This window comes from Ranitomeya variabilis, chromosome 6, assembly GCF_051348905.1.
Source record: "Ranitomeya variabilis isolate aRanVar5 chromosome 6, aRanVar5.hap1, whole genome shotgun sequence".
NCBI classification, from domain to species: Eukaryota; Metazoa; Chordata; class Amphibia; order Anura; family Dendrobatidae; genus Ranitomeya; species Ranitomeya variabilis.
The window spans coordinates 246,972,906-247,044,994 of record NC_135237.1 but is presented as its reverse complement, the minus strand read 5'-3'; positions in this window follow the sequence as shown (position 1 = coordinate 247,044,994).

The following is a 72,089-nucleotide window of genomic DNA, read 5'->3' as shown; positions in this document are numbered from 1 at the left end:
GTCCCCCCTTGAGGAGGGGGTACTGTCACGATCTCCACACTGTCCTTGTTCCCATTAGAATGGAGCGGGTCTCCTAGATTTGTAATGACCATGCACTAAGTGTATGGGGTGACAAACATTTACACGTGGGGGTATACATGAACATATTGTATACCAATTTTTTTTACAGGCATCATAAACACCCTTTAAAAAAATGTATGTGGGTGTTGTATCACGGACCACGGTCACTCTGATGATATGATGGTGGAGGACGAGTACGAGGAGAATGAGGAGAACAACAACAAATAGCAAAAATCAGGAAGCATATTATTATTATTCATTTTTGTAGCGCCATTTAGTCCATGGCGCTTTACATGTGAAAAAGGGGCATACATAGACAAGTACAATCAACATGAGCAGTACAATGCACACACAAGTACAGAAGGAGCAAGGACCCTGCCCGCGAGGGCTCACAGTCTACAGGGGATGGGTGAGGATACACTAGGAGAGGGTAGAGCTGGTTGTGCGGCGGTTCGGTAGACTGAGGATCACTGCAGGTTGTAGGCTTTCGGAAGAGGTGGGTCTTCAGGTTACTTTCGAAAGTTTCCGTGGTAGGCATAATTCTGATGTCTTGTGGGAAGAAGAGATAAGAAGGGAGAAGAGAAGAAGATCTTGAGAGGATCGAAGGTTGCATGTAGGTAATTACTGGGCCACCATGTCACAGATGTATGGAGGAGACAGGTTGTGGATGGCTTTGTATGTCATAGTTAGGATTTTGAACTGGAGACTCTGGACAATAGGAAGCCAGTGAAGGGCATGGCATAGAGGAGAGGCTGGGGAATAACAGGAAGACAGGTGGATTAGTCGGGCAGCAGAGTTTAGGACAGATTGGAGTGGTGCAAGATTGCTAGAGGGAGGCCAGAAAGTAGGAGGTTGCCATTGTCAAGGCGGGAGATGATGAAGGCGTGCACAAGCGTTTTTGCAGTTTCTTGGTCAAGGAATGTATGAATGCAGGAAATGTTTTTGAGTTGGAGTTGGCAGAGGGAGGCAAGCTTGGATATGTGGCTTTAAAGAGAGGGTACAGTTGAGGAGCACCCCGAGGCACCAAGCATGTGGGACTGGGGAAAGTGGGCAGCCATTGACACAGATGGATAGGTGTGGTGGAGGGGTAGAGTGTGATGGGGAAAGATGATGAATTCTGTTTTGCACATGTTCAGTTTTAGAAAGCGAGTAGAAAAGAAATATGAAATAGAGGACAAACATTGTGGGATTTTGGTCAGTAAGGAGGTGATGTCAGGTCCAGATAGGTAGATTTGCGTATCATTGGCATAGAGATGATACTGCAGACCGTGGGATTCTATGAGCTGTCCCAGGCCAAAGGTGTAGATGGAGAAGGGCAGGGGTCCTAGAACTGAGCCTTGGGGAACACCAACAGACAGGTGGAGAGGTGAAGAGGTGGTGTTGGAGAGGGAGACACCGAATGTCCGGTCTGTTAGATATGACAAGATCCAGGATAGTGCCAAATATGTGATGCCAAGAGACGACAGAATCTGTAGCAAGAGGGAATGGTCCACAGTGTCAAAGGCAGAAGACAGGTCTAGGAGGAGGACAGAGTAGTGTTGCTTGCTCTTGGCAGTTAGTAGGTCATTGGTGACTTTAGTTAGGGCAGTTTCAGTTGAGTGATGTGCTCAGAAGCCAGGTTGTAACCTATCAAAGAGGGAGTAGGAGGAGAGGTGATATTGGCGATAGCTAGACAAAGAGGATGGGTTGAGAGAGGACTTTTTCAGGATGGGTGTGATTGAGGCATGTTTGATGATGAGGGGAAGACAGCATTTGCAAGTGAGAGGTTGAAGAGATGTGTTAGGGTTGGGAGGAAGACTGTGGCGAGGTTAGGGATGAGGTGGAACGGAAGCAGGTCAAGCGTGCAAGTGGTGAGATGTGATCTTGACAGCATGGTGGAGAGCTGATCTTCTGTTATGGCGGAGAAGCTAGTTTTGGAAGAACAGGGCTGAGCAGTTAAGAGGAGGGGCATTGGGGTCTGCGGGCCAAAGCTTTCTCTGATCGTATCGATCTTCTGCTTAAAGAAAGAGGCCAAGTCTTCAGCTGAAATGAGAGGAGAGAGAGTTGGTTCTGGGGGACGGAGTAGAGAATTGAAAGTGTTGAAACGCTGTTTAGGGTTGTGAGACAGGGAGGATATGATAGATGAGAAGTAATTTTGTTTTGCTGCAGTGAGTGTGTACTTGAAGCTGATGAGGGACTGCTTGTATGCTATAAAGTACTCAGCAGAATGGGATCTCTCCCATCTCTGCTTAGCAACCCTGCAAGCCCGTCTCAGTTCTTTGGTCAGGCTGGTCAGCCAGGGCTGCCTGTTCATTGTAAAAGTTTTGCTGTGCGGGAGGGGGGCAACCGAATAAAGTGTTAGCAATGCTGTTATTGAGGTGTTGTATAAAGTGGCAGCAGCATCTGTGTAATGTAAGGAAGCTATGTCTGTAAGAGGGAAAAGGGACTCAGAAAGTGAGTGTAAATTGAGGTGTTTGAGATTTCTGCAAGGGTGGGTGAGTTTGTGGAGTGGGAGTTGCACACTAGGAGTGGATAGGGAAGAAAATGTCAGTAGGTTATGGTCAGATAGGGGGTGAGTTAGTGATATTAGTAAGGGAACAGAGGTGGGCGAAGATAAGGTCCAGCGTGTGGCCATCTTTGTGAGTTGCTGCAGAGGACCACGGAATGAGGCCAAAGGAGGCAGTCAGTAATAAAAGTTTAGAGGCAGCTGAGGTAGAAATGTCAATGGGGATATTGAAGTCACCCATGATGATAGTGGGGATGTCAGCAGAAAGGACATGAAGTAGTGAGTTGGTAAAGTAGTTGAGAAAGGTGGAGATGTCTAGCTCTGGCGCGCAGTAGATGACAGCCAGCTGGAGGTTGGAGGGGGAGTAGATGCGGACGGTGCACCTGAAGCGAGGGGAGAGTAGCAGAGGGTGGTGTTGTGAATTCTGCTCTTGGGCTCCCTCCGGTGGCTATAAGTGGTAGTGCTGCTGTCTTTGGATCGCAGCATTCATCAGGTGTGTCCACTTATTGCAATTCTGACTGGGCTATTTAGTCTTGCTTGACCCTTTAGTCAGTGCCAGTTGTCCATTGTTCCTGGAGGATTCACATCCTTGCCTGGTCTCTCCTGCTTTGCTGTTCATTTCAACAAAGATAAGTTCTGGCTTTGTTTTTTGCAGTCCACATGCTTTGGGCCTTATAGTTCAGTTCATTTCCATGTTTTGTCTTGTCCAGCTTGGTCTGTATAAGGATTTGTTCAGCCAAGCTGGTATCTCTGGAGATGCAGATATACCCTCCATATCTTTAGTTAGATGTGGAGATTTTGTATTTTCTGTGGTGGATATTTTCTAGTGTTTTAATACTGACAGCATAGTACTCTGTCCTATTCTTTCTATTTAGCTAGAGCGGCCTCCTTTGCTAAATCCTGATTTCAGTCTGCGTATGTTATTTCCCTCTCCTCTCACAGTCAATATTTGTGGGGGGCTGTCTATCCTTTGGGGATTTTCTCTGAGGCAAGATAGTTTTCCCTTTTCTATCTCTAGGGGTATTTAGTCCTCCGGCTGTGACGAGGTGTCTAGGAAGTGTTAGGAACATCCCACGGCTACTTCTAGTTGCGGTGTTAAGTTCAGGGTCTGCGGTCAGTACAGGTTCCACCTTCTCCAGAATACATCTCATGCTGCTCCTAGGCCACCAGATCATAACAGTACAACTGGCCAATAGGGTTGAGCGACTTTCATTTTTTTAAGATCGAGTAGGGTTTTGGGAAACCCGATTTTGTCCAGAGTCGAGTCGAGTGCAGTCGGCCGATTATCGCTAAAAGTCGGGGATCGACCGAAACACGAAACCCAATGCAAGTCAATGGGGAAGCATAGTCGGCAGTGAGTGGAGGCCAGGAAAACACCTACAGTGCCCATTTTAATGCCAAAAACATCCATTCTTGTTTCTGAAGCTTGCCAATCTTAATTAACTGTATAATAATAGTTGGGCATAGGGAATTGGGGGAAAGTTGTGGGGGGAGTAGGGCTGGCTCAAGTTTTTCGTGGGCCCAGGAAATGCGGACTACGTCACGGCGGTGTTGCAGGGAAAGGTAAGTATTTAAAAGTTGCAAGTGCTGTGATCCTGAGCAAGCAGGGGGGGCCCACTCGTTCGCATTGCCACTGGCACAGGGCCCCTCAAAGTACGGCGGTGTGTTTGCATGGCGGGGGCGCCTCCCACCAGCAGCGACACTTTTGCGTACTCTGAGGGGCCCTGTGCCAGTGACGTCGCCAACGAGTATGCCCCCCCACCTGATGAAGGAACCTGCACTTTCATCTGCACCTTCCTCTTTGTCCCTGTGTAAGGTGGTATAACATGCGGGAAGGGGAACCTTACTTTCAGCAGGGACAGATTCTGGCTGTGTAGAGTACAAGGGGAATGTAGTGGTCTAGGTCAATGTACCAGCAGACTCATTTAGCAGTGGCTGGGCAATGGGCAGGATGAGGAGGAAACAGATATAGGGCCAAAGAATAAAGTAGGCTACATGCAGTTCAAAATTGGTAACAGGACTAAACAGGCGGCATTGCTTTGTTCAGTGGAGTAGCAAACCCAAGAGCAGCAGACACTGTTTCAAGGGCCTAACCACACTAGTAGGCCAAATGCAGTTTAATATCTGATAGTATAGGGCGAAAGCCAGAATGTGGAAGCTCAGCTTTGTTCAGTTGAGGACAACACCAGGGAGGGGCAGACACCTTTAGTAGGCCGGAAAAGCCTATTGCATTTTTTAAAATGGTAATTTGGAGCAGAAGGTTGAAGCTCAGCTTTATTTAGTTGAGGGCAACACCAGGGAGGGGCAGAAGCCGTTAGTAGGCCCTAACCACCATTTTTTTTTTTTTTAAAACCACTTAATGAGAGCCGGAAGGTTGAAGCTCAGCTTTATTTAGTTGAGGACAACACCAGGGAGGGGCAGAAGCCGTTAGTAGGCCCTAACCACCATTTTTTTTTTAAAACCACTTAATGAGAGCCGGAAGGTTGAAGCTCAGCTTTATTTAGTTGAGGACAACACCAGGGAGGGGCAGAAGCCGTTAGTAGGCCCTAACCACCATTTTTTTTTTAAAACCACTTAATGAGAGCCGGAAGGTTGAAGCTCAGCTTTATTTAGTTGAGGACAACACCAGGGAGGGGCAGAAGCCGTTAGTAGGCCCAAACCACCATTTTTTTTTTTTTTAAAACCACTTAATGAGAGCCGGAAGGTTGAAGCTCAGCTTTATTTAGTTGAGGACAACACCAGGGAGGGGCAGAAGCCGTTAGTAGGCCCTAACCACCATTTTTTTTTTAAAACCACTTAATGAGAGCCGGAAGGTTGAAGCTCAGCTTTATTTAGTTGAGGACAACACCAGGGAGGGGCAGAAGCCGTTAGTAGGCCCTAACCACCATTTTTTTTTTAAAACCACTTAATGAGAGCCGGAAGGTTGAAGCTCAGCTTTATTTAGTTGAGGACAACACCAGGGAGGGGCAGAAGCCGTTAGTAGGCCCAAACCACCATTTTTTTTTTTTTTAAAACCACTTAATGAGAGCCGGAAGGTTGAAGCTCAGCTTTATTTAGTTGAGGACAACACCAGGGAGGGGCAGAAGCCGTTAGTAGGCCCTAACCACCATTTTTTTTTTAAAACCACTTAATGAGAGCCGGAAGGTTGAAGCTCAGCTTTATTTAGTTGAGGACAACACCAGGGAGGGGCAGAAGCCGTTAGTAGGCCCTAACCACCATTTTTTTTTTAAAACCACTTAATGAGAGCCGGAAGGTTGAAGCTCAGCTTTATTTAGTTGAGGACAACACCAGGGAGGGGCAGAAGCCGTTAGTAGGCCCTAACCACCATTTTTTTTTTAAAACCACTTAATGAGAGCCGGAAGGTTGAAGCTCAGCTTTATTTAGTTGAGGACAACACCAGGGAGGGGCAGAAGCCGTTAGTAGGCCCTAACCACCATTTTTTTTTTAAAACCACTTAATGAGAGCCGGAAGGTTGAAGCTCAGCTTTATTTAGTTGAGGACAACACCAGGGAGGGGCAGAAGCCGTTAGTAGGCCCAAACCACCATTTTTTTTTTTTTTAAAACCACTTAATGAGAGCCGGAAGGTTGAAGCTCAGCTTTATTTAGTTGAGGACAACACCAGGGAGGGGCAGAAGCCGTTAGTAGGCCCTAACCACCATTTTTTTTTTAAAACCACTTAATGAGAGCCGGAAGGTTGAAGCTCAGCTTTATTTAGTTGAGGACAACACCAGGGAGGGGCAGAAGCCGTTAGTAGGCCCTAACCACCATTTTTTTTTTAAAACCACTTAATGAGAGCCGGAAGGTTGAAGCTCAGCTTTATTTAGTTGAGGACAACACCAGGGAGGGGCAGAAGCCGTTAGTAGGCCCTAACCACCATTTTTTTTTTAAAACCACTTAATGAGAGCCGGAAGGTTGAAGCTCAGCTTTATTTAGTTGAGGACAACACCAGGGAGGGGCAGAAGCCGTTAGTAGGCCCTAACCACCATTTTTTTTTTAAAACCACTTAATGAGAGCCGGAAGGTTGAAGCTCAGCTTTATTTAGTTGAGGACAACACCAGGGAGGGGCAGAAGCCGTTAGTAGGCCCTAACCACCATTTTTTTTTTAAAACCACTTAATGAGAGCCGGAAGGTTGAAGCTCAGCTTTATTTAGTTGAGGACAACACCAGGGAGGGGCAGAAGCCGTTAGTAGGCCCTAACCACCATTTTTTTTTTTTAAACCACATAATGAGAGCCGGAAGGTTGAAGCTCAGCTTTATTTAGTTGAGGACAACACCAGGGAGGGGCAGAAGCCGTTAGTAGGCCCTAACCACCATTTTTTTTTTTAAAACCACATAATGAGAGCCGGAAGGTTGAAGCTCAGCTTTATTTAGTTGAGGGCAACACCAGGGAGGGGCAGAAGCCGTTAGTAGGCCCTAACCAAAGTTGAAGGCCAAATACAGTTTAATTTCTGATACTATAGGCCGAAAGCCAGAAGGTGGAAGTTCCGATTTAGACAGTGGAGGACAATTTGAATTAGGGACTGCAGACAGACTTAGTAGGCTGTCCCCTGTGGACCATGCATCCACCACATTAACCCATTGCGCCGTAATGGACACGTAATCTTCCGTGGCCATGCCTACAGGTCCATGCGTCTGTTGTCAGGTGCACCTTTGTACTCACAGATTGCCAGAGTGCATGGACAATGCGGTCTTCTACATGCTGGTGGAGGGTTGGGATGGCTTTTCTCGCAAAAGAAGTGTCGACTGGTTAGCTTGTAGCGTGGTACAGCGTAGTCCATCATGGCCTTATTAATAGTAAATAAAATATATAACTAGGCTCTATGAACTTTTAAATAGGTTCCAGGGGTACACGGGCAGCATTGGTGTGGTCAGTGGAGGAGTATTGCAAGTAGGGGCTGCAGACAGGCTATCAAAGGCCTAAAATAACAAACAGTAGGCAGTCATGGCAGTTTTACATCGGTTACATGGATACACAGGCAGGCACTCCAGGCAGCATTGTGCTCAGTGGAGGAGTATTGCAAGTAGGGGCCGCAGACAGGCTATCAAAGGCCTAAAATAACAAACAGTAGGCAGTCATGGCAGTTTTACATCGGTTACATGGATACACAGGCAGGCACTCCAGGCAGCATTGTGGTCAGTGGAGGAGTATTGCAAGTAGGGGCCGCAGACAGGCTATCAAAGGCCTAAAATAACAAACAGTAGGCAGTCATGGCAGTTTTACATCGGTTACATGGATACACAGGCAGCTAGGTGGTGAGTGGAGGAGTATTTAAAGTAAGGACCGCAGACAGGCTATCAAAGGCCTAACATAACAAACAATAGGCTCATGGCAGTTTTACAGCGGTTACATGGATACACGGGCAGGCAGCTTGGTGGTGAGTGGAGGAGTATTTAAAGTATGGACCGCAGACAGGCTTCGAAGGCCTAACACAATAAAATGGGCTGGCTGTAGGCACTTTAAAATTGGTTCCAGGGGTACACGGGCAGCAGTGGTCTGGTCAGTGGAGGCCTAGTGGAAGTATGGACCGCAGACAGGCTTCGAAGGCCTAACACAATAAAATGGGCTGGCTGTAGGCACTTTAAAATTGGTTCCAGGGGTACACGGGCAGCAGTGGTCTGGTCAGTGGAGGCCTAGTGGAAGTATGGACCGCAGACAGGCTTCGAAGGCCTAACACAATAAAATGGGCTGGCTGTAGGCACTTTAAAATTGGTTCCAGGGGTACACGGGCAGCAGTGGTCTGGTCAGTGGAGGACTAGTGGAAGTATGGACCGCAGACAGGCTTCGAAGGCCTAACACAATAAAATGGGCTGGCTGTAGGCACTTTAAAATTGGTTCCAGGGGTACACGGGCAGCAGTGGTCTGGTCAGTGGAGGCCTAGTGGAAGTATGGACCGCAGACAGGCTTCGAAGGCCTAACACAATAAAATGGGCTGGCTGTAGGCACTTTAAAATTGGTTCCAGGGGTACACGGGCAGCAGTGGTCTGGTCAGTGGAGGACTAGTGGAAGTATGGACCGCAGACAGGCTTCGAAGGCCTAACACAATAAAATGGGCTGGCTGTAGGCACTTTAAAATTGGTTCCAGGGGTACACGGGCAGCAGTGGTCTGGTCAGTGGAGGCCTAGTGGAAGGAGGGACCGCAGACAGGCTTCGAAGGCCTAACACAATAAAATGGGCTGGCTGTAGGCACTTTAAAATTGGTTCCAGGGGTACACGGGCAGCAGTGGTCTGGTCAGTGGAGGACTAGTGGAAGGAGGGAGCGCAGAAAGGCTTCAAAGGCCTAAAATAACAAACAATAGGCTCATGGCAGTTTTACAGCGGTTACATGGATACACGGGCAGGCAGCTTGGTGGTCAGTGGAGGAGTAGGGACCGCAGACAGGCTATCAAAGGCCTAAAATAACAAACAATAGGCTCATGGCAGTTTTACAGCGGTTACATGGATACACGGGCAGGCAGCTTGGTGCTGAGTGGAGGAGTAGTGCAAGGAGTGTCTGTCCCAGTACTCCCAAAATATAAATAGATGTTAATGTCTCGCAAAACAACCAAAACAAAAAAAAAGATGGCATACTTAGGTACAGGGGTGGGCTCATCTGCTGTGTTTCTGACATAGTAATTTGGCAGTAACTATTTAATGGTGCCAATATAGGACACAGACACAGACTACTTTAAGTTGCATCATAGATGTCTACAAATTTGTATTGTCAGTGCCAGACATTGAATGATGTCAGCGAATAGACTAAAGATTGGTGGAGCTGTGCGACATAATTTTGCACGTAGTAGAGCCCAGTTTGAGCTGGGGTAGGGGGGAACTCTCTTGAGGCCGGCGGGACCGCCCCAGGGCCACTCATGTTACAACGGTGTGTCTGACGTTGGGTGCGCACCACCACCGCCAGAGACACTACATTGTACTATGAGGGACCCAGTAGCAATGCCGTCAACCAAAAGCGAGCACACCCACCTCTTCAGACAAACAGCAGTCTCACGGGTGCTTGCGCCAAGTCGCGATACCACGGCCCCGTGTGGGGAGTTTGGCCATTTAGGGAGGTGTAAACATGTCGTATGCTGTACAATCTGCAGCAGCAAATTAGACATTAGAAAAGTAATTCACAGGCAAGAGCTTTTCATAGGAAAGCTAGGTGTCGGCCGGGCAAGGTGGGGCAAAAGATTTTGAAATCCAGTTGTGGTTCATTTTAATGAATGTTAGATCGTCAACATTTTGGGTAGCCAGACGAGTCCTTTTTTCGGTTAATATTGACCCTGCAGCACTGAATACTCTTTCTGATAGGACACTTGCTGCCGGGCAAGCAAGCTCCTGCAATGCATATTCTGCCAATTCTGGCCAGGTGTCTAATTTGGAGGCCCAGTAATCAAATGGGAATGACGGTTGAGGGAGAACATCGATAAGGGATGAAAAATAGTTAGTAACCATACTGGACAAATGTTGTCTCCTGTCACTTTCAATTGATGCAGCAGTACCTGTCCTGTCTGCGGTCATAGCAAAATCACTCCACAACCTGGTCAGAAAACCCCTCTGTCCAACGCCACTTCTGATGTGTGCACCCCTAACACTCCTAGTCTGCTGCCCCCTGGAGCTCGTGTGAGAACGATCACGTGCGCTGTGTGCTGGGAATGCCTGAAGCAAACGGTCAACAAGAGTTGATTGTTTGGTTGCTAATATTAGTTCCAAGTTCTCATGTGGCATAATATTTTGCAATTTGCCTTTATAGCGTGGATCAAGGAGGCAGGCCAACCAGTAATCGTCATCGTTCATCATTTTCGTAATGCGTGTGTCCCTTTGTAGGATACGTAAGGCATAATCCGCCATGTGGGCCAAAGTTCCACTTGTCAAATCTCCGGTTGTGATTGGTTGAGGGGCAGTTGCAGGCAAATCTACGTCACTTGTGTCCCTCAAAAAACCAGAACCCGGCCGTGACACGCAACCAATTTCCTGTGCCCCCGTGAAAGTTTCCGCATTAAAAATATACTCATCCCCATCATCCTCCTCGTCCTCCACCTCCTCTTCGCCCGCTACCTCGTCCTGTACACTGCCCTGACCAGACAATGGCTGACTGTCATCAAGGCTTCCCTCTTCCTCTGGTGCAGACGCCTGCTCCTTTATGTGCGTCAAACTTTGCATCAGCAGACGCATTAGGGGGATGCTCATGCTTATTACGGCGTTGTCTGCACTAACCAGCCGTGTGCATTCCTCAAAACACTGAAGGACTTGACACATGTCTTGTATCTTCGACCACTGCACACCTGACAACTCCATGTCTGCCATCCTACTGCCTGCCCGTGTATCCTCCCACAAATAAATAACAGCACGCCTCTGTTCGCACAGTCTCTGAAGCATGTGCAGTGTTGAGTTCCACCTTGTTGCAACGTCTATGATTAGGCGATGCTGGGGAAGGTTCAAAGACCGCTGATAGGTCTGCATACGGCTGGCGTGTACAGGCGAACGTCGGATATGTGAGCAAAGTGCACGCACTTTGAGGAGCAGGTCGGAGAACCCAGGATAAGTTTTCAATAAGCACTGCACCACCAGGTTTAAGGTGTGAGCCAGGCAAGGAATGTGTTTCAGTTGGGAAAGGGAGATGGCAGCCATGAAATTCCTTCCGTTATCACTCACTACCTTGCCTGCCTCAAGATCTACTGTGCCCAGCCACGACTGCGTTTCTTGTTGCAAGAACTCGGACAGAACTTCCGCGGTGTGTCTGTTGTCGCCCAAACACTTCATAGCCAATACAGCCTGCTGACGCTTGGCAGTAGCTGGCCCATAATGGGACAACTGGTGTGCAACAGTGTCATCTGCCGATGGAGTGGTTGGCCGACTGCGTTCTGTGGAAGAGCTGTAGCTTCTGCAGGAGGACGAGGAGGAGGAGGAGGGGGTGCGAACGCCTACAGCCAACTGTTTCCTAGACCGTGGGCTAGGCACAACTGTCCCTAAATTGATGTCGCCTGTGGACCCTGCATCCACCACATTCACCCAGTGTGCCGTGATGGACACATAACGTCCCTGGCCATGCCTACTGGTCCATGCATCTGTAGTCAGGTGCACCTTTGTACTCACAGATTGCCTGAGTGCATGGACGATGCGCTGTTTAACATGCTGGTGCAGGGCTGGGATGGCTTTTCTGGAAAAAAAGTGTCGACTGGGTAGCTCGTATCGTGGTTCAGCGTACTCCATCAGGGCTTTGAAAGCTTCGCTTTCAACTAACCGGTAGGGCATCATCTCTAACGAGATTAGTCTAGCTATGTGGGCGTTAAAACCCTGTGTACGCGGATGCGAGGATAAGTACTTCCTTTTTCTAACCAGAGTCTCATGTAGGGTGAGCTGGACTGGAGAGCTGTAGATCGTGGAACTTTCGGGTGTGCCGGTGGACATGGCAGACTGAGAGACGGTTGGAGACGGTATTGTTTCCGCCGGTGCCCTACATGCAATATTTCCTCCTACAAAACTGGTGATTCCCTGACCCTGACTGCTTTTGGCTGGCAAAGAAACCTGCACAGATACTGCCGGTGGTGCGGAAAATGGTGGCCTTACAGTGACGGAAGGGATGTTGCGTTGCTGACTAGCTTCATTGGCCGAGGGTGCTACAACCTTGAGGGACGTTTGGTAGTTAGTCCAGGCTTGAGAATGCATGGTGGTTAAGTGTCTATGCATGCAACTAGTATTTAGACTTTTCAGATTCTGACCTCTGCTTAAGCTAGTTGAACATTTTTGACAGATGACTTTGCGCTGATCAGTTGGATGTTGTTTAAAAAAATGCCAGACTGCACTCTTCCTAGACTCTGATCCCTTTTCAGGGATTGCAGACTGAGCTTTAACCGGATGGCAACGCTGTGCTCCAACAGGTTTTGGCTTTGACACGCGTTTTGGTCCAGATACGGGCCCGGCAGATGGAACCTGTTGCGATGTTGATGCCTGCTGCGGCCCCTCCTCCACCTCCGCTTCTGAACTACTGCCGCCTGCACCCTGTTCCCCCAATGGCTGCCAATCGGGGTCAATAACTGGGTCATCTATTACCTCCTCTTCGAGCTCGTGTGCAACTTCGTCTGTGTCACTGTGTCGGTCGGTGGTATAGCGTTCGTGGCGGGGCAACATAGTCTCATCAGGGTCTGATTGTGGATCTGTACCCTGAGAGGGCAATGTGGTGGTCTGAGTCAAAGGAGCAGCATAGTACTCTGGCTGTGGCTGTGCATCAGTGCACTCCATGTCAGAATATACTTGTAATGGGCATGGCCTGTTAAATGTTTCACTTTCTAAGCCAGGGACGGTATGTGTAAAGAGCTCCATGGAGTGACCCGTTGTGTCGCCTGCTGCATCCTTCTCTCTTGTTGTAGTTTTTGCTGAGGAGGACAAGGAAGCGACTTGTCCCTGACCGTGAACATCCACAAGCGACGCGCTGCTTTTACATTTACCAGTTTCGGAAGAGGAGGCAAAAGAGCTAGAGGCTGAGTCTGCAATGTAAGCCAAAACTTGCTGTTGCTGCTCCGCCTTTAAAAGCGGTTTTCCTACTCCCAGAAAAGAGAGCGTTCGAGGCCTTGTGTAGCCTGACGACGAAACTGGCTCCACAGCTCCAGACTTAGGTGGAATATTTTTATCCCCACGACCACCTGATGCTCCACTACCACTACCATCATTACCAGCTGACAATGAACGCCCACGACGACCTCTTGCACCAGACTTCCTCATTGTTTTAAAATCTTAACCAAAGTAACTTTATTTGTTGCTATCAAACAACTTACACGGTGAGCTATAACTTCAGTATGATTTCAATATCCCTTAACAGGTTGGTGAGACCACAAGGAAAATCAGGCACAATGTTACACACTCTGTTTTCTGTGGCACAAAATCACAGAGATGACACACACGCAGGACTGTCACTCAAGCACTAATGTCAATATTAATCTCCCACCTAATTTATTTATTTTTTTTTCTCAGGGAGACTTTAGAAACCAAATAATATTAAAAAAAAAAAAAAAAAAGGCTTTCTATGGCCCACAATTAGAGAGAGAGAGGTGGCACAACCAGGAGTCAAGACTGGCGCACAAGCTGAAAGGGCAATATTACTCTCCCACTGTTTTTTATGTTTTTTTTGTTTTTTTCAGGGAGACTTTAGAAACCAAATAATATTAAAAAAACCAAAAAAAAAAAAGGCTTTCTATGGCCCACTGAATGAGAGGGAGAGAGGTGGCACACCCAGGAGTCAAGACTGGCACACAAGCTGAAAGGGCAATATTACTCTCCCACTGTTTTTTTATGTATTTTTTGTTTTTTCAGGGAGACTTTAGAAACCCAATAATATTTTAAAAAAAAAAAAAGGCTTTCTATGGCCCACAATTAGAGAGAGAGAGGTGGCACAACCAGGAGTCAAGACTGGCGCACAAGCTGAAAGGGCAATATTACTCTCCCACTGTTTTTTATGTTTTTTTTGTTTTTTTCAGGGAGACTTTAGAAACCAAATAATATTAAAAAAACCAAAAAAAAAAAAGGCTTTCTATGGCCCACTGAATGAGAGGGAGAGAGGTGGCACACCCAGGAGTCAAGACTGGCACACAAGCTGAAAGGGCAATATTACTCTCCCACTGTTTTTTTATGTATTTTTTGTTTTTTTCAGGGAGACTTTAGAAACCCAATAATATTTAAAAAAAAAAATAAATAGGCTTTCTATGGCCCACTGAATGAGAGGGAGAGAGGTGGCACACCCAGGAGTCAAGACTGGCACACAAGCTGAAAGGGCAATATTACTCTCCCACTGTTTTTTTAGGTTTTTTTTGTTTTTTCAGGGAGACTTTAGAAACCCAATAATATTTAAAAAAAAAAATAAATAGGCTTTCTATGGCCCACTGAATGAAAGGGAGAGAGGTGGCACACCCAGGAGTCAAGACTGGCACACAAGCTGAAAGGGCAATATTACTCTCCCACTGTTTTTTTATGTATTTTTTGTTTTTTTCAGGGAGACTTTAGAAACCCAATAATATTTTAAAAAAAAAATAAATAGGCTTTCTATGGCCCACTGAATGAGAGGGAGAGAGGTGGCACACCCAGGAGTCAAGACTGGCACACAAGCTGAAAGGGCAATATTACTCTCCCACTGTTTTTTTAGGTTTTTTTTTTTTTTTCAGGGAGAATTAGAAACCAAATAATATTAAAAAAAAAAAAAATAGGCTTTCTATGGCCCACTGAATGAAAGGGAGAGAGGTGGCACACCCAGGAGTCAAGACTGGCACACAAGCTGAAAGGGCAATATTACTCTCCCACTGTTTTTTTATGTATTTTTTGTTTTTTCAGGGAGACTTTAGAAACCCAATAATATTTAAAAAAAAAAATAAATAGGCTTTCTATGGCCCACTGAATGAGAGGGAGAGAGGTGGCACACCCAGGAGTCAAGACTGGCACACAAGCTGAAAGGGCAATATTACTCTCCCACTGTTTTTTTAGGTTTTTTTTGTTTTTTCAGGGAGACTTTAGAAACCCAATAATATTTAAAAAAAAAAATAAATAGGCTTTCTATGGCCCACTGAATGAAAGGGAGAGAGGTGGCACACCCAGGAGTCAAGACTGGCACACAAGCTGAAAGGGCAATATTACTCTCCCACTGTTTTTTTATGTATTTTTTGTTTTTTTCAGGGAGACTTTAGAAACCCAATAATATTTTAAAAAAAAAATAAATAGGCTTTCTATGGCCCACTGAATGAGAGGGAGAGAGGTGGCACACCCAGGAGTCAAGACTGGCACACAAGCTGAAAGGGCAATATTACTCTCCCACTGTTTTTTTAGGTTTTTTTTTTTTTTTCAGGGAGAATTAGAAACCAAATAATATTAAAAAAAAAAAAAATAGGCTTTCTATGGCCCACTGAATGAAAGGGAGAGAGGTGGCACACCCAGGAGTCAAGACTGGCACACAAGCTGAAAGGGCAATATTACTCTCCCACTGTTTTTTTATGTATTTTTTGTTTTTTCAGGGAGACTTTAGAAACCCAATAATATTTAAAAAAAAAAATAAATAGGCTTTCTATGGCCCACTGAATGAGAGGGAGAGAGGTGGCACACCCAGGAGTCAAGACTGGCACACAAGCTGAAAGGGCAATATTACTCTCCCACTGTTTTTTTAGGTTTTTTTTTTTTTTCAGGGAGACTTTAGAAACCAAATAATATTAAAAAAAAAAAAAAAAAAAAAAAAATAGGCTTGCTATAGCCCACTGAATGAGAGATAGCACACACAGCAGTGGCACACAAGCCCTGACTGAGGCCAATATTTTTCTCCCACTGATTGATGTAGTGTTTTTGTGTTGAGGTAGAATTTAGAACACAAATCACGGAAAAAATAAATAGGCTTTCTATGGCCCACTGAATGAAAGGGAGAGAGGTGGCACACCCAGGAGTCAAGACTGGCACACAAGCTGAAAGGGCAATATTACTCTCCCACTGTTTTTTTATGTATTTTTTGTTTTTTCAGGGAGACTTTAGAAACCCAATAATATTTTAAAAAAAAAAAAAGGCTTTCTATGGCCCACAATTAGAGAGAGAGAGGTGGCACAACCAGGAGTCAAGACTGGCGCACAAGCTGAAAGGGCAATATTACTCTCCCACTGTTTTTTATGTTTTTTTTGTTTTTTTCAGGGAGACTTTAGAAACCAAATAATATTAAAAAAAGCAAAAAAAAAAAAGGCTTTCTATGGCCCACTGAATGAGAGGGAGAGAGGTGGCACACCCAGGAGTCAAGACTGGCACACAAGCTGAAAGGGCAATATTACTCTCCCACTGTTTTTTTATGTATTTTTTGTTTTTTTCAGGGAGACTTTAGAAACCCAATAATATTTAAAAAAAAAAATAAATAGGCTTTCTATGGCCCACTGAATGAGAGGGAGAGAGGTGGCACACCCAGGAGTCAAGACTGGCACACAAGCTGAAAGGGCAATATTACTCTCCCACTGTTTTTTTAGGTTTTTTTTTTTTTTCAGGGAGACTTTTGAAACCAAATAATATTAAAAAAAAAAAAAAAAAAAAAATATAGGCTTGCTATAGCCCACTGAATGAGAGATAGCGCACACACAGCAGTGGCACACAAGCCCTGACTGAGGCCAATATTTTTCTCCCACTGATTGATGTAGTGTTTCTGTGTTGAGGTAGATTTTAGAACACAAATCACGGAAAAAATAAATAGGCTTTCTATGGCCCACTCAGTGAGAGATGGCACACACAGGGATGGCACTGTAGCAGAAATGCCAATCTTAATCTCCCACAAAAAAAAAACAAAAAAAAAAAAAAAACTGTCCTACAATTACTATCTCCCTGCAGTAATGTAAGCCAGGTATGGCAGGCAGCAATAGGAGTGGACTGATGCACAAATTAAATAAAAAGTGTGGACAAACAAAAAAGATAGCTGTGCAGAAAGGAAGGAACAAGAGGATATGTGCTTTGAAAAAAGCAGTTGGTTTCCACAGTGGCGTACACACAGCAATACAGCTATCACGGAGCCTTCTAGGGCAGCCCAATGAGCTACAGCGCTGAGGGGAAAAAAAAAAAAAAATAGCTTCCACTGTTCCTGCACACCGAAGGTGGTGTTGGACAGTGGAAATCGCTGCAGCACAAGCGGTTTGGTGGTTAGTGGACCCTGCCTAACGCTCTCCCTGCTTCTGATGAAGCGGCAGCAACCTGTCCCTAAGCTCAGATCAGCAGCAGTAAGATGGCGGTCGGCGGGAACGCCCCTTTATAGCCCCTGTGACGCCGCAGACAGCAAGCCAATCACTGCAATGCCCTTCTCTAAGATGGTGGGGACCAGGATCTATGTCATCACGCTGCCCACACTCTGCGTTCACCTTCATTGGCTGAGAAATGGCGCTTTTCGCGTCATTGAAACGCGACTTTGGCGCGAAAGTCGCGTACCGCATGGCCGACAAGCACAGGGGTCGGATCGGGTTTCATGAGACGCCGACTTAGCCAAAAGTCGGCGACTTTTGAAAATGATCGACCCGTTTCGCTCAACCCTACTGGCCAACAATGAGTTAATCGCATCTCAGAAGAAGGGATGGAAAGTGCTGAGCCATTTTTTTTTCTGTAGTCTGTTGTGTCTTTTCTTCCCTCTTTACCTCTGGGTGGCTCAGGAGTTTGGCGCTGGCATGGATGTTCAGGGATTGGCTTCTTGTGTGGATCAACTTGCTGCTAGAGTACAGGGTATTTCCGATTATATCGTTCAGACTCCGGTTTTAGAGCCTAGAATTCCAACTCCTGATTTGTTTTTTGGGGACAGGTCCAAATTTTTGAGCTTTAAAAATAACTGTAAACTGTTTTTTGCTCTGAAACCCCGTTCCTCTGGTGATTCCATCCAGCAGGTAAAAATTGTCATCTCTCTGCTGCGTGGTGATCCTCAGGATTGGGCATTTTCCCTGGAATCTGGGAATCCGGCTTTGCTTAATGTATACACCTTTTTTCAGGCGCTAGGGTTATTGTATGATGAACCTAATTCAGTGGATCATGCTGAGAAGACCTTGTTGGCCCTGTGTCAGGGTCAAGAAGTGGCAGAATCGTACTGCCAGAAATTTAGAAAATGGTCTGTGCTGACTAAATGGAATGAGGATGCCTTGGCGGCAATTTTCAGAAAGGTTCTTTCTGAATCCGTTAAAGATGTTATGGTGGGGTTCCCCACGCCTGCTGGTCTGAGTGATTCTATGTCTCTGGCCATTCAGATTGATCGGCGCTTGCGCAAGCGCAGACCTGTGCACACTATGGCGTTGTCTTCCGAGCGGAATCCTGAGCCTATGCATTGAGATAGGATTTTGTCTAGAGCTGAACGACAAGGATACAGACGTCAGAATAGGTTGTGTTTTTACTGCGGCGATTCTGCTCATGTTATTTCTGACTGCCCTAAGCGTACAAAGAGAATCGCTAGTTCCGTTACCATCAGTACTGTACAACCTAAATTTCTGTTATCTGTGACCCTGATCTGCTCATTATCGTCATTTTCTGTCATGGCATTTGTGGATTCAGGTGCCGCTTTGAACTTAATGGACTTAGAATTTGCCAGACGTTGTGGTTTCCCCTTACAGCCTTTGCAGAACCCTATTCCTTTGAAGGGCATTAATGCTACACCGTTGGCTAAAAATAAACCTCAGTTTTGGACACAGCTGACCATGTGCATGGCGCCAGCCCATCAGGAAGATTGTCGTTTTCTGGTGTTGCATAATTTGCATGATGCTATTGTGCTGGGTTTCCCATGGTTACAGGTGCATAATCCGGTATTGGATTGGAAATCTATGTCTGTGACTAGTTGGGGTTGTCAAGGGGTTCATGGTGACATTCCGTTGATGTCAATTTCCTCTTCCAATCTTCTGAAATTCCTGAGTTTTTGTCAGATTTCCAGGATGTATTCGATGAGTCCAAGTCCAGTTCCCTTCCACCGCATAGGAACTGTGATTGTGCTATTGACTTGATTCCAGGCTGTAAGTTCCCTAAGGGCCGACTTTTCAACCTGTCTGTGCCAGAACATGCCACCATGCGGAGTTATGTTAAGGACTCGGAGTCTTTGGAGAAGGGGCATATTCGGCCATCTTCTTCACCATTGGGAGCAGGTTTTTTTTTCGTTGCCAAGAAGGATGGCTTCTTGAGACCCTGTATTGATTATCGCCTCTTGAATAAGATCACGGTCAAATTCCAATACCCTTTGCCTCTGCTTTCTGATTTGTTTGCTAGGATTAAGGGGGCTAGTTGGTTTACTAAGATTGACCTTCGAGGGGCACATAATCTTGTTCGTATTAAGCAGGGTGACGAATGGAAAACTGCGTTTAATACGCCCGAAGGCCATTTTGAATACCTTGTGATGCCATTCGGGCTCTCTAATGCTCCATCTGTGTTTCAGTCCTTCATGCACGATATCTTCCGGAATTATCTTGATAAATTCATGATTGTATATTTGGATGACATTTTGATTTTTTCCGATGATTGGGAGTCTCATGTGAAACAAGTCAGGATGGTATTTCAGATCCTTCGTGATAATGCTTTGTTTGTGAAGGGGTCTAAGTGCCTCTTTGGAGTACAGAAGGTTTCTTTTTTGGGCTTCATTTTTTCTCCCTCATCTATAGAAATGGATCCGGTTAAGGTTCAGGCCATTCATGATTGGATTCAGCCCACATCCGTGAAGAGCCTTCAGAAATTTTTGGGCTTTGCTAATTTTTATCGCCGTTTCATTGCCAACTTCTCCAGTGTGGTTAAACCCCTGACCGATTTGACGAAGAAGGGAGCTGATGTGACGAATTGGTCCTCTGCGGCTGTTTCTGCCTTTCAGGAGCTTAAACGCCGATTTACTTCTGCCCCTGTGTTGCGTCAGCCGGATGTTTCTCTTCCATTTTAGGTTGAGGTTGACGCTTCTGAGATTGGGGCAGGGGCCGTTTTGTCTCAGAGGAATTTTGATGGTTCCTTGATGAAACCGTGTGCCTTCTTTTCTCGAAAGTTTTCGCCTGCGGAACGCAATTATGATGTCGGCAATCGAGAGTTGTTGGCTATGAAGTGTGTATTTGAGGAGTGGCGACATTGGCTTGAGGGGGCCAAGCATCGTATTTTGGTCTTGACCGATAATAAGAATCTGATTTACCTCGAGTCTGCCACACGGCTGAATCCTAGACAGGCTCGATGGTCCCTGTTTTTCTCCCGTTTTTATTTTGTGGCCTTGTATCTTCCGGGTTCTAAGAATTTTAAGGCTGATGCCCTCTCTAGGAGCTTTTTGCCTGATTCTCCTGGGGTCCTTGAGCCGGTCGGCATTCTGAAGGAAGGGGTGATTCTTTCTGCTATCTCCCCTGATTTACGACGGGTTCTTCAGGAATTTCAGGCTGATAAACCTGACCGCTGTCCAGTGGGGAAACTGTTTGTTCCTGACAGATGGACTAATAAAGTGATTTCTGAGGTTCATTGTTCTGTGTTGGCTGGCCATCCTGGGATTTTTGGTACCGGAGATTTGGTTGGTAGGTCCTTTTGGTGGCCTTCTTTGTCACGGGATGTGCGTTCTTTTGTGCAGTCCTGTGGGACTTGTGCGTGGGCCAAGCATTGCTGTTCCCGCGCTAGTGGGTTGCTTTTGCCTTTGCCGGTTACTGAGAGGCCTTGGACGCATATTTCTATGGATTTTATTTCGGATCTTCCGGTTTCCCAGAGGATGTCGGTTATCTGGGTGGTTTGTGACCGGTTTTCTAAGATGGTTCATTTGGTACCTTTGCCTAAATTGCCTTCCTCTTCTGATTTGGTTCCGTTGTTTTTTCAGCATGTGGTTCGTTTGCATGGCATTCCGGAGAATATTGTGTCCGATAGAGGTTCCCAGTTTGTTTCTAGGTTTTGGTGGGCCTTTTGTGCTAAGCTGGGCATTGATTTGTCTTTTTCTTCCGCATTTCATCCTCAGACAAATGGCCAAACCGAGCGAACTAATCAGACTTTGGAAACCTATTTGAGATGCTTTGTGTCTGCTGATCAGCATGATTGGGTGGCTTTCTTGCCATTGGCCGAGTTTGCCCTTAATAATCGGGCTAGTTCTGCTACCTTGGTTTCACCCTTCTTTTGTAATTCTGGTTTTCATTCTCGTTTTTCTTCAGGGCAGGTTGAGCCTTCTGATTGTCCTGGGGTGGACTCCGTGGTTGACAGGTTGCAGCAAATTTGGGCTCATGTGGTGGACAATTTGGTGTTGTCTCAGGACTCCTCAGCGTTTTGCTAACCGTCGTCGGTGTGTTGCTTCCCAGCTTCGGGTTGGGGATTTGGTCTGGTTGTCTTCCCGTCATGTTCCTATAAAGGTTTCTTCCCCTAAGTTCAAGCCTCGGTTTATTGGTCCTTATAGGATTTCTGAGATTATCAATCCAGTGTCTTTTCGTTTGGCCCTTCCAGCCTCTTTTTCCATCCATAATGTTTTTCATAGATCTTTGTTGCGGAAATATGTGGTGCCTGTTGTTCCCTCTGTTGATCCTCCTGCCCCGGTGTTGATTGATGGGGAGTTGGAGTATGTGGTTGAGAAGATTTTGGATTCTTGTTTTTCGAGGCGGAAGCTTTAGTATCTTGTCAAATGGAAGGGTTATGGCCAGGAGGATAATTCTTGGGTTGTTGCCTCCGATGTTCATGCTGACGATTTGGTTCGTGCCTTTCATTTGGCTCGTCCTGATCGGCCTGGGGGCTCTGGTGAGGGTTCGGTGACCCCTCCTCAAGGGGGGGTACTGTTGTGAATTCTGCTCTTGGGCTCCCTCCGGTGGTTATAAGTGGTAGTGCTGCTGTCTTTGGATCGCAGCATTCATCAGGTGTGTCCACTTATTGCAATTCTGACTGGGCTATTTAGTCTTGCTTGACCCTTTAGTCAGTGCCAGTTGTTCATTGTTCCTGGAGGATTCACATCCTTGCCTGGTCTCTCCTGCTTTGCTGTTCATTTCAGCAAAGATAAGTTCTGGCTTTGTTTTTTGCAGTCCACATGCTGTGGGCCTTATATTTCAGTTCATTTCCATGTTTTGTCTTGTCCAGCTTGGTCTGTATAAGGATTTGTTCAGCCAAGCTGGTATCTCTGGAGATGCAGATATACCCTCCATATCTTTAGTTAGATGTGGAGATTTTGTATTTTCTGTGGTGGATATTTTCTAGTGTTTTAATACTGACCGCATAGTACTCTGTCCTATCCTTTCTATTTAGCTAGAGCGGCCTCCTTTGCTAAATCCTGATTTCAGTCTGCGTATGTTATTTCCCTCTCCTCTCACAGTCAATATTTGTGGGGGGCTGTCTATCCTTTGGGGATTTTCTCTGAGGCAAGATAGTTTTCCCTTTTCTATCTCTAGGGGTATTTAGTCCTCCGGCTGTGACGAGGTGTCTAGGGAGTGTTAGGTACATCCCACGGCTACTTCTAGTTGCGGTGTTAAGTTCAGGGTCTGCGGTCAGTACAGGTTCCACCTTCTCCAGAGTACGTCTCATGCTGCTCCTAGGCCACCAGATCATAACAGGGTGGTAGTGGAATTGTGGCAAAGATGCAGGTATCAGACAGGAGCAAGCCAACTCCTACAACCACGTTTGTTGCTGAGGGGTGTGAGAGAGATGGAATCCACCATTAGAAAGTGCTTCTGGAGAGGCTGAGTCAGAGGGGGTGAGTCAGGTTTCAGTGATGCCAAGGAAGGAGAGTTTGCAGTGATAAAGAGGTAATGGCTAGATGATAGTTTGTTGCAGACAGAGCGTGCATTCTATAATGCTCCAGGTAGGGGGACCAGGGGAATGGGGGCTGGATGAATGGGTATGAGGTTATCATTGTGAAAGCTTGTAGAAGATTGTAGCAGGGTGTTAGAAATAAGTGTGGGGATGTGTTGAGGAGGGCCAGGATTAGAGGATATGTCACCAGCAATGAGGAGTAACAGACAGAGCGTTAGAAGGTGGGAGCTGAGTAGGATACGATGTGGCCGTGTGTGTCTGGAGAAAGAATTGTATGTCGAGGAACCGTTCTGCGGAGAAGGTGAGATGGCTGGGGAGTATTGAGGGAGAAATGAGTAGTTCTTTACCAGGTGGAGGGATTGCAGGAAATTGTAAGAAGGAAAGTAGTATGGGGGCATATATCCATGTGTGGGTGTGAAGAGGTGCATGGGAATAGACCTCCCAAAAAAAGACACTGGATTTCAGTTTATGTTACGCTGCTATCATTCGGTGGTGTTGAAAAGGCTGGCAAAATCCAATCCTTGTTAATTTTTTTAAGAGTCAGCCTGTCAGCATTTTCAGCTGACAGGCGGATGCGCTAATCAGTGATAATTCCACCAGCGGCACTAAAAACCCGCTCTGACAAAACGCTAGTGGCAGGGAAGGCCAGGACCTCCAAGGCATAGAGAGCCAGTTCATGCCACTAGGGTTGAGCGACTTTCATTTTTTTAAGATCGAGTAGGGTTTTGGGAAACCCGATTTTGTCCAGAGTCGAGTCGAGTGCAGTCGGCCGATTATCGCTAAAAGTCGGGGATCGACCGAAACACGAAACCCAATGCAAGTCAATGGGGAAGCATAGTCGGCAGTGAGTGGAGGCCAGGAAAACACCTACAGTGCCCATTTTAATGCCAAAAACATCCATTCTTGTTTCTGAAGCTTGCCAATCTTAATTAACTGTATAATAATAGTTGGGCATAGGGAATTGGGGGAAAGTTGTGGGGGGAGTAGGGCTGGCTCAAGTTTTTCGTGGGCCCAGGAAATGCGGACTACGTCACGGCGGTGTTGCAGGGAAAGGTAAGTATTTAAAAGTTGCAAGTGCTGTGATCCTGAGCAAGCAGGGGGGGCCCACTCGTTCGCATTGCCACTGGCACAGGGCCCCTCAAAGTACGGCGGTGTGTTTGCATGGCGGGGGCGCCTCCCACCAGCAGCGACACTTTTGCGTACTCTGAGGGGCCCTGTGCCAGTGACGTCGCCAACGAGTATGCCCCCCCACCTGATGAAGGAACCTGCACTTTCATCTGCACCTTCCTCTTTGTCCCTGTGTAAGGTGGTATAACATGCGGGAAGGGGAACCTTACTTTCAGCAGGGACAGATTCTGGCTGTGTAGAGTACAAGGGGAATGTAGTGGTCTAGGTCAATGTACCAGCAGACTCATTTAGCAGTGGCTGGGCAATGGGCAGGATGAGGAGGAAACAGATATAGGGCCAAAGAATAAAGTAGGCTACATGCAGTTCAAAATTGGTAACAGGACTAAACAGGCGGCATTGCTTTGTTCAGTGGAGTAGCAAACCCAAGAGCAGCAGACACTGTTTCAAGGGCCTAACCACACTAGTAGGCCAAATGCAGTTTAATATCTGATAGTATAGGGCGAAAGCCAGAATGTGGAAGCTCAGCTTTGTTCAGTTGAGGACAACACCAGGGAGGGGCAGACACCTTTAGTAGGCCGGAAAAGCCTATTGCATTTTTTAAAATGGTAATTTGGAGCAGAAGGTTGAAGCTCAGCTTTATTTAGTTGAGGGCAACACCAGGGAGGGGCAGAAGCCGTTAGTAGGCCCTAACCACCATTTTTTTTTTTTTTAAAACCACTTAATGAGAGCCGGAAGGTTGAAGCTCAGCTTTATTTAGTTGAGGACAACACCAGGGAGGGGCAGAAGCCGTTAGTAGGCCCTAACCACCATTTTTTTTTTAAAACCACTTAATGAGAGCCGGAAGGTTGAAGCTCAGCTTTATTTAGTTGAGGACAACACCAGGGAGGGGCAGAAGCCGTTAGTAGGCCCTAACCACCATTTTTTTTTTAAAACCACTTAATGAGAGCCGGAAGGTTGAAGCTCAGCTTTATTTAGTTGAGGACAACACCAGGGAGGGGCAGAAGCCGTTAGTAGGCCCTAACCACCATTTTTTTTTTTTAAACCACATAATGAGAGCCGGAAGGTTGAAGCTCAGCTTTATTTAGTTGAGGACAACACCAGGGAGGGGCAGAAGCCGTTAGTAGGCCCTAACCACCATTTTTTTTTTTAAAACCACATAATGAGAGCCGGAAGGTTGAAGCTCAGCTTTATTTAGTTGAGGGCAACACCAGGGAGGGGCAGAAGCCGTTAGTAGGCCCTAACCAAAGTTGAAGGCCAAATGCAGTTTAATTTCTGATACTATAGGCCGAAAGCCAGAAGGTGGAAGTTCCGATTTAGACAGTGGAGGACAATTTGAATTAGGGACTGCAGACAGACTTAGTAGGCTGTCCCCTGTGGACCATGCATCCACCACATTAACCCATTGCGCCGTAATGGACACGTAATCTTCCGTGGCCATGCCTACAGGTCCATGCGTCTGTTGTCAGGTGCACCTTTGTACTCACAGATTGCCAGAGTGCATGGACAATGCGGTCTTCTACATGCTGGTGGAGGGTTGGGATGGCTTTTCTCGCAAAAGAAGTGTCGACTGGTTAGCTTGTAGCGTGGTACAGCGTAGTCCATCATGGCCTTATTAATAGTAAATAAAATATATAACTAGGCTCTATGAACTTTTAAATAGGTTCCAGGGGTACACGGGCAGCATTGGTGTGGTCAGTGGAGGAGTATTGCAAGTAGGGGCTGCAGACAGGCTATCAAAGGCCTAAAATAACAAACAGTAGGCAGTCATGGCAGTTTTACATCGGTTACATGGATACACAGGCAGGCACTCCAGGCAGCATTGTGCTCAGTGGAGGAGTATTGCAAGTAGGGGCCGCAGACAGGCTATCAAAGGCCTAAAATAACAAACAGTAGGCAGTCATGGCAGTTTTACATCGGTTACATGGATACACAGGCAGGCACTCCAGGCAGCATTGTGGTCAGTGGAGGAGTATTGCAAGTAGGGGCCGCAGACAGGCTATCAAAGGCCTAAAATAACAAACAGTAGGCAGTCATGGCAGTTTTACATCGGTTACATGGATACACAGGCAGCTAGGTGGTGAGTGGAGGAGTATTTAAAGTAAGGACCGCAGACAGGCTATCAAAGGCCTAACATAACAAACAATAGGCTCATGGCAGTTTTACAGCGGTTACATGGATACACGGGCAGGCAGCTTGGTGGTGAGTGGAGGAGTATTTAAAGTATGGACCGCAGACAGGCTTCGAAGGCCTAACACAATAAAATGGGCTGGCTGTAGGCACTTTAAAATTGGTTCCAGGGGTACACGGGCAGCAGTGGTCTGGTCAGTGGAGGCCTAGTGGAAGTATGGACCGCAGACAGGCTTCGAAGGCCTAACACAATAAAATGGGCTGGCTGTAGGCACTTTAAAATTGGTTCCAGGGGTACACGGGCAGCAGTGGTCTGGTCAGTGGAGGCCTAGTGGAAGTATGGACCGCAGACAGGCTTCGAAGGCCTAACACAATAAAATGGGCTGGCTGTAGGCACTTTAAAATTGGTTCCAGGGGTACACGGGCAGCAGTGGTCTGGTCAGTGGAGGACTAGTGGAAGTATGGACCGCAGACAGGCTTCGAAGGCCTAACACAATAAAATGGGCTGGCTGTAGGCACTTTAAAATTGGTTCCAGGGGTACACGGGCAGCAGTGGTCTGGTCAGTGGAGGCCTAGTGGAAGGAGGGACCGCAGACAGGCTTCGAAGGCCTAACACAATAAAATGGGCTGGCTGTAGGCACTTTAAAATTGGTTCCAGGGGTACACGGGCAGCAGTGGTCTGGTCAGTGGAGGACTAGTGGAAGGAGGGAGCGCAGAAAGGCTTCAAAGGCCTAAAATAACAAACAATAGGCTCATGGCAGTTTTACAGCGGTTACATGGATACACGGGCAGGCAGCTTGGTGGTCAGTGGAGGAGTAGGGACCGCAGACAGGCTATCAAAGGCCTAAAATAACAAACAATAGGCTCATGGCAGTTTTACAGCGGTTACATGGATACACGGGCAGGCAGCTTGGTGCTGAGTGGAGGAGTAGTGCAAGGAGTGTCTGTCCCAGTACTCCCAAAATATAAATAGATGTTAATGTCTCGCAAAACAACCAAAACAAAAAAAAAGATGGCATACTTAGGTACAGGGGTGGGCTCATCTGCTGTGTTTCTGACATAGTAATTTGGCAGTAACTATTTAATGGTGCCAATATAGGACACAGACACAGACTACTTTAAGTTGCATCATAGATGTCTACAAATTTGTATTGTCAGTGCCAGACATTGAATGATGTCAGCGAATAGACTAAAGATTGGTGGAGCTGTGCGACATAATTTTGCACGTAGTAGAGCCCAGTTTGAGCTGGGGTAGGGGGGAACTCTCTTGAGGCCGGCGGGACCGCCCCAGGGCCACTCATGTTACAACGGTGTGTCTGACGTTGGGTGCGCACCACCACCGCCAGAGACACTACATTGTACTATGAGGGACCCAGTAGCAATGCCGTCAACCAAAAGCGAGCACACCCACCTCTTCAGACAAACAGCAGTCTCACGGGTGCTTGCGCCAAGTCGCGATACCACGGCCCCGTGTGGGGAGTTTGGCCATTTAGGGAGGTGTAAACATGTCGTATGCTGTACAATCTGCAGCAGCAAATTAGACATTAGAAAAGTAATTCACAGGCAAGAGCTTTTCATAGGAAAGCTAGGTGTCGGCCGGGCAAGGTGGGGCAAAAGATTTTGAAATCCAGTTGTGGTTCATTTTAATGAATGTTAGATCGTCAACATTTTGGGTAGCCAGACGAGTCCTTTTTTCGGTTAATATTGACCCTGCAGCACTGAATACTCTTTCTGATAGGACACTTGCTGCCGGGCAAGCAAGCTCCTGCAATGCATATTCTGCCAATTCTGGCCAGGTGTCTAATTTGGAGGCCCAGTAATCAAATGGGAATGACGGTTGAGGGAGAACATCGATAAGGGATGAAAAATAGTTAGTAACCATACTGGACAAATGTTGTCTCCTGTCACTTTCAATTGATGCAGCAGTACCTGTCCTGTCTGCGGTCATAGCAAAATCACTCCACAACCTGGTCAGAAAACCCCTCTGTCCAACGCCACTTCTGATGTGTGCACCCCTAACACTCCTAGTCTGCTGCCCCCTGGAGCTCGTGTGAGAACGATCACGTGCGCTGTGTGCTGGGAATGCCTGAAGCAAACGGTCAACAAGAGTTGATTGTTTGGTTGCTAATATTAGTTCCAAGTTCTCATGTGGCATAATATTTTGCAATTTGCCTTTATAGCGTGGATCAAGGAGGCAGGCCAACCAGTAATCGTCATCGTTCATCATTTTCGTAATGCGTGTGTCCCTTTGTAGGATACGTAAGGCATAATCCGCCATGTGGGCCAAAGTTCCACTTGTCAAATCTCCGGTTGTGATTGGTTGAGGGGCAGTTGCAGGCAAATCTACGTCACTTGTGTCCCTCAAAAAACCAGAACCCGGCCGTGACACGCAACCAATTTCCTGTGCCCCCGTGAAAGTTTCCGCATTAAAAATATACTCATCCCCATCATCCTCCTCGTCCTCCACCTCCTCTTCGCCCGCTACCTCGTCCTGTACACTGCCCTGACCAGACAATGGCTGACTGTCATCAAGGCTTCCCTCTTCCTCTGGTGCAGACGCCTGCTCCTTTATGTGCGTCAAACTTTGCATCAGCAGACGCATTAGGGGGATGCTCATGCTTATTACGGCGTTGTCTGCACTAACCAGCCGTGTGCATTCCTCAAAACACTGAAGGACTTGACACATGTCTTGTATCTTCGACCACTGCACACCTGACAACTCCATGTCTGCCATCCTACTGCCTGCCCGTGTATCCTCCCACAAATAAATAACAGCACGCCTCTGTTCGCACAGTCTCTGAAGCATGTGCAGTGTTGAGTTCCACCTTGTTGCAACGTCTATGATTAGGCGATGCTGGGGAAGGTTCAAAGACCGCTGATAGGTCTGCATACGGCTGGCGTGTACAGGCGAACGTCGGATATGTGAGCAAAGTGCACGCACTTTGAGGAGCAGGTCGGAGAACCCAGGATAAGTTTTCAATAAGCACTGCACCACCAGGTTTAAGGTGTGAGCCAGGCAAGGAATGTGTTTCAGTTGGGAAAGGGAGATGGCAGCCATGAAATTCCTTCCGTTATCACTCACTACCTTGCCTGCCTCAAGATCTACTGTGCCCAGCCACGACTGCGTTTCTTGTTGCAAGAACTCGGACAGAACTTCCGCGGTGTGTCTGTTGTCGCCCAAACACTTCATAGCCAATACAGCCTGCTGACGCTTGGCAGTAGCTGGCCCATAATGGGACAACTGGTGTGCAACAGTGTCATCTGCCGATGGAGTGGTTGGCCGACTGCGTTCTGTGGAAGAGCTGTAGCTTCTGCAGGAGGACGAGGAGGAGGAGGAGGGGGTGCGAACGCCTACAGCCAACTGTTTCCTAGACCGTGGGCTAGGCACAACTGTCCCTAAATTGATGTCGCCTGTGGACCCTGCATCCACCACATTCACCCAGTGTGCCGTGATGGACACATAACGTCCCTGGCCATGCCTACTGGTCCATGCATCTGTAGTCAGGTGCACCTTTGTACTCACAGATTGCCTGAGTGCATGGACGATGCGCTGTTTAACATGCTGGTGCAGGGCTGGGATGGCTTTTCTGGAAAAAAAGTGTCGACTGGGTAGCTCGTATCGTGGTTCAGCGTACTCCATCAGGGCTTTGAAAGCTTCGCTTTCAACTAACCGGTAGGGCATCATCTCTAACGAGATTAGTCTAGCTATGTGGGCGTTAAAACCCTGTGTACGCGGATGCGAGGATAAGTACTTCCTTTTTCTAACCAGAGTCTCATGTAGGGTGAGCTGGACTGGAGAGCTGTAGATCGTGGAACTTTCGGGTGTGCCGGTGGACATGGCAGACTGAGAGACGGTTGGAGACGGTATTGTTTCCGCCGGTGCCCTACATGCAATATTTCCTCCTACAAAACTGGTGATTCCCTGACCCTGACTGCTTTTGGCTGGCAAAGAAACCTGCACAGATACTGCCGGTGGTGCGGAAAATGGTGGCCTTACAGTGACGGAAGGGATGTTGCGTTGCTGACTAGCTTCATTGGCCGAGGGTGCTACAACCTTGAGGGACGTTTGGTAGTTAGTCCAGGCTTGAGAATGCATGGTGGTTAAGTGTCTATGCATGCAACTAGTATTTAGACTTTTCAGATTCTGACCTCTGCTTAAGCTAGTTGAACATTTTTGACAGATGACTTTGCGCTGATCAGTTGGATGTTGTTTAAAAAAATGCCAGACTGCACTCTTCCTAGACTCTGATCCCTTTTCAGGGATTGCAGACTGAGCTTTAACCGGATGGCAACGCTGTGCTCCAACAGGTTTTGGCTTTGACACGCGTTTTGGTCCAGATACGGGCCCGGCAGATGGAACCTGTTGCGATGTTGATGCCTGCTGCGGCCCCTCCTCCACCTCCGCTTCTGAACTACTGCCGCCTGCACCCTGTTCCCCCAATGGCTGCCAATCGGGGTCAATAACTGGGTCATCTATTACCTCCTCTTCGAGCTCGTGTGCAACTTCGTCTGTGTCACTGTGTCGGTCGGTGGTATAGCGTTCGTGGCGGGGCAACATAGTCTCATCAGGGTCTGATTGTGGATCTGTACCCTGAGAGGGCAATGTGGTGGTCTGAGTCAAAGGAGCAGCATAGTACTCTGGCTGTGGCTGTGCATCAGTGCACTCCATGTCAGAATATACTTGTAATGGGCATGGCCTGTTAAATGTTTCACTTTCTAAGCCAGGGACGGTATGTGTAAAGAGCTCCATGGAGTGACCCGTTGTGTCGCCTGCTGCATCCTTCTCTCTTGTTGTAGTTTTTGCTGAGGAGGACAAGGAAGCGACTTGTCCCTGACCGTGAACATCCACAAGCGACGCGCTGCTTTTACATTTACCAGTTTCGGAAGAGGAGGCAAAAGAGCTAGAGGCTGAGTCTGCAATGTAAGCCAAAACTTGCTGTTGCTGCTCCGCCTTTAAAAGCGGTTTTCCTACTCCCAGAAAAGAGAGCGTTCGAGGCCTTGTGTAGCCTGACGACGAAACTGGCTCCACAGCTCCAGACTTAGGTGGAATATTTTTATCCCCACGACCACCTGATGCTCCACTACCACTACCATCATTACCAGCTGACAATGAACGCCCACGACGACCTCTTGCACCAGACTTCCTCATTGTTTTAAAATCTTAACCAAAGTAACTTTATTTGTTGCTATCAAACAACTTACACGGTGAGCTATAACTTCAGTATGATTTCAATATCCCTTAACAGGTTGGTGAGACCACAAGGAAAATCAGGCACAATGTTACACACTCTGTTTTCTGTGGCACAAAATCACAGAGATGACACACACGCAGGACTGTCACTCAAGCACTAATGTCAATATTAATCTCCCACCTAATTTATTTATTTTTTTTTCTCAGGGAGACTTTAGAAACCAAATAATATTAAAAAAAAAAAAAAAAAAGGCTTTCTATGGCCCACAATTAGAGAGAGAGAGGTGGCACAACGAGGAGTCAAGACTGGCGCACAAGCTGAAAGGGCAATATTACTCTCCCACTGTTTTTTATGTTTTTTTTGTTTTTTTCAGGGAGACTTTAGAAACCAAATAATATTAAAAAAACCAAAAAAAAAAAAGGCTTTCTATGGCCCACTGAATGAGAGGGAGAGAGGTGGCACACCCAGGAGTCAAGACTGGCACACAAGCTGAAAGGGCAATATTACTCTCCCACTGTTTTTTTATGTATTTTTTGTTTTTTCAGGGAGACTTTAGAAACCCAATAATATTTAAAAAAAAAAAAAAGGCTTTCTATGGCCCACAATTAGAGAGAGAGAGGTGGCACACCCAGGAGTCAAGACTGGCACACAAGCTGAAAGGGCAATATTACTCTCCCACTGTTTTTTTATGTATTTTTTGTTTTTTCAGGGAGACTTTAGAAACCCAATAATATTTAAAAAAAAAAATAAATAGGCTTTCTATGGCCCACTGAATGAGAGGGAGAGAGGTGGCACACCCAGGAGTCAAGACTGGCACACAAGCTGAAAGGGCAATATTACTCTCCCACTGTTTTTTTAGGTTTTTTTTGTTTTTTCAGGGAGACTTTAGAAACCCAATAATATTTAAAAAAAAAAATAAATAGGCTTTCTATGGCCCACTGAATGAAAGGGAGAGAGGTGGCACACCCAGGAGTCAAGACTGGCACACAAGCTGAAAGGGCAATATTACTCTCCCACTGTTTTTTTATGTATTTTTTGTTTTTTTCAGGGAGACTTTAGAAACCCAATAATATTTTAAAAAAAAAATAAATAGGCTTTCTATGGCCCACTGAATGAGAGGGAGAGAGGTGGCACACCCAGGAGTCAAGACTGGCACACAAGCTGAAAGGGCAATATTACTCTCCCACTGTTTTTTTAGGTTTTTTTTTTTTTTTCAGGGAGAATTAGAAACCAAATAATATTAAAAAAAAAAAAAAAGGCTTTCTATGGCCCACAATTAGAGAGAGAGAGGTGGCACAACCAGGAGTCAAGACTGGCGCACAAGCTGAAAGGGCAATATTACTCTCCCACTGTTTTTTATGTTTTTTTTGTTTTTTTCAGGGAGACTTTAGAAACCAAATAATATTAAAAAAAGCAAAAAAAAAAAAGGCTTTCTATGGCCCACTGAATGAGAGGGAGAGAGGTGGCACACCCAGGAGTCAAGACTGGCACACAAGCTGAAAGGGCAATATTACTCTCCCACTGTTTTTTTATGTATTTTTTGTTTTTTTCAGGGAGACTTTAGAAACCCAATAATATTTAAAAAAAAAAATAAATAGGCTTTCTATGGCCCACTGAATGAGAGGGAGAGAGGTGGCACACCCAGGAGTCAAGACTGGCACACAAGCTGAAAGGGCAATATTACTCTCCCACTGTTTTTTTAGGTTTTTTTTTTTTTTCAGGGAGACTTTTGAAACCAAATAATATTAAAAAAAAAAAAAAAAAAAAAATATAGGCTTGCTATAGCCCACTGAATGAGAGATAGCGCACACACAGCAGTGGCACACAAGCCCTGACTGAGGCCAATATTTTTCTCCCACTGATTGATGTAGTGTTTCTGTGTTGAGGTAGATTTTAGAACACAAATCACGGAAAAAATAAATAGGCTTTCTATGGCCCACTCAGTGAGAGATGGCACACACAGGGATGGCACTGTAGCAGAAATGCCAATCTTAATCTCCCACAAAAAAAAAACAAAAAAAAAAAAAAAACTGTCCTACAATTACTATCTCCCTGCAGTAATGTAAGCCAGGTATGGCAGGCAGCAATAGGAGTGGACTGATGCACAAATTAAATAAAAAGTGTGGACAAACAAAAAAGATAGCTGTGCAGAAAGGAAGGAACAAGAGGATATGTGCTTTGAAAAAAGCAGTTGGTTTCCACAGTGGCGTACACACAGCAATACAGCTATCACGGAGCCTTCTAGGGCAGCCCAATGAGCTACAGCGCTGAGGGGAAAAAAAAAAAAAAATAGCTTCCACTGTTCCTGCACACCGAAGGTGGTGTTGGACAGTGGAAATCGCTGCAGCACAAGCGGTTTGGTGGTTAGTGGACCCTGCCTAACGCTCTCCCTGCTTCTGATGAAGCGGCAGCAACCTGTCCCTAAGCTCAGATCAGCAGCAGTAAGATGGCGGTCGGCGGGAACGCCCCTTTATAGCCCCTGTGACGCCGCAGACAGCAAGCCAATCACTGCAATGCCCTTCTCTAAGATGGTGGGGACCAGGATCTATGTCATCACGCTGCCCACACTCTGCGTTCACCTTCATTGGCTGAGAAATGGCGCTTTTCGCGTCATTGAAACGCGACTTTGGCGCGAAAGTCGCGTACCGCATGGCCGACAAGCACAGGGGTCGGATCGGGTTTCATGAGACGCCGACTTAGCCAAAAGTCGGCGACTTTTGAAAATGATCGACCCGTTTCGCTCAACCCTACATGCCACGTATCCAGCTTGGATACCAAATAATTATAAGGCACAGAGGAATCAAGGAGGACGTTGGTACAGTCAGCAGGGTACTCAGCATCTTCCCAAACTTTGTACTCCTTGTGAGATAACCCGTGCCTTAGGGCCTGTGCAATGGGATGGTCTGACAAAACTCTCCCAGTACTTTGACAGTGTCCTGCCTTGCCTATACTCCTTGGTTGTCCAGCGAACTGTGACGTCTGCCGCCAGCATTTTCAGATGGGAATTTTTTTAATAATTCCGCAACAAGGGCCTCCTGGTACTGTCCCATTTTAGTAGACCTGTCTGCCTTGGGAATAAGAGATGGAAAGTTCTCCTTGTAGCATGGGTCTAGAAGTGTCACCAACCAGTAATGACTGTCACCCAAAATTTTGAGAACTCGAGGGTCACGGGAAAGGCAGCGCAACATAAACTTAGCCATGCCTGCCAGACTGCTAACAGGCAAGTCTTCCATGTACTTACCAAGAGGATGACTGACCATGCTCTCCTCTTCCTCCCTGTCCTCAGGCCATCCACTCTGAATAGACGTATGACAGTTGTGCAGGTAGTACTGTCTATAGCGCATGGAACTAGCTCCAGTTCTTCCTCTTCCTCCTCATTGTCACCCAATTAGTCCATGAGCCAAGAACCAAATTTGACGATATCGGTACCAAGCGGAGTGACTAATTCTCTTTGGTATTTTTAGGTAGATGCATGTCTGTAGTTTATTTTTTGATATGATAGCCCTTACATATACGTAGCTTATTAACCCCTTCAGCCCTAGGCCTATTTGTACCCAAGTGCCTAAGCCAATCTGACCTGTGCCACTTCATGGGCTAATAACTTTGGAACGCTTTCACCTATCCAAGCCATTCTGAGATTGTTTTCTCGTGACATATTGTACTTCACGTCAGTGCTAAATGGGAGTCAATATATTTTACCTTTCTATATAAAAAAATGCTAAATATTCGGAAATTTTGGAAAAATCGGCAATTTTTTAACTTTGAAATTCTCTGCTTTTTACAAAAATACTGATACCCCCCATAATAGTTATTAATTTACACTCCCCACATGTTTACTTCATATTGGCATCATTTTGAAAATGAAACCTTATTGTTTTACGACGTAATAGGGCTTATAGTTTTATGCGCAATTTTTCACATTTACAGCAAAACCCACTTTTCAAAGGACCAAGTCACTTCTGAAGTCACTTTAAGGGGCTTACATAACAGAAACCACCCATAAATTACCCCATTTTGCAAACTACACCCCTCAAGCTGTTCAAAACTCATTTTTAAAAACTGTTAACCCTTTAGGTGTTCCACAGGAATTTTAGCATGAGCCAAGAACCAAATATGACGATATCGGTACCACCCGGAGTGACTAGATGTAGTATTTGTAACAAAATTTAATCCAAGTTATGTAAATACACACTGAACATGTCATGTGCATATATATATATATATATATATATATATATATATATATATATATATATATATATATATATATATATATATATATATATATATATGTTACTCCATAATATCTTCAACATCGGACTCTGAATCTGACTGTTGTTCTACTGGCTCGTCTTCAGTACCCTTGTTCTGGCATGTCTGTAATCTGCACATGTCTGTGCACTTCAGGCCATTGCTGAGGCAAGTACACTGAGGAAGTTCACATGACCGCACACACTTGCAGGACAGTAGCTGTATAATAGCTTCTGGTGCTGGTGCCCCTTGCATCCACTTGACAACAAGCTTTCCGTCGTTATCTATCATCCAACCGCAGTCTGTTGGGTTTGCAACCCATGGCTGGCTCTGCAGACTTCTCCTCCAGATCGCAGCCTGGTAGTTTGCACGCAGTGCATGCATGAAAAGGCAGTCCTGGCAAGGAGGGAGTTGACTTGACTCTACCACTCCACGTCTGGCACAGAACAGCTGATAACGGAGCCTGTTTACCTCAGTTGTTTGGGTAGTTGGCAGGTACATGTGGCAGGTGATTTCCTGTAACTTCTCAAAAAGTTCGGTAGACACTTCCCATGAACGACCAACTTCCTGAAAGGCATCCTGGTATGTCTTGTTCATCTTCAACTGCTTGAGTGTCGTCATCTTCCCACGGCCAGCGAATGCACTGACGGTGTCACAGCCTGTAAATGCATGCATACCAATCAATGAATCACATACGCTGCCTCCCAATGTTCGGCTCAGAGTGGTGATATCCAGGAATCTTGTCCGGTTCTGTGTACCGCATTTCTGGAACAGGTGGGATGGGATTTTGTGGCACATGCCCAGACACAGGACCATGACATCAGTATCCTCCGAAGTGATGATGACCGACTTGTAACCAGATTCTGCTGCATGAAGAGCATGGAGAAGGAGGCGTGTGTCTGCTTCTTCTTGATTTGACTTAAGGTCAGCAGCCTCTTCCCACTGTTCTTTGGTGATCTTAAAGCAGAGCTGCTCACATGTGACATACAGCTCCTTCTCCTCAAGCTTCTCCCTGTGGTGTTTCGCCTTCCATTCTTCTACCAGAAACTTTATGAGACTTGCCTTGTTGGAGGAACTACTTAGAAGCTTTTTCCACTGCTGGATGTTGTGCCCATGTTGAATGTTCTTGAAATGGATCCCTGTGCCTTCATATCTGTTGACTCTTTCTGTATCTTTGATGGATGTCTCCTTGTAGACGTCAAAGACAATATCAATGCGCTTGCTCTTAGCACCCTCATGGATAGCGCGACTCATTGCTGTGCCTGCTAGCTGGCCAAATGTTGCATTGTTTCCCTTCAGTTTCTGAACCAGGCTCATCCCATCAATGATGGTTGCAGAGGGCTCGGGGATCACTTCTGCAGGACGAGCATTCCTCTCCAACTCCCTTGCGAGGGCAGCCTTGTTGGTCTTGCGGATAGACCCATCACCATTGGCAAGTGCCCATGGCAATGGACCCAGGGGATGAGTCAAGACATCACTCATTTGTAGCTTTCTGTTCTCAGCTACAAGTATCATCTGGCCAAATAGGTTTCTGTCAGCCTTCAAAATTACCTCCTTGCCAAGACCTTGTCTGCGTGTCTTCATTTGGATGTTAGAGAACGTTTTAAGTTTGTTCTTCGTCATCTTGTCATGAAACAATGTAGTTGGCTTATCGGTACCCAAACGCTCATCCTTGAATGTTTGATATGCATCCTCTCCTATACTGTATGCCCCTTGAAGGTCTTTGGCTACATCTGGTGGTGCTACAGTCGCTGTTGACAAACTGATAAGTTCACCATTATGCTCTTTGTTGAAGGGGTTCACCCAACCTGTCTCCAGCAGTTGAACGAAAGATTGGACATCGGCTTCATCTCTTCTAATCCTAGACACCTGTAGGTCTGAATGGCTGAAGTCAGTATATTGTTGGCCTACCAGGGCCCTCAGCTGCCTCAAGTACATACTGCGGTACTCTGATGTCAGGTAGAACCTGGAAACAGCTCCAACTTTGAGGCTGAAGCCTTTTGTGCCCCCTGGTGTCTGGGTGTCTTTGTTGATTGTCTCTTCAATGGTCTGGTCCACAGGAATTCGTCCAAAAGGATTCTTGCTACCGATCTGGACCGAAAAGCCACCTTGCATGAAGTATTCATGGACCTCTGGGTGTTCTATGGGCAGCCGAGACATTGTGGCATAGTAATAGGTTAGGTATCGGGCATAGTTGACCTTGTCATAGGCAAAACACCATGGTATCATCTGTCGGATTGCTCCTAGGTGAAGCATCCAGTTGCCTTCTCTTGAAGCTCGAACCAGGGCCAGCATGGTCTCGACCATGTCCAAGTATGACATCCAGAATGCTGAGAGTTGTTCATTTCTGAGGGTCTCAAGATAAACTTGAAAGAGCTTCAGGGTAAGTGTGCAAGATTCATTATCCAAGAGCTTTTCGAAGGATCCCTGCGACACACTGATGCGAAAGTTTGTGATGTTCTTCAGTGTTTCATCCAGATGGTGAAGGTCCCTTGCATGGTTTTCTTCTAGCCATGGAAGGAAGTTTTTCTATAAACTGCAGAATTAGGGTAACCAAGTTTGGGTTTGCCGTTAACCCTTGCTAGGTTGCAGGTAAAATTGGATTACAATGTAATATCTGGAAAAAAAATGAAATTTTGAAATTTCGCCTTCATTCTGCTAAAATTCCTGTGGAACACCTAAAGGGTTAACAGTTTTTAAAAATGAGTTTTGAACAGCTTGAGGGGTGTAGTTTGCAAAATGGGGTAATTTATGGGTGGTTTCTGTTATGTAAGCCCCTTAAAGTGACTTCAGAAGTGACTTGGTCCTTTGAAAAGTGGGTTTTGCTGTAAATGTGAAAAATTGCGCATAAAACTATAAGCCCTATTACGTCGTAAAACAATAAGGTTTCATTTTCAAAATGATGCCAATATGAAGTAAACATGTGGGGAGTGTAAATTAATAACTATTATGGGGGGTATCAGTATTTTTGTAAAAAGCAGAGAATTTCAAAGTTAAAAAATTGCCGATTTTTCCAAAATTTCCGAATATTTAGCATTTTTTTATATAGAAAGGTAAAATATATTGACTCCCATTTAGCACTGACGTGAAGTACAATATGTCACGAGAAAACAATCTCAGAATGGCTTGGATAGGTGAAAGCGTTCCAAAGTTATTAGCCCATGAAGTGGCACAGGTCAGATTGGCTTAGGCACTTGGGTACAAATAGGCCTAGGGCTGAAGGGGTTAATAAGCTACGTATATGTAAGGGCTATCATATCAAAAAATAAACTACAGACATGCATCTACCTAAAAATACCAAAGAAAATTAGTCACTCCGGGTGGTACCGATATCTGGCCCGGCTCATGGACTAAATCCACATTGGGATAAGATGAGGCTGGGCTGTGTGTAATCACCCTGTATGGTTTCTTGGTCCATCTCATAGTGCTCTGCTTGCAATGCGTCCTCTTTGATTGTGAGCTCAGAGCGTTTCAGGACACAGAGAAGCAGAATGGTGATGCTAATTATGGCGTCATCGCCGCTCACCATCTTCGTGGAATCCTCAAAATTTTGGAGGATGGTACACATGTCTGACATCCATATTCAATCCTGAGGTCTTATGTGTGGAGTCTGAATTGAATACCGACAGCCTTGCTGATGCGGGTAGTCAGCAAGTGCCCTCTTCTGCTCACAAATCCCTTCCAACATCTGTAGTGTACAGTTCCAACGCATGGGGACATCACACACCAGTCGGTGAGCTAGAAGCTGCAAACGCTGCTGAAGCATGGCAAGGGCGGTGGCAGCTGTAGCTGACTTTCTAAAATGAGCACACAATTGGCGTACTTTCGTTAGGAGATCTGGCAGCTCCGGATAGCTTTTGAGAAACTGCTGAACCACGAGGTTAAGCACATGGGCCAGGCATGGTACTTGTGTGAGCTCGCCATGCCTCAGAGCAGCCACCAGGTACTGGCCTTTATCACACACGACCATACCTGGCCTACCACAGATCTGCCTGCTCTTTCAGACCTGTCCACAACTCTTCAGTAGTGATGGGGAACTCCCCGACGTTCGGGATCGGCTGGTTCGCCCGAGATTTTTGTCAAGGTCGAGTTTGGGGCCGGACATGACACAAACTTCAGTCCGAACCTCGAACTCTGACTTTACATATAAAGGATGGGGAGGGGGAGCTCTAAACAAAAATCAGAAAATTAATAAAAAACATTAGAATAATACTTACTTGTCCAGTGACACGTCCTCCCGTCCCGCTGTCTCCCAGCCTCATCTGCTTCCGGGGCTGCTCATTAACTGCCGGCAGTATTCACTTATTCACTGAACTCGGCAGTCTTCGGCTTTTTCCGGCATTGTTCGTGACGTCACCGTACGAACACTGATGGAAAAAGCTGAAGACTGCCGAGTGCAGTGAATACCGGCAGAAGGTAATGAATGGCCCAGGAATCAGATGCGGCCAGGAGACAGCGGGACGGGAGGATGTTCCACTGGACAGGTAAGTATAATTCTAATGTTTATTATTAATTTTCTGCTTTTTATACAGCCTGAACTGGACTCGAACTGTAACACGGGTTTCCCATGGAAACCCATGTTCGGGACCGTGTGACCGAACACTGTGTGCTCGGTACGGTCCCGATCTTTACAGTTCGGGTTCACCCATCCCTACTCTTCAGCATTGTGCAGTTTGTCACATAAGGATATTAGCTTCAGCACAGTCTGTTGCCGCTTGGCTGAGGCAGTTTTTCAGTGCTTCCAGCTTGTGACTGATGTGGTCATTTCGGAGATGGAGGCTGAAGAGGAGGAGCAGGAGGAGGATGAGGTGAAGTAGCTGTAGACTGTGGGGGCAACCCTGATTGACCTAGGGCCTGCTATCCTCAGCATCGGGAGGACATGTTTGATCCCAAGGTCCAACTGGATCCCTGCTTCCACTGTTAATTCAGTGTGAAGTCAGAGAGATGTACCAGATGTACCGTCCTTGCCAACAAGCAGTTGTCCACGTGTCCATGGTTAGGTGGACTTTCACAGTAACTGCATTGTTGAGGGCACGGCTAATGTTGAGGGACACATGTTGTTTAATGCGGGCATGGCACACCAGGAGAAATAGTGGCGGCTGGGAACCTAGTACTGAGGGATGGCTACCGCCACCAGGTTGCAGAAGGCCTCCATCTCCTCGAGCCTAAAAGGCAACATTTCAAGCACAAGCTGTCGCAAAATGTGGGAATTTAGTACTGTGTCCTGTAGGGCATCGGCTGCATATTTGTGCTTGCGTTCCAAGGACTGGGCTATGGACAACTGAACGCTGCGCTGGGACAAGGATGTGGATGTGATTGGTGATGGTGCTAGTTGAGTGTGTGCACCAACAGGTGCAGGGCACAAAGCATCTTCGCATGCACCAAGGACAGGGGTTTGGCTAGCATGCACACCAGCAGAAGAAGCAGTGGCGTCATCTGACGACACTGTTCCTTGACCCTTGGGTTCGGCCCACAAAGTTGGGTGCTTTGCTGCCACGTGCCTGATCATGCTGGTGGTGGTCAGGCTGGTAGTTTTGCTACCCCTGCTGATGCTAGCCTGGCAGGTGGTGCAAATGGCATTTTTGGAGTTATCGACAGAGTCTTTAAAAAAAAACAGACTCGGAAAGACTTAACAGTTGGACTGGCAACTTTTGTCATGTTGGTGTTACAGGGGATGGTTGTCTGCCTTCTGTCTGCAGCCACCACTCTGCTTCTTCCTGCCTGTTGGGGTGCTATGCCTTTCTCCCACTGTGTGCTGCTGTCCTCGCTCTGCACGTCCTCCTGCCAGGTTGCGCCAGTTACTATATCATCCACCACCTCACCTTCCACTTCCACACCCTGGTCCTCCTGACTTTCTCGCAATTGTGTCTCATCATCGGCCACCTCTTGTGACACTTTCCCACTGTTGCCTTCGTGTGACTGTGGCTGATCAAATATTTGGGCATCGCTACATGTGATCTTCTCTTGCCCCTTTTCAAGTGGACAGGGCAGGAGGCCCAAATCTATAAATGGAAAAGTAAACAGCTCTTCGGGGTGTCAGTTGTCTCTGGGCACTCGGCATGGTAGGAGGACGGAGGATCAGGGTGAGGAATATGTGGTCCACACCCAAGTCTACTCAGACTTGACCGTGTGGAAGACAGGGTGGTGGTGGTGGCAAAGTGACTGGAAGCATTATCTGCTATCCAACCAACAACCTTTTGATACTGCTCTGGGTTCAATAGTGTTGTGCTGCGGTCCCCTAGTAATTCATACAGGTCAGGCGACAAGATGTGGATGTTTGTTGTGGCACAATTTCAGCTTGTCCATGGTCATGGCCTCGGCCTATGCATGCAACATCATCATCATGTCCAGTTCCCTGTCCCTTGCCACGCTCCTTGCCCATTTTAAATCTAGGACAATATTTTCCACGTTCACTGCAAATGGCTGAATTTGGAGCGAACTTATGTGATCCGTGTGATGGACAAACCACAGTGTTAAATAGCTTGTCTGTAGGTAACTATTTTTACCAGCAAACTGGTGTCAATAAGTTTGATAACACACTGCAACAGAATTTAAAGGGAGGCCAGAAATGACAGAATTTGGTGCACACTTTTATCTCTGATCTGTGTGGAAGGGACAAACCACAGTTTTAAATAGCTGGACTGTAGGTAACTATTTTCTTACCAGCAAACTGGTAAAAATAACTTTGCTAATACACTGCAACAAAATTTAAAGGGAGTCCAGAGTCTTGTCGGACGCTGTTTATACTAGGGCATCCGACAGACAGCGGTAATTCCGCTTTTGTCCACTATGCGCTCAGTGGCGTCAGCTAGATTTTGTCTAGCTGGTCTGGGGTTAATTTAGCTGGTGCTTGAATTGGAAGCTGGGTCATGCCCACTGCCTTTAAATAGTTCTTCTGAACATTGGGCGTCGCCGATTATAGCTTCTGTCTAGTGCTTGGTTATCTCGGTCTGGAGTGGTGAGCTAGGAGTTGGAGTATCGTATCTGGTGGTGTATTTCCCTTATTTACTCCTATCTATATTTGTATTTGTTTTACCCTGTGCATTTATAGTGTATTCCTGATTGACTGCGGCTTGGTTCATATTTTCAGTTATCCTTGTCTGTGCCAACTGTGGGTATTGGTGTATTATCTCTTCACTGGGTGGAGGGTGGTAGTTTCAGCCTAGGGTTGAAACAGGAGATAGGGTGAGGGTGGAGGCCTAGACATGCACACCATCAGTGTAAACTCTAGGAGAGGGTCAGTCAGGATTTCCCTAGTCTGAGGGAAATTGCAGGGGCCCGGGTTATTAGCTCTTGCCCACCTAGGCTTCCCGTGACATCCAGAAATGGCAGAATTTGGAGCGCACTTTTTATCTCTGATCCGTGTGACAGACGAACCACAGTTTTCAATAGCTGGACTGTAAAAAAATTATTCCTGTCCCCTGATACTTGGGGCTATGTCTACAAATATCTGTAATAGCAGCAGCAGAAGACAGAACTGTAATGAATAGTGTTGAGCCGTTGTATCTAAGAATGCGCGCTTGAAGGGCCTTAGATGAGGTCACTGCGCTCTGATTGGTCCGTAGCGGTCGCGTGACCACTACTCGACCAATCACAAAGCCGTGACATCACCTAAGGTCTTTCAAGCGCTTGAAATACCTTAGAAGACATCCGCAGCTTCTGATTGGTCGCGTAGCGGTCGCGTGACCGCTACGCGACCAATCACAAAGCAGTGACGTCACCTAAGGTATTTCAAGCACTTGAAAGACCTTAGGTGATGTCACTGCTTTGTGATTGGTCGCGTAACGGTCACGCGACCGCTACGGACCAATCAGAGCGCCGTGACGTCATCTAAGGCCCTTCAAGCGCGCATTTTTAGGTACAACGGCTCCTGGTTACGGCGGTAAAGTCCAGGCTGCGTCGGAGAGGTGAGTATATCCCTATTTTTTATTTTAATTCTTTCTTTTACACATTGATATTAATCCCGATACCGATTCCCGATACCACAAAAGTATCGGATCTCGGTATCGGAATTCCGATACCCGCAAGTATCGGCCGATACCCGATACTTGCGGTATCGGAATGCTCAACACTAGTAATGAACCCTCTTGTTATATGCACTGCAGTCTGCCACATACACTGCCTTCTTGCCTAGCACTGATATCTATGCACATTTATTAGTCGTCAGAAGGACTGTTAGTTGAGATAGATATGTGTATAATATGTGGTATACCCACAGTAAGTAAAAACCAAGCAAATCTCTCCCTAGCTCAGTGGCAACTCTCCCTACACTGCCTGATTCCGTAGTAGACTGTGATGAGCATGGCAGTGTCAAGTCTGATATAGACCTGACTCATTTACATCATGTCAGGCAGGTGTTACAGCTTCTCAGAGAGAATAATATGTATGCAAAACTTGAGAAATGTGTATTTTCTGTTCAAGAGTTGCCTTTCTTGGGTTATATTGTGTCTGCTTCTGGTTTTAAAATGGACGCCGCTAAGGTGCAAGCGGTGCTGCATTGGGAACGGCCTGATAACCTGAAAGCACTTCAGCGGTTCCTTGGGTTTTCTAACTACTATAGGAAGTTTATCAAAGATTTTTCCATCATTGCTAAACCGCTAACTGACATGACTAAAAAGGGTAACAATTCCTCCGTTTGGCCTGAGGCTGCTGTGCGCGCATTTGAGTTTCTTAAGAACAGTTTTGTTTCAGCCCCCATTCTTGTGCAGCCAGACGTATCAAAACCTTTTGTTGTGGAAGTCGATGTGTCTTAGGTTGGTGTGGGGGCGGTACTATCACAAGGCTCATCCTTGAGTGATTTGCGTCCATGCGCCTATTTTTCCAAGAAACTGTCGTCCGCTGAACCGAACTACGATATCGGCAACAGGGAGTTGTTGGCAATCAAGTTGGCCTTTGAGGAATGGCGACACTTCTTGGAGGGGTCGTTTCATCGTTTTACTGTTATTACCGATCATAAGAATTTGCTTTATTTGGAGTCTGCTAAGCGTCTGTCTCCCAGGCAGGCTCGCTGGGCATTGTTTTTCATGCGGTTCAACTTTGTTGTCACTTACAGACCAGGGTCTAAAAACACTAAGGCGGATGCTCTGTCCAGGTGTTTTCCGGGGGGAGAATCTTGGGAGGATCCAGTACCCATCCTCCAAAAGGGTGTTGTGGTTTCGGCTCTCACTACCGAGGTTGAGGCTGAGATTGCCGAGGCTCAGGAGGAGGTACCATCTGAGCTTCCCATCAAGAAATCTTTTGTACCGCTTCATCTCCGCTTAAAGGTTTTGGTGGAGCATCATGATGCTGTCCTGGCTGGCCACCCAGGGGTTAGAGGTACCTTGGAGTTGGTGTCACATCGGTTTTGGTGGCCCAAGATCCGACAGGACGTGGTCTCATATGTGTCAGCTTGCACCACGTGTGCTAGGGCTAAGACGCCCCGCTCCCGTCCTGTTGGCACACTACTTCCTCTTGAGGTACCTAGTAAGCCATGGACGGAAATCTCCATGGATTTCATCACTGATTTGCACTTCTCAGCTGGGAACACAGTCATCTTGGTGATTGTTAATCGGTTTTCAAAAATGTTGCACTTTGTGTCTTTGCCTTCGGTGCCTAATGCTAAGACTCTGGCTCAGGTATTTGTGCAGGAGGTGATCAGACTTCATGGGGTTCCATCTGACATCGTGTCTGATAGGGGTACTCAGTTTGTGGCAAAATTTTGGAAAGCATTTTGCTCACGGCTGGGGATCAAGTTGTCTCATTCTTCTGCGTTTCATCCTCAGTCAAATGGTCAGACCGAGCGTATGAACCAAAATTTGGAACAGTACTTACGCTGCTTTGTCTCTGATAACCAGGAGGAGTGGTCGACGTTCCTTCCTTTGACTGAGTTTGCCATTAATAATCACCGCCAGGAGTCGTCTGGGGAGTCTCCATTTTTTTGTGTTTACGGGCTACATCCTCAATTTTGTACTTTGAGTCAGAGGGGCTCTTCCGGCGTTCCGGAGGAAGACCAGTTAGGAGCACAATTGTCATCAGTCTGGAGGAGAGTTAAACAGCGCCTGTTGAGTGTGGGTGCTAGGTACAAACGTGTGGCTGACAGTAGGCGTGTGCCAGGTCCGGACCTGAGTGTGGATGACTGGGTGTGGTTATCCACAAAAAACATAAGACTCAAGATACCATCCCTTAAATTGGGTCCAAGGTTTATTGGTCCATGTAGGGTCGCCGCCGTCATTAACCCTGTAGCGTACCGATTGGAGCTTCCTACGGTGTATAAGATACACAACGTGTTCCACAGATCGTTGCTAAAAAAGACGGTGGGTCTTGTGGACGCGACACCAATGTCTTCTCCAGTCTTGGTGGATGGTAATTTGGAATTTGAAGTCTCCAAGGTGGTTGACTCTCGTGTAGTGCATCGCACTTTACAGTACTTGGTACACTGGCGTGGTTATGGGCCTGAGGAGAGGTCCTGGTACCAGCCTCGGACGTTCATGCGGATCGGCTGGTCAGTATGTTTCACCGCCGCCATCCGGACAAGCCGGGTCCTATGAGTTGTGAGGGCCCTGGGGTCCCTCGTAGAAGGCGGGGTAATGTCATGTCGGACGCTGTTTATACTAGGGCGTCTGACAGACAGCGGTTATTCCGCTTTTGTCCACTATGCGCTCAGTGGCGCCGGCTAGATTTTGTCTAGCTGGTCCGGGGTTAATTTAGCTGGTGCTCGGATTGGAAGCTTGGCCATGCCCACTGCCTTTAAATAGTTCTTCTGAACATTGGGCGTCACCGATTATAGCTTCTGTCTAGTGCTTGATTATCTCGGTCTGGAGTGGTGAGCTAGGAGTTGGAGTATCGTATCTGGTGGTGTATTTCCCTTTGTCTTATTTACTCCTTCCTATATTTGTATTTGTTTTGCTCTGTGCATTTATAGTGTATTCCTGATTGACTGCGGCTTGGTTCATATTTTCAGTTATCCTTGTCTGTGCCAACTGTGGGTATTGGTGTATTATCTCTTCACTGGGTGGAGGGTGGTGGTTTCAGCCTAGGGTTGAAACAGGAGATAGGGTGAGGGTGGAGGCCTAGACATGCACACCATCAGTGTAAACTCTAGGAGAGGGTCAGTCAGGATTTCCCTAGTCTGAGGGAAATTGCAGGGGCCCGGGTTATTAGCTCTTGCCCACCTAGGCTTCCCGTGACATCCAGAAATGGCAGAATTTGGAGCGCACTTTTTATCTCTGATCCGTGTGACAGACGAACCACAGTTTTCAATAGCTGGACTGTAAAAAAATTATTCCTGTCCCCTGATACTTGGGGCTATGTCTACAAATATCTGTAATAGCAGCAACAGAAGACAGAACTGTAATGAACCCTCTTGTTATATGCACTGCAGTCTGCCACATACACTGCCTTCTTGTCTAGCACTGATATCTATGCACATTTATTAGTCGTCAGAAGGACTGTTAGTTGAGATGGATATGTGTATAATATGTGGTATACCCACAGTAAGTAAAAACCAAGCAAATCTCTCCATAGCTCAGCAGCAACTCTCCCTACACTGCCTGATTCCGTAGTAGACTGTGACGAGCATGGCAGTGTCAGGTCTGATATAGACCTGATGAGGCTGTGTGGCCAGCCAATCACTGTAATGCCACAACCAACATGGTTGCAGCACTAGTGTGTGGCAGACAATCCCTACATGTTCATTGGCTCTCTAAAGAGCACCAAACATGCAGGGCACGGACCCAAGCTCCCGCCGAGCAACCCTGGAAATACTCGGCGAGCTCCAAACATCTCAAACAGTGAGAAACTCGGGTAAGTAACGAGTAGTGGAGAGCATCTTCGCTCATCACTAGTTGATACTCTATTGATTACAGAGTTCCCTGTTAGGTAAATGTCCAAAAAGGTGGTTTCAAGAGTGGGGGGACTGACAGTAAATTTTACATTCAGATCATTAGAATTAAAATAGACTGAAAATTTGTTGATGTCGAACAAACCACCCTGCCACACAAGCAATAGGTCGTCTACATATCTACAAAACCAATATATGGCATTGAAAGGATTGGTGTAATTGAAAATGTATAATTCCTCCTACCATGCCATATAAAGAATAGCAAGAGATGGGGAAAATCTTGAACCCATCGGGGCACCTAGTATCTGGAGAAAGAAATGGAAAGAAGAACTTGAAAAAATCATGGTGTAAAAGATCTGAAAGATATTTGGTGATACAATTTTTCAAATTAAAAGAATAATTGCTATATCTGTCCAGGTGGTGACGAACAGCTTGAATAGTTAGGTGATGGGGAATGGTAGAATATAAATTAATTACGTCACATGCTATAAATCTGAAATGACTTTCCCATTGGAATTGATTAAAGACCTGTATAACTGATGAAGTGTCTTTTAAATAACCTGGTCTCCCTAAAGCACACAAAGGCATCTTCCCTCCTCAGCTTTGTCCCATTATTTCGGGTATTGGGTTCCTAAGTGAAAATTTAAGTTTATGGATTGATGAACACCTCCACCCCTTAGTTACCAGGATTCCAGGTTATTTAAAATGCATAAATACAACCACATGCTGGTAGACGCACTACTGACAATCTTCATACCTGACAGCAGGAGCTCAATGGAAGTACAAGGCAGAGAAAGAGGAGGAAGTCACCAATGCAGCTGAGGCATCGGCACAACCTCAGAAGGGAGGGATAGTTTGGTTGAGATGTCAGCACGCTGCAATATCCAACACCACCATTTGATTTGGTTCTTATTAGCAGGAGGCAGAGTTTCAACAACATGGTGGAGGAGTATGTGTCCACACATCTCTACTTACTGAGTGATGGGTCTGCCCCATTTAACTTCTGGGTCTTCGTATTAGACACATGGCTGAGCATGTTCTTTATGCCTTGAAGGTGCTGGCCTGCCCTGTGGCAACTGTACTGTAGTAACGTGTGTTTATCATGTCAGCTGGTGTGATCACAGACAGGCACATCAGCCTGTCTACAGCCAATATGGCCAAGCTCACATTCATTAAAATGAACCAAGTGTTGATTCCACAGGATATGTCCGTACCTTTGGCTGACTAGAGAAGTATACCAGGTGCACCCAGCTATTATTATACTCAACCTTAGTTTGTTAGTTCTTTTTACCATTCCCAATGTTTTGGAGCCACTCCAAATTTAAAATAAACAAATTAAAACATACAGTGTTGCCTACCTCCAACCACGTCCATCTCCACCTCTTCCTCAACTTTCTCCTCCACTTCATTCAAGATTATTTTTTTATTTTCTTTATTGTATGTTTTTTTAACCTCTTCCCAACATGTGCCATTTATGTACTGCACTGCGGGAACTGCTTTTCCACAAACCACAGTACATGTACAAGACTGCGATTGTGGGGGCTCACACTGTGTGCTGCCACATTCAGATGCGTTAGTCAGCTCTATGTGACAGCTGACACCCTGAAGCAACACCCATGATTGATGCTAGCACTGATCACAGGTGTTCTACCCCTCTAATGCCACTGTTAAAGGCCCCGTCTCACATAGCGAGATCGCTAGCGAGATCGCTGCTGAGTCACAAGTTTTGTGACGCAACAGCGACCTCAGTAGCGATCTCGCTATGTGTGACACGTACCGGCGATCAGGCCCCTGCTGCGAGATCGCTGGTCGTGTCGGAATGGCCTGGGCCGTTTTTTGATCGTTGAGGTCCCGCTGACATCGCTGAATCGGTGTGTGTGACACCGATCCAGCGATGTCTTCACTGGTAACCAGGGTAAACATCGGGTTACTAAGCGCAGGGCCGCGCTTAGTAACCCAATGTTTACCCTGGTTACCAGCGTAAATGTAAAAAAAAAAAAACAGTACATACTCACCATCTGATGTCCGTCAGGTCCCTTGCCGTCTGCTTCCCGCTCTGACTGAGTGCCACCGTACAGTGAGAGCACAGCACAGCAGTGACGTCACCGCTGCGCTCTGCTCTCACTGTACGGCGGCACTCAGTCAGAGCAGGAAGCAGACGGCAAGGGACCTGACGGACATCAGATGGTGAGTATGTACTGTTTGTTTTTTTTGGTAACCAGGGTAAACATCGGGTTACTAAGCGCGGCCCTGCGCTTAGTAACCCGATGTTTACCCTGGTTACCCGGGTGCTGCAGGGGGACTTCGGCATCGTTGAAGACAGTTTCAACGATGCTGAAGTCGTTCCCCTGATCGTTGGTCGCTGGAGAGAGCTGTCTGTGTGACAGCTCCCCAGCGACCACACAGTGACAAAACAGCGACGCTGCAGCGATCAGCATCGTTGTCTGTATCGCTGCAGCGTCGCTGTGTGTGACGGGGCCTTAATAGTGACAGCGACATCGAGGAGCATTGTGCAGGGAGTGGGCTCCCTGTGTGCTTCCATCAGCACAAGACAATGAAATTCCGTTATGCTGATGGTCTCCATGGTGACCACTGGCCATAAGATGGTTCAGAGTCCTTCAGGGAAGGTGGCTTGTCAGTGCCTCCTAAGAGCAGGAGCTGTCATGCCTCCTTCCCTGCATGTCAAACACTGCTCTGATGCTCTGCAGTGCAGAAGCATTGCAGTGCATCAGATAGGCGATCTGTCAGTATAAAGATGTCCCAACCTGGGACAATGTAAAAAGCTAAAGAAAAAAAAGAAAAAAGTCTAAAAATATATAAAAAGTCCCAGAATAAAGCACAAAAAAGCAAAAATATTTTTTGCTATCGCTATATACAGTGGGTATGGAAAGTATTCAAACCCCTTTAAATGTTTCACTCTTTGCTTCATTGTAGCCATTTGGTAAATTCCAAAAAGTCTAATTTTTCACATTAATCTACACTCTGCACCCCATATTGACTGAAAAAAACAGAAATGTAGAAATTTTTGCAAATTTAATAAAAAAGAAAAACTGAAATATCACATACACTGTGTGCAGAATTATTAGGCAAGTTGTATTTTGATCACATGATACTTTTTATACATGTTGTCCTACTCCAAGCTGTTCAGGCTTGAGAGCCAACTACCAATTAAGTAAATCAGGTGTTGTGCATCTCTGTAACGAGGAGTGGTGTTGTCTAATGACATCAAAACTCTATATATGGTGTGCTTAATTATTAGGCAACTTCCTTTCCCTTGGCAAAATGGATCAAAAGAGAGATTTGATGGGCTCTGAAAAGTCCAAAATTGTGAGATGTCTTGCAGAGGGATGCAGCAGTCTTGAAATTGTCAAACTTTTGAAGCGTGATCACTGTAAAAGGGCAGGTTTTCCTCCACAATTTACTAAACTTATAGTTATCAAAAGGGGGGAACCTCCTTACACCTCAATTGAGGTCCGAAATCAACTATTAACGCCAAAATTGACTACTAATAATGAATATCCACTTAATAATACCTTAACGTTACCTATTCCTTATACTATATACTAACTGAGACAAAACAGTGTAACAATAAAGGATATTTATTACACACACACACACAAGTCTGCAGTCTATAACATACATATATATTTATACCCAAGCTGGCGACTATAAATATATATACACATAAAAGGATACTACAACTCTAATACAGTAATCTCACTACAGTATACAATAATATAACAATATCACACAGTAAAAACCCACCTTGAATTACCTGACTAAATTACCCAAATCACACATCCAATATCAGCCCTCCCACCTATATCTCAGCTATCCCTGAGGCCCAGTATACTCAGCCATGTGTGTATGTCCATCCTTGTCCCAGGAATCCAGCAAGGCAAGAGAGCGAGAACCACCTGGTCTTGTCCCTTATATGTGACCAACTAAAAGAGGTGTGTCCAGCCCCAGGTGTGGGGGATGAGGTCACGGTCTATTGTCCACTAAGATACATCCCCTCAGTCCTGTTGTGAAATTGGATTCTGGGCTCCCCTGGTGGCCACTTGTGGAATTTAACTTGTGTGCATCATCCCCTCTGTTCACCTGCTCCTATCAGGATGTGGGAGTCGCTATATAACCTTGCTCCTCTGTCAGTTTCATGCCGGTCAACAATGTAATCAGTAGCCTTTCTGTGCATGTTCCTGCTACTAGACAACTCCCAGCTAAGTTGGACTTTTGTCCTTGTGTGTTTTTGCATTTTGTTCCTGTTCACAGCTGCTGTTTCGTTACTGTGTCTGGAAAGCTCTTGTGAGCGGAAATTGCCACTCTGGTGTTATGAGTTAATGCTAGAGTCTTAAAGTAATTTCTGGATGGTGTTTTGATAGGGTTTTCTGCTGACCATGAAAGTGCCCTTTCTGTCTTCATGCTATCTAGTAAGCGGACCTCGATTTTGCTAAACCTATTTTCATACTACGTTTGTCATTTCATCTAAAATCACCGCCAATATATGTGGGGGCCTCTGTCTGCCTTTTGGGAAAATTTCTCTAGAGGTGAGCCAGGACTGTCTTTTCCTCTGCTAGGATTAGGTAGTTCTCCGGCTGGCGCTGGGCATCTAGGGATAAAAAAACGTAGGCATGCTACCCGGCCACTTCTAGTTGTGCGGCAGGTTTAGTTCATGGTCAGTATAGTTTCCATCTTCCAAGAGCTAGTTCTCATATATGCTGGGCTATGTTCTCTCACCATTGAGAATCATGACAGTTTGACCGGCCCAAAAAAGGGTTAAATTACTGGCTGAGAAAGGAGAGAAAAAAGAAGTCTGCTACAATTTTTTTTTTTTTTTTTTTTCCTCTAGTTCTGAGTGTGCTCTTAATTGAATCACTTGCTAGTCTGCCTATACTGCAGCCTTCCTCTCTTCCTCTCCTTCTAATCCTTGAATGGCTCTGTGTTCACCTGTTTCAAATGGATCTTCAGAGTGTAGCTACAGGTTTGAATAATCTCGCCACAAAGGTACAAAATTTGCAAGATTTTGTTGTTCATGCACCTATGTCTGAGCCTAGAATTCCTTTGCCTGAATTCTTCTCGGGGAATAGATCTCACTTTCAAAATTTTAAAAATAATTGCAAATTGTTTTTGTCCCTGAAGTCTCGCTCTGCCGGAGACCCTGCACAGCAGGTCAGGATTGTAATTTCCTTGCTCCGGGGCGACCCTCAAGACTGGGCTTTTGCATTGGCACCAGGGGATCCTGCGTTGCTCAATGTGGATGCGTTTTTTCTGGCCTTGGGGTTGCTTTATGAGGAACCTCATTTAGAGCTTCAGGCGGAAAAGGCCTTGATGTCCTTGTCTCAGGGGCAAGATGAAGCTGAAGTATACTGCCAAAAATTCCGCAAATGGTCTGTGCTTACTCAGTGGAATGAGTGCGCCCTGGCGGCGATTTTCAGAGAAGGTCTCTCTGATGCCATTAAGGATGTTATGGTGGGGTTCCCTGTGCCTGCGAGTCTGAATGAGTCCATGACGATGGCTATTCAGATCGATAGGCGTCTGCGGGAGCGCAAACCTGTGCACCATTTGGCGGTGTCTACTGAGAAAACGCCAGAAAATATGCAATGTGATAGAATTCTGTCCAGAAGCGAGCGGCAGAATTTTAGACGAAAAAATGGGTTGTGCTTCTATTGTGGTGATTCAACTCATGTTATATCAGCATGCTTTAAGCGTACTAAGAAGCCTGACAAGTCTGTTTCAATTAGCACTTTACAGTCTAAGTTTATTCTATCTGTGACCCTGATTTGTTCTTTGTCATCTATTACCGCGGACGCCTATGTCGACTCTGGCGCTGCTTTGAGTCTTATGGATTGGTCCTTTGCCAAACGCTGTGGGTATGATTTGGAGCCATTGGAGGCTCCGATACCTCTGAAAGGGATTGACTCCACCCCATTGGCTAGTAATAAACCACAATACTGGACACAAGTGACTATGCGTGTTAATCCGGATCACCAGGAGGTTATTCGCTTTCTGGTGCTGTATAATCTACATGATGTTTTGGTGCTGGGATTGCCATGGCTGCAATCTCATAACCCAGTCCTCGACTGGAGAGCTATGTCTGTGTTAAGCTGGGGATGTAAAGGAACTCATGGGGACGTACCTTTGGTTTCCATTTCATCATCTATTCCCTCTGAGATTCCTGAATTCTTGTCTGACTTTCGTGACGTTTTTGAAGAACCCAAGGTTGGTTCACTACCTCCGCACCGGGAGTGCGATTGTGCCATAGACTTGATCCCGGGTAGTAAATACCCTAAGGGTCGTTTATTTAATCTGTCTGTGCCTGAACACGCTGCTATGCGAGAATATATAAAGGAGTCCTTGGAAAAGGGACATATTCGTCCTTCGTCATCTCCCTTAGGAGCCGGTTTTTTCTTTGTGTCTAAGAAAGACGGCTCTTTGAGGCCGTGTATTGATTATCGACTTTTGAATAAAATCACGGTTAAATATCAATATCCGTTACCACTGCTTACTGATTTGTTTGCTCGTATAAAGGGGGCCAAGTGGTTCTCTAAGATTGATCTCCGTGGGGCGTATAATTTGGTGCGAATCAAGCAGGGGGATGAGTGGAAAACCGCATTTAATACGCCCGAGGGCCATTTTGAGTATTTGGTGATGCCTTTTGGTCTTTCAAATGCCCCTTCAGTCTTCCAGTCCTTTATGCATGACATTTTCCGCGATTATTTGGATAAATTTATGATTGTGTATCTGGATGATATTCTGATTTTTTCGGATGACTGGGACTCTCATGTCCAGCAGGTCAGGAGGGTTTTTCAGGTTTTGCGGTCTAATTCCTTGTGTGTGAAGGGTTCTAAGTGTGTTTTTGGGGTTCAGAAGATTTCCTTCTTGGGATACATTTTTTCCCCCTCTTCCATCGAGATGGATCCTGTCAAGGTTCAGGCTATTGGTGATTGGACGCAACCCTCTTCTCTTAAGAGTCTTCAGAAATTTTTGGGCTTTGCTAACTTTTATCGTCGATTTATTGCTGGTTTTTCTGATGTTGTAAAACCATTGACTGATTTGACTAAGAAGGGTGCTGATGTTGCTGATTGGTCCCCTGATGCTGTGGAGGCCTTTCGGGAGCTCAAGCGCCGCTTTTCTTCCGCCCCAGTGTTGCGTCAGCCTGATGTTGCTCTTCCTTTTCAGGTTGAGGTCGACGCTTCTGAAATCGGAGCTGGGGCGGTGTTGTCGCAGAGAAGTTCCGACTGCTCCGTGATGAGACCTTGTGCTTTTTTTCCCCGTAAATTTTCGCCCGCCGAGCGGAATTATGATATTGGGAATCGGGAGCTTTTGGCCATGAAGTGGGCTTTTGAGGAGTGGCGTCACTGGCTTGAGGGGGCCAGACATCAGGTGGTGGTATTGACTGACCACAAAAATTTAATTTACCTTGAGTCTGCCAGGCGCCTGAATCCTAGACAAGCGCGCTGGTCGTTGTTTTTCTCTCGGTTTAATTTTGTGGTGTCTTACCTACCGGGTTCTAAGAATGTTAAGGCGGATGCCCTTTCTAGGAGTTTTGAGCCTGACTCCCCTGGTAATTCTGAGCCCACAGGTATCCTTAAAGATGGAGTGATATTGTCTGCCGTTTCTCCAGACCTGCGGCGGGCCTTGCAGGAGTTTCAGGCGGATAGACCTGATCGTTGCCCACCTGGTAGACTGTTTGTTCCTGATGATTGGACCAGTAGAGTCATCTCTGAGGTTCATTCTTCTGCGTTGGCAGGTCATCCTGGAATCTTTGGTACCAGGGATTTGGTGGCAAGGTCCTTCTGGTGGCCTTCCCTGTCACGAGATGTGCGAGGCTTTGTGCAGTCTTGTGACGTTTGTGCTCGGGCCAAGCCTTGTTGTTCTCGGGCTAGTGGATTGTTGTTACCCTTGCCTATCCCGAAGAGGCCTTGGACGCACATCTCGATGGATTTTATTTCGGATCTGCCTGTTTCTCAGAAGATGTCTGTCATCTGGGTGGTGTGTGACCGTTTCTCTAAGATGGTCCATCTGGTTCCCTTGCCTAAGTTGCCTTCTTCTTCCGAGTTGGTTCCTCTGTTTTTTCAAAATGTTGTTCGTTTGCATGGTATTCCGGAGAATATCGTTTCTGACAGAGGGACCCAATTCGTGTCTAGATTTTGGCGGGCATTCTGTGCTAGGATGGGCATAGATTTGTCTTTTTCGTCTGCTTTCCATCCTCAGACTAATGGCCAGACCGAGCGGACTAATCAGACCTTGGAGACATATTTGAGGTGTTTTGTGTCTGCGGATCAGGATGATTGGGTTGCTTTTTTGCCTTTGGCGGAGTTCGCCCTCAATAATCGGGCCAGCTCTGCCACCTTGGTGTCCCCGTTTTTCTGTAATTCGGGGTTTCATCCTCGATTTTCCTCCGGTCAAGTGGAATCTTCGGATTGTCCTGGAGTGGATGCTGTGGTGGAGAGGTTGCATCAGATTTGGGGGCAGGTGGTGGACAATTTGAAGTTGTCCCAGGAGAAGACTCAGCTTTTTGCCAACCGCCGTCGTCGTGTTGGTCCTCGGCTTTGTGTTGGGGACTTGGTGTGGTTGTCTTCTCGTTTTGTCCCTATGAGGGTTTCTTCTCCTAAGTTTAAGCCTCGGTTCATCGGCCCATACAAGATATTGGAGATTCTTAACCCTGTGTCCTTCCGTTTGGACCTCCCTGCATCCTTTTCGATTCATAATGTTTTTCATCGGTCATTGTTGCGCAGGTATGAGGTACCAGCTGTGCCTTCCGTTGAGCCTCCTGCTCCGGTGTTGGTTGAGGGTGAGTTGGAGTACGTTGTGGAAAAGATCTTGGACTCTCGTGTTTCCAGACGGAAACTCCAGTATCTGGTCAAATGGAAGGGATACGGTCAGGAGGATAATTCTTGGGTCACTGCCTCTGATGTTCATGCCTCCGATCTTGTCCGTGCCTTTCATAGGGCTCATCCTGATCGCCCTGGTGGTTCTGGTGAGGGTTCGGTGCCCCCTCCTTGAGGGGGGGGTACTGTTGTGAAATTGGATTCTGGGCTCCCCCGGTGGCCACTTGTGGAATTTAACTTGTGTGCATCATCCCCTCTGTTCACCTGCTCCTATCAGGATGTGGGAGTCGCTATATAACCTTGCTCCTCTGTCAGTTTCATGCCGGTCAACAATGTAATCAGTAGCCTTTCTGTGCATGTTCCTGCTACTAGACAACTCCCAGCTAAGTTGGACTTTTGTCCTTGTGTGTTTTTGCATTTTGTTCCTGTTCACAGCTGCTGTTTCGTTACTGTGTCTGGAAAGCTCTTGTGAGCGGAAATTGCCACTCTGGTGTTATGAGTTAATGCTAGAGTCTTAAAGTAATTTCTGGATGGTGTTTTGATAGGGTTTTCTGCTGACCATGAAAGTGCCCTTTCTGTCTTCATGCTATCTAGTAAGCGGACCTCGATTTTGCTAAACCTATTTTCATACTACGTTTGTCATTTCATCTAAAATCACCGCCAATATATGTGGGGGCCTCTGTCTGCCTTTTGGGAAAATTTCTCTAGAGGTGAGCCAGGACTGTCTTTTCCTCTGCTAGGATTAGGTAGTTCTCCGGCTGGCGCTGGGCATCTAGGGATAAAAAAACGTAGGCATGCTACCCGGCCACTTCTAGTTGTGCGGCAGGTTTAGTTCATGGTCAGTATAGTTTCCATCTTCCAAGAGCTAGTTCTCATATATTCTGGGCTATGTTCTCTCGCCATTGAGAATCATGACACAGTCCTAAATGAAACTTGTTTTTCTAGCTCGTGGCAGCTTTGTTTTACAGTAGGCTGCAAGGGGGGTCTTTGCTCCATGTGGCATACATGTATATATAAATGTGTATATACATAAAACATGCACTAAACACATCTCTATATAGAGATATACATTTTGGGGCATTTCCCTTCTTCTACAATCACAAATAGCCAACAGGGTCGCAAGAGGCGTGCTGGGCAAAAAAGGCGCAAAATAACTGCCCATGAATTGAGGAAAATCAAGCGTGAAGCTGCTAAGATGCCATTTTCCACCAGTTTTGCCATATTTCAGAGCTGCAACGTTACAGGGGTAACAAGAAGCACAAGGTGTGCGATACTCAGGGACATGGACAAGGTAAGGAAGGCTGAAAAACGACCACCTTTGAACAATAAACATAAGATAAAACGTCAAGACTGGGCCAAGAAATATCTTAAGACTTACTTATCAAAGGTTTTATGGACTGATGAAATGAGAGTGACTCTTGATGGGCTAGATGGATGGGCCAGAGGCTGGATCAGTAAAGGGCAGAGAGCTCCACTCTGATTCAGACGCCAGCAAGGTGGAGGTGGGGTACTGGTATGGGCTGGTATCATCAAAGATGAGCTTGTGGGACCTTTTCAGGTTGAGGATGGAGTGAAGCTCAACTCCCAAACCTACTGCCAGTTTCTGGAAGACAACTTCTTCAAGCAGTGGTACAGGAGGAAGTCGGTATCGTTCAAGAAAAACATGATTTTCATGCAGGACAATGCTCCATCACATGCCTCCAACTACTCCACAGCGTGGCTGGCCAGTAAAGGTCTCAAAGAAGAAAAAATAATAACATGTCCCCCTTGTTCACCTGATCTGAACCCCATAGAGTACCTGTGGTCCCTCATAAAATGTGAGATCTGCAGGAAGGGAAAACAGTACACCTCTCGGAATAGAGTCTGGGAGGCTGTGGTGGCTGCTGCACGCAATGTTGATTGTAAACAGATCAAGCAACTGACAGAATCTATGGATGGAAGGCTGTTGAGTGCCATCATAAAGAAAGGTGGCTATACACTGTGTTCCAAATTATTATGCACAAAGAGTTTAGGAGTGATAAGGTTAGAATTTTTTTGTTTGTCATTTAAACTCATTGATGGTGATGTGTGTCAGGGCTCTTTATATCACTGAAAGCAATTGCAGATACCTGTGCAAATTAGTTTGGCAGGTGTGTCCAAATAAAGGCAAGACTACTTAAGAAGGCTGTTCCACATTATTAAGCAGCCTACATTTTTGGCCAAAATGGGAAAGAAAAAGGATGTGTCGGCTGCTGAGAAGCAACAAATTGTGGAGTATTTAGGCCAAGGCATGACTACAATCAACATTGCCAAGACACTTCATCGTGATCATCGCACAATCAAGAAGTATGTAGCTGATTCCCAGCACACACGTGTGCGTGCTGATAAGGAAAAATTGAGGACCCTTTCCAACAGGCAATTGCGTAAGGTTAAAAGAGCAGCTGCAAAAATGCCTGGTCATAGCAGCAGACAAGTTTTTGAAGCTGCTGGTGCCTCCAACGTCCCCAGAAAAACAAGATGCAGGGTACTTCAGAGGTGCGTAAGCCATCCTGTCGACCACCTCTATCCACTGCACACAAGCAGAAACAGCTCCAGTGGGCCAAACGATACATGAAGACTGACTTCCAAACTGTTTTGTTCACCGATGAGTGCCGTGCAACGCTCGATGGTCCAGATGGATGGAGTGGAGGATGGCTGGTTGATGGACACCCCATGAAAATACGGCTAAGGCGCCAACAAGGAGGAGGTGGAGTAATGTTTTGGGCTGGAATCATGGGGAGAGAGATTGTCGGCCCCTTTATGATCCCTGAAGGGGTAAAGATGAACTCCATCTTGAACTCTATGTGGAGTTTCTAAAAACACTCTTCCTGCCATGGTTCAAAAGGAAGAACCGTGCTTTCCGCAGCAAGATCATTTTCATGCATGATAACGCACTGTCTCATGCTGCAAAAAAAACCATCTGCATCTCTGGCTGCTATGGGCATAAAAGAGGACAAACTTATGGTGTGGCCACCATCTTCCCCTTGCCTCAACCCCATTGAGAACGTCTGGAGCATCATCAAAAGGAGTGTCTATGATGGTCGGAGGCAGTTCACATCTAAGCAACAGCTCTGGGAGGGTATTCTGTCCACATGCAAAATAATTGAAGCAGAAACCATCCAAAAACTGACAAATTCAATGTACGAGAGAGTTCAGAAGCTTCTTTCGAACAAGGTGTCCTATGTGCAAATGTAACATCACCTAGAATAAAGTTTTCACTTGAAAACTGTTTGATTTCATTTTGTAATAAGCTGATAATGCTTATAACTTCACAATTCACCATTTTTTTGTTCAAAATAAAATAAAAAAGGTTGAAAACTCTGCTGTGCATAATAATTTGGAACATGCATTTTGAGTGTTTATTTTTTTTTTTAAAGATACTGTTTTCATAGGCAGTTTGCTCCAAAACATTGCAATTCTACTAGAATAGTAGTTGACTGGAAAATAACAATGACTGCAATTCAGATAGGTAATTTAGAGAAAATATGAGGAAATATTATTTGCATAATAATTTGGAACACAGTGTATTGGTCACTCATTTTTTGGGGTAAAGAAGTACACCAAGATCACTGTGGTTGAGCTCCAGAGATGCAATTGGGAGATGGGAGAACGTTCCATCAAGTCAACTATCACTGAAGCCCTCCGCCAGTAGGGCCTTTATGGCAGAGTGGCCCGACGGAGGCTTCTCCTCAGTGGAAGACATATGAAAGCCCGCATAGAGTTTGCTAAAAAACACATGAAGGACTCCCAGACTATGAGAAAAAAGATTATCTGGTCTGATGAGACAAAGATAGACCTTTTTGGTGATAATTCTAACTGGTATGTGTGGAGAAAACCAGGCACTGCACATCACCTGCCCATTACAATCCCAACAGTGAAACTATGTTATGGGGGTTTATTCAGCTGCATGGAAAGTACGACTGGTTGTCAATGAAATAAACATGAATGAAGCCAAGTACAGAGATATCCTGGATGTAAACCTCTTCCAGAGTAGTCTGAACTTCAGACTTGGCCGAAGGTTCACCTTCTAACAAGACAGTGACCCTAAGCACACAGCTAAAATAACAAAGGTGTGGCTTCAGAACAACTCTGTGACCATTCTTGACTGGCCCAGCCAGAGCCCTGACCTAAACCCCATTGAGCATCTCTGGAGAGACTTGTCCACCAACATTCACCATCCAACTTGACGGAACTGGAGAGGATCTGCAAGGAAGAATGGCAGAGGATCCCCAAATCTAGGTGTGAAAACCTTGTTGTGTCATTCCCAAGAAAACTCATGGCTGTACTAGCTCAAAAGGGTGCTTCTGCTCTATACTGAGCGAATGGTCTGAATACTTTTGACCATGTGATATTTCAGTTTTCCTTTTTTAATAAATTTGCAAAAATTACTACATTTCTGTTTGATATGCAAATTGCCTCTTCTGAGAAAAAGAGGACTTAACTCTATAGCGCCACCTGCTGGAAGTAGTGATCCTACAAGTCACAATCAACCCTCTAACGAGTCGTGCAATATGACTTAGGATAAAACCCAAATCAGTATATCAATTTCTGTTGTTTTTCAGTCAAGATGGGGTGCAGAATGAAGATTAATGAGAAAAAATGAACTTTTTTAAATTTACCAAATGGCTGCAATGAAACAAAGAGTGACAAATTTAAAGGGGTACGAATACTTTCCATACACACTGTAAATGGGTTACCGCTGTAATCATACTGACCCTAAGAATAAAGCTGCCTTATCAATTACCACATATGGAACAGTATATATAAAAAAAATCCTGAATTGTTGTTTTTTGTTATTTCTACCTCCCAAAAATCGGAATAGAAAGCTATCACAAAATGTCATGTGCCTGAAAATAGTACTAATAAAAACGGCAACTCGTCCCTCAAATTACAAGCCCTACATAACTCTGTTGGACAAAATAAAGAAAAGTTATAGCTGTCTAAATATGGGGATGCAAAATTTAGTTTTTGCAATAAAAAGCGTATTTTAGTGTGTGACAGCAGCAAAACATAAAAAGAGAAAAAGTCGTCATATCACTTATATCGCACAAGTAACAGAGTAAAAAATAAATAAAACCAATTATTTGCCTGCTGTTGACTTTTTCATTCTGCCTCCCAAAGATCACAGTAAGGCTCGGCTCACATTTATCCTGTGCTGAATGGTTACACCAGGGTTTCCATGTAAATACATGATTCAAACGGAAACCCTGACAGAAGATTCCCTATAATGAGGCAGATGGAAGCACTGTGAATGCAGTAGGACCTGTGATCCGGTGGTGTCCATTTTTTAGGCATGCATAAAAGCACGGTCGACCACAGTTTTGTGAACTTCTGAAAAGAAGTACACTACTGAAAAGAAGCCAGACAGAGTCCAGAGTAACTCTGCTGCTTCTCTGTAGTGAATAGATCCCTCATCAGTCATGTCACTTAGAGATTTAGATGTAAACCCCCTTGTAAGAGTTCAGCGTAGAACGCCAGATAAATGTGATTCTAAATGTTATGTAAAATATTCCTAACAAAAGCTTAAACTCAATGCACAAATAAAGCAAGTCCCCACTCAGGTCTGTCATTTGCTAATGGAAATATAGGGGGCTTCCACATTACTGGTAGCACAAAGGCTCTGGAAAAGCAAAATGGTTCCTCGCCTCTCAAAGAAATTCAGCAAATTCTGAGCTCCCAAATCCAAATGCCCCCCTCCCTTCTGAGCCCCAGTGTGTCTCAACCACATTTAGTGCCCACATGTTTGGCATTTTGGTAGCAATCAGAGCCTGCCTATTTTATGGGTGCATGTCTCCAGAAGCATGAGCTGGACATGATGTACTGGTCACTGCAATGTACTGGTCAATACAACGCACTGGGTACTATAGCGTACTGGTAACTACAATGGCAGTTTTCAATTTTCACTCAGCAACATCCACTACTGCTTGTTACTGGAAAAAACCCATGGAGTCAAAATTGTCACTACACCTGTAGATAAATTCTTACAGAGGTATAATTTCCAAAATAGGGTCACTTGACGGGGAATTCTGCTTTTTTAGCACTTAGGAGCTCTGTAGATGAAGTCTGCAAACTATTCAAGTAAAATCTGCGCTCCAGTAGGCAAATAGCGTTCCACCCCTCCAGAGTCTCGCCGTGTGGCTAAGTAGTACTATGCAGTCACATATGGGTTTTTTCTACATTCAGTACAAATTGTGGGACAAATTGTTGTGTATTTTTACCCACTTCTTCTGTTAAAATGTAAAATCTGGGGTTAAAAATTTTGGTGGTAAAAATGAAATTATTTTTTCCTCGCTGCACAATCGTATAACATTCATGCGACACACCTGTGGTGTCAATATGATCACTGCACCCCTAGATGAATTAGTTGAAAACTGTAGTTTGTAAAATGGGGTCACTTATGGGGTGTTCTGCTGTTCTGGCACCTCAGGGCACTGCCAATGTGACATGGCACCCTCAAACCAGTGCAGCAAAATCTGCACTGTAATATGGTGCTGCTTCCCTTCTGAGCTTTGCGCTGTTCCTCAAAAGTAGTTTTTGACCATATTTGGGGTATTGGTGAACTCAGGAGAAATTGCACAACACATTGCACAACAATTTCTCTTGTTCTCTTGTTACCCTTGACAAAATACAACATTTTGGGCTGAAATACATTTTTTGTAGGAACAGATTTTAGTTTCACCTCTTAACCCCTTCACCCCCAAGGGTGGTTTGCACGTTAATGACCGGGCCAATTTTTACAATTCTGACCACTGTCCCTTTATGAGGCTATAACTCTGGAACGCTTTGACGGATCTTGGCGATTCTGACATTGTTTTCTCGTGACATATTGTACTTCATGTTAGTGGTAAAATATATTCGATATAACTTGCATTTATTTGTGAAAAAAACAAATATTTGGCGAAAATTTTGAAAATTTCGCAATTTTCCAACTTTGAATTTTTATGCCCTTAAATCACAGACATATGTTAAGCAAAATACTTAATAAGTAACATTTCCCACATGTCTACTTTACATCAGTACAATTTTGGAACCAAAATTTTTTTTTGTGACGGAGTTATAAGGGTTAAAAGTTGACCAGCAATTTCTCATTTTTACAACACCATTTTTTTTTAGGGACCACATCTCATTTGAAGTCATTTTGAGGGGTCTATATGATAGAAAATACTCAAGTGTGACACCATTCTAAAAACTGCACCCCTCAAGGTGCTCAAAACCACATTCAAGAAGTTTATTAACCCTTCAGGTGTTTCACAGGAATTTTTTGAATGTTTAAATAAAAATGAGCATTTAACTTTTTTTCACACACAATTTATTTCAGCTCCAATTTGTTTTATTTTACCAAGGGTAACAGGAGAAAATGGACCACCAAAGTTGTTGTACAATTTGTCCTGAGTACGCTGATACCCCATATGTGAGGGTAAACCACTGTTTGGGCGTATGGCAGAGCTCGGAAGGAAAGGAGCGCCATTTGACTTTTCAATGCAAAATTGACTGGAATTGAGATGGGACGCCATGTTGCGTTTGGAGAGCCCCTGATGTGCCTAAACACTGAAACCCCCTACAAGTGACACCATTTTGGAAAGTAGACCCCCTAAGGAACTTATCTTGATGTGTGGTGAGCACTTTGACCCACCAAGTGCTTCACAGAAGTTTATAATGCAGAGCCGTAAAAATAAAAAATCATATTTTTTCACAAAAATGATCTTTTCGCCCCCAATTTTTTATTTTCCCAAGGGTAAGAGAAGAAATTGGACCCCAAAAAATGTTGTGCAATTTGTCCTGAGTACGCTGATACCCCATATGTGGGTGTAAACCATTGTTTGGGCGCATGGCAGAGCTTGGAAGGGAAGGAGCGCCATTTGACTTTTCAATGCAAAATTGACTGGAATTGAGATGGGACGCCATGTTGCGTTTGGAGAGCCCCTGATGTGCCTAAACATTGAAACTCCCTACAAGTGACACCATTTTGGAAAGTAGACCCCCTAAGGAACTTATCTAGATGTGTGGTGAGCACTTTGACCCACCAAGTGCTTCACAGAAGTTTATAATGCAGAGCCGTAAAAATAAAAAATCATATTTTTTCACAAAAATGATCTTTTTGCCCCCAATTTTTTATTTTCCCAAGGGTAAGAGAAGAAATTGGACCCCAAAAAATGTTGTGCAATTTGTCCTGAGTACGATGATACCCCATATGTGGGTGTAAACCATTGTTTGGGCGCATGGCAGAGCTTGGAAGGGAAGGAGCGCCATTTGACTTTTCAATGCAAAATTGACTGGAATTGAGATGGGACGCCATGTTGCGTTTGGAGAGCCCCTGATGTGCCTAAACATTGAAACTCCCTACAAGTGACACCATTTTGGAAAGTAGACCCCCTAAGGAACTTATCTAGATGTGTGGTGAGCACTTTGACCCACCAAGTGCTTCACAGAAGTTTATAATGCAGAGCCGTAAAAATAAAAAATCATATTTTTTCACAAAAATGATCTTTTTGCCCCCAATTTTTTATTTTCCCAAGGGTAAGAGAAGAAATTGGACCCCAAAAAATGTTGTGCAATTTGTCCTGAGTACGCTGATACCCCATATGTGGGTGTAAACCATTGTTTGGGCGCATGGCAGAGCTTGGAAGGGAAGGAGCGCCATTTGACTTTTCAATGCAAAATTGACTGGAATTGAGATGGGACGCCATGTTGCGTTTGGAGAGCCCCTGATGTGCCTAAACATTGAAACTCCCTACAAGTGACACCATTTTGGAAAGTAGACCCCCTAAGGAACTTATCTAGATGTGTTTTGAGAGCTTTGAACCCCCAAGTGTTTCACTACAGATTATAACGCAGAGCCGTGAAAATAATTTTTATTTTTTTTCTCAAAAATGATTTTTTAGCACCCAGCTTTGTATTTTTACAAGGGTAACAGAATAAATTGGACCCCAAAATTTGTTTTCCAATTTGTCCTGAGTACGCTGATACCCCATATGTGGGGGGGAACCACTGTTTGGGCGCATGACAGAGCTCGGAAGGGAAGGAGCGCCATTTGGAATGCAGACTTAAATGGATTGGTCAGCAGCCGTCACGTTGCATTTGCAGAGCCCCTGATGTACCCAAACAGTACAAACCCCCCACAAGTGACCCCATATTGGAAACTAGACCTCCCAAGGAACTTATCTAGATGTGTTTTGAGAACTTTGAACCCCCAAGTGTTTCACTAAAGTTTATAGCGCAAAGCCGTGAAAATAAAACATCTTTTTTTTCCCACAAAAATGATTTTTAGCCCCCCAAATTTTTATTTTCCTAAGGATAACAAGAGAACTTGGACCCCAGAAGTTGTTGTTCAATTTGTCCCGAGTACGCTGATAACACATATGTTGGGGTAAACCCCTTTTTGGGCGCACGGGAGAGCTCGGAAGGGAAGGAGCACTGTTTTACTTTTTCAACGCAGAATTGGCTGGAATTGAGATTGGACGCCATGTCGCGCTTGGAGAGCCCCTGATGTGCCTGGACAGTGGAAACTCCCCAATTCTACCTGAAACCCTAACCCAAACACACCCCTAACCCTAATCCCAACGGTAACCCTAACCACACCCCTAGCCCTGACACACCCATAATTCTAATCCCAACCCTAATCCAAACGTAAATGTAATCCAAACCCTAACCCTAACTTTAGCCCCAACCCTAACTTTAGCCCCAACCCTAACTTTACCTCCAACCCTAGCCCTAACCCTAACCCTACCCCTAACCCTAAACGTGACTGAAATACGTGGCACTGAAATACGTGGCACTGAAATACGTGGCACTGAAATACGTGGCACTGAAATACGTGGCACTGAAATACGTGGCACTGAAATACGTGATACGTGGCACTTAAATACGTGGCACTGAAACACGTGGCACTGAAATACGTGATACGTGGCACTGAAATACGTGGCACTGAAATACGTGGCACTGAAATACGTGGCACTGAAATACGTGGCACTGAAATACGTGGCACTTAAATACGTGGCACTTAAATACGTGGCACTGAAATATGTGATACGTGGCACTTAAATACGTGGCACTGAAATACGTGGCACTGAAATACGTGGCACTGAAATACGTGGCACTGAAATACGTGATACGTGGCACTGAAATACGTGGCACTGAAATACGTGGCACTGAAATACGTGGCACTGAAATACGTGGCACTGAAATACGTGATACGTGGCACTGAAATACGTGGCACTGAAATACGTGGCACTGAAATACGTGGCACTGAAATACGTGGCACTGAAATACGTGGCACTGAAATACGTGATACGTGGCACTGAAATACGTGGCACTGAAATACGTGGCACTGAAATACGTGGCACTGAAATACGTGGCACTGAAATACGTGCAACTGAAATACGTGGTGCTAAAATATGTGGCACTGAAATACGTGATACGTGGCACTGAAATACGTGATACGTGGCACTGAAATACGTGGCACTGAAACACGTGGCACTGAAATACGTGGCACTGAAATACGTGGCACTGAAATACGTGGCACTGAAATACGTGGCACTGAAATACGTGGCACTGAAATACGTGGCACTATGACTGTCAGAAAATGTTCATTAAACGGTTAGGGGTGAGGTTAGGGGTAGAGTTAGGGTTAGGGTTTGGATCCCTTTATCACCTTGATGCTGGTGGGTGGCTTTTCAGTGTGTTTTCAGTTTTTTTTCGAAAAAATGCATGCGTTTTTAACGCAAACAAACGCATGTGCTTAAAAACGCAAGAAAATACTGCAGGTTGTATTTCTGAAAATGAACGCATGCAGAAAAAAAACACATGCGTTTGAAAACACGACCAAACGCGTACAAAAAAACCGCATGCGTTTTCAATGTTAAATATAGGGAAAAAACGCATGCGTTTTTTTGTGCAAAAAACGCTGCAGACAAAAACGCAAGTGTGAAACCAGCGACGCTTTTTATAGCAAAAAAGTTTTTGCGTCTCCACATTTTGAGACCTATAATTTTTCCACATTTTGCTCCACAGAGTCATGTGAGGTCTTGTTTTTTGCGGGACGAGTTGACGTTTTTATTGGTAACATTTTCGGACACGTGACCATTTTTGATCGCTTTTTATTCCGATTTTTGTGAGGCAGAATGACCAAAAACCAGCTATTCATGAATTTCTTTTGGGGGAGGCGTTTATACCGTTCCGCGTTTGGTAAAATTGATAAAGCAGTTTTATTCTTCGGGTCAGTACGATTACAGCGATACCTCATTTATATCATTTTTTTATGTTTTGGCGCTTTTATACGATAAAAACTAAAATATAGAAAAAATAATTATTTTGGTATCGCTTTATTCTCAGGACTATAACTTTTTTATTTTTTTGCTGATGATGGTGTATAGCGGCTCGTTTTTTGCGGGACAAGATGACGTTTTCAGCGGTACCATGGTTATTTATATCAGTCTTTTTGATCGCGTGTTATTCCACTTTTTGTTCGGCGGTATGATAATAAAGCGTTGTTTTTTGCCTCGTTTTTTTTTTTTTTTCTTACGGTGTTTACTGAAGGGGTTAACTAGTGGGGCAGTTTTATAGGTTGGGTCGTTACGGACGCGGCGATACTAAATATGTGTACTTTTATTGTTTTGTTTTTTTTATTTAGATAAAGAAATGTATTTATGGGAATAATATATTTTTTTTTTTATTATTTATTTAGGAATTTTTTTTTTTTTTTTACACATGTGGAAAAATTTTTTTTTTACTTTTTTACTTTGTCCCAGGGGGGGACATCACAGATCATTGATCTGGCAGTGTGCACAGCACTCTGCCAGATCGACGATCTGCTGTGCAGGGCTGCAGGCTTACCAAGTGTCTGCTCTGAGCAGACACTCGGTAAGCCACCTCCTTCCCTGCAGGACCCGGATGCCGCGGCCATCTTGGATCCGGGACCTGCAGCCAGGAAGGAGGTAGGAGACCCTCGCAGCAACGCGATCACATCGCGTTGCTCCGGGGGTCTCAGGGAAGCCCGCAGGGAGCCCCCTCCCTGCGCGATGCTTCCCTATACCGCCGGTACACTGCGATCATGTTTGATCGCGGTGTGCCGGGGGTTAATGTGCCGGGGGCGGTCCGTGACCGCTCCTGGCACATAGTGCCGGATGTCAGCTGCGATATGCAGCTGACACCCGGCCGCGATCGGCCGCGCTCCCCCCGTGAGCGCCGCTGATCGGTGATGACGTACTATCCCGTCGGCGGTCATACGGGCCCACCCCACCTCGACGGGATAGTACGTCAAATGTCGGGAAGGGGTTAACATTATACACTTCTGTGAAGCAACTGGGGGATCAAGGTGCTCAATACACATCTAGAGAAGTTCCCTTATGGGTCTAGTTTCCAAAATAGTATCACTTATGAGGGATTTCCACAGTTTAGGCACATCAGGGGCTCTCTAAATGCGACATGGCATCCGCTAATTATTCTAGCAAATTTTACATTCAAAAAGTTAAATGGTGCTCCTTCCCTTCCAAGCTGTGCCGTGTGCCTAAACAGTGGTTTTCCTCCACATATGGGGTATCGGCATGCTCAGGAGAATTTGCAAAAGTTGAATGCTCCATTTTCTCTTGTTACCCTTGCGAAAGTAAACAATAATAGATCTAAAGGAAAATTATTTTTGTGAAAAAAATTAAATGTTTATTTTTTCCTTCCATATTCCATTAATTCCTGTAAGCACCTGAAAGCCTAATGAACTTCTTGAATGTGGTTTTGAGCACCTTGAGGGGTGATGTTTTTAGAATAGTGTCTCTTTTGGGTATTTTCTGTAATTTAGACACCTTAAACTCACTTGAAATGTGAGGTGGTCCTTTAAAAAAATGGTTTTGTAAATATTGTTGCAAAAATTAGAAATCACAGGTCAACTTTTAACCCTTATAACTTCCTAACTAACTAAAAAAAATTATAATTCAAAAATTATGTTGTTGTATAGTAGACAAGTGGGATATGTTATTTATACAGTAAATTATTTTGTGTGACATGGCTCTGATTTAAGGGTATAAAAATTAAATTTTGAAAATTGAAAATGTTCAATATTTTTGCCAAAATTCTAATTTTTCTACAAATGAATGTAAGTTATATCACATTTTTTATTACTATTATGATGTCCAATATTTATGAAAAAACATTCTCAGAATCAGTGGTCATAATTGAAAAAATTGGACTGGTCAGGAAGGTAAAACAAGCTTTGGGGTAAAAGTGTTAAGTAATTCCCCTAAAAAAAACAAAGCAAAATCCTCCCACAAAAACAGTGTTGGCTCTCCCCTCCTTTGCCTCTTCCACCTACACCAACAAGTCCGCCTCCACCTCCGCCTCCTGGTTCAAGATTATTATTTTTTCTTTTTTTCTATGTTATTTTAAGTCATTTCCCTAAAAAAAAAAAAAGACATTGGCTAACTCCTCCTCTGGCCTTTTCCACCTACACTGCCTTGTCTACCTCTAGCTCTTCCGCCATTTGGACCTGTGCCTCCTAGTTCAAGGTTATTAATTATTTTTTTAATTCTATTTTATTTTAAGTCATTTCCCTAAAAGAAAGCAAAACAATGTTGGCTACCTCTTCCACCTACACATCACTTGCAACTCCACCTCCTCCTCCTTCATTTGGACCTCCGTCTTCTAGTTCAAGATTATTATTTTGAATATTTTTTTATTCTATGTTATTTTAACTAATTTTCCTATTTACATTTGTTTGCATGGCAATTGTCCTGCTCTTACCCTCATTTTCTTTCCCTTCTCAGCTCCCTAGCCTTTACCATGGACATTTTACAGCAATTTTACAACACAAAAGGTTGGGTCCCCATTGGCTTCTATGTGGTTTGTGTCAAGCTCTGGTACCCAAACTGAACTTTGGAGTACAGTTCGACCTAACCCAACGAACCAAAGCATCCACAGGACCAAAATCTTACTGGAGGAAGGGAATGGAGTGAGATGCTCAAAATAAAAACTGTGACTTTTAAGAGTCGCATTGAATGAATCTGTCTAAAACATTCAGATAAGCAAAGTTGTTGAGACCCAATCAAAAAGGACTTAAAAAAATTTGAGCAAAACTGAAAGAGAAAGAGAATAAAGCTGACACAGTAAAGTCACTAATAAAGGGCAAATTACTCCAGAAAGCTGGAAAAAGGACAACGATTTCTTGCGATCCTATAGTTTAATCCTTATGGAATAAAAATATTATTGAACTGTTTGACAAATGACTTTCTGCTATTACTGTATGTACAAAATCTAAATTCACTGAACTAGAATGCACGCTTTCAACATACATTCTTGCCTCAGGAACAAGTAGCGTGTGATCGAGAGTGATTTGATTAGTCAGTGTAAACTATGGGTGTAAAGTAAATCTCTGTTCTTAATTAGAAATTCATAACATACCAAATACATGAAAATATATTTTATGAGCATAAGCAATAATAGGAGTGTTCCACGTTTAGGCACAAGGTGTGTTCAAGATTTGTGTAATAAGACTGCTCTGCATAAATAGTTTCAGTTCCCTCAAATGATAAAGATTAAATATACAGTACATATAAATATATATATAGATATCTTGATAAAGTATTCATACCCTGTGAACTTTTCCACATTTTTTCACTTTATACCCACAAATTAGAATGTATTTTATTGGGATTTTATGTGATATACCAACACGAAACAGCAAGCATTGGTGAAGTGTAAAGGAAATTATACATTATTTTCTAAATATATTAAAAAATATAAATCTGAAAATTGTGAAGTGCATTTGTATTCAGCCCCCCCGATTCAATAAGTTGTAGGACCACCTTTGACTGTAATTACTGCTGTAAGTCTTTTGGGGTACGACTGACAGTTTTGCCCATTCTTCTTTGATAACTAGCTCTTGCTCAGTGAGATTGGATGGAGACGTCTGTGAACAGCAATCTTCAAGTCGTGTTATAGATTCTCAGTGGGAATTAGGTCTGGACGGTGACTGGGCCATTCACACACATGAATACGCTTTCATCTAAGCCTTTGCATTGTAAATACGGCAGTATGTTAATCAAATGTTATGCTTTTTTACTTTTTCATATTTTCTTTCCTTTTTTATTGTATTTAAAAGTCCCCTCAGGGGACTTGAACCTGATATTGTCTGATCGCTTGAACTATATACAGCAATACTTCAATATTGCTTGAATCTATAAAAATCAAGAACTCTTTTGATCTCAGGTTGAGAAAAAGCGCCATGATGGCAGGCACGGATATCTTCAACAGACTCCCAGCTGCCATAGCAACCCATTAGTAACCCGCAATCACGTCACAGCGCAGCCAATGGCTACATAGAATGACACACCCACATGCCAGCACACTGTTAATGAAGCTGTTTGACAGCAGCATTTAACAGAATAACAGTCATGGATGGAGCTTGGTTCCAACTGCAGCTGTTAGAGGCAGATCCTGGCTGTGACATGTGTTGTGAATTCTGCTCTTGGGCTCCCTCCGGTGGTTATAAGTGGTAGCGCTGATGTCTGTCTTTCACAGCAGTCATCAGGTGTGTCCACTTCGGACTGGGCTATTTAGTCTGGCTTCACCCTTTAGTCAGTGCCAGTTGTCCATTGTTCCTGGAGGATTCACATCCTTTCCTGGTCTCTCCTGCTTGCTGTTCATTTCATCAAAGATAAGTTCTGGCTTTGCTTTTTGCAGTCCACATGCTGTGGGCTTAATAGTTCAGTTCATTTCTACATTTTGTTTTGTCCAGCTTGGTCTGTGCAAGGATTTGTTCAGCCATGCTGGTATCTCTGGAGATGCAGATATACCCTCCATACCCTTAGTTGGATGTGGAGATTTTGTACTTTCTGTGGTGGATATTTTCTAGTGTTTTTATACTGACCGCATAGCACTCTGTTCTATCCTTTCTATCTAGCTAGTACGGCCTCCTTTGCTAAATCCAGATTTCAGTCTGCGTATGTTATTTCCCTCTCCTCTCACAGTAAATATTTGTGGGGGGCTGTCTATCCTTTGGGGATTTTCTCTGAGGCAAGATAGTTTTCCCTTTTCTGTC